Source organism: Nicotiana sylvestris, chromosome 5 (genome assembly GCF_000393655.2).
Source record: "Nicotiana sylvestris chromosome 5, ASM39365v2, whole genome shotgun sequence".
NCBI lineage: Eukaryota > Viridiplantae > Streptophyta > Magnoliopsida > Solanales > Solanaceae > Nicotiana > Nicotiana sylvestris.
In genome coordinates this window covers 153,424,884-153,496,972 of record NC_091061.1, presented here as the reverse complement: position 1 = coordinate 153,496,972, position 72,089 = coordinate 153,424,884, and the positions used below count along the sequence as shown (strand labels likewise).

At 39.6% G+C, this 72,089-nt stretch overlaps 1 protein-coding gene across 3 annotated transcripts; it reads right to left on the bottom strand.

Annotated features, from left to right (window-relative positions):
- Positions 1–32,515: 32,515 nt before the first annotated feature.
- Positions 32,516–70,405, bottom strand: LOC104247961 (phosphatidylinositol 4-kinase beta 1). 3 transcript variants are annotated; one of them, XM_070174722.1, is made up of 16 exons: positions 68,304–70,402; positions 51,925–52,113; positions 51,782–51,830; positions 48,679–48,811; positions 48,103–48,574; positions 47,056–47,136; positions 46,856–46,978; positions 43,834–43,903; positions 41,789–41,886; positions 41,594–41,698; positions 38,230–38,283; positions 35,847–35,990; positions 35,678–35,731; positions 35,514–35,588; positions 33,366–33,449; positions 32,516–33,283 (listed from the first exon to the last, which is right to left on the bottom strand). In XM_070174722.1, the coding sequence occupies exons 1-16, from the start codon at positions 69,876–69,878 to the stop codon at positions 33,182–33,184; spliced, it is 3,408 nt and encodes a 1,135-aa protein (XP_070030823.1). In that variant the 5' UTR covers positions 69,879–70,402; the 3' UTR covers positions 32,516–33,181. The 3 variants fall into 3 exon arrangements, with proteins under 3 accessions (XP_070030823.1, XP_070030825.1, XP_070030824.1); XM_070174724.1 differs by lacking the exons at positions 32,516–33,283; positions 33,366–33,449; positions 35,514–35,588; ... (2 more) ...; positions 38,230–38,283; positions 41,594–41,698 and having other exon boundaries at positions 41,812–41,875; positions 68,304–70,403; XM_070174723.1 differs by lacking the exons at positions 32,516–33,283; positions 33,366–33,449; positions 35,514–35,588; ... (4 more) ...; positions 41,789–41,886; positions 43,834–43,903 and adding an exon at positions 45,160–45,420 and having other exon boundaries at positions 68,304–70,405.
- Between the last annotated feature and the right edge of the window lie 1,684 nt (positions 70,406–72,089).

Sequence of the window (72,089 nt, the reverse complement as noted above, 5' to 3'; positions counted from 1 at the left end):
GTTGAAAGTGGGTGTCCATGTTTGTTCAATTGTTTGTATACATACATCTAGTCATGTATGTTATAATATTTTCTCTGATAATTTAGATTGTTATTTTTATTATAGAAAAAACACAATTACTTAGCGCGTTGCGGAGGGCGAAAACGTATGTAGCATCCAACCAACCAATAACAGATATACAGATTGAACAAACATGTGCAACGAAGGCATGTAAACTAAATTGGATATTTAGAACTTTATTTGAAGAGCATGAAGTTGGAGGTAAATAGAATCTAAATTATTAAAGTATTACTTTTACAACAATTTTCTCTCTGAAAATATAATATTTAAGTCATTTAAAGTATATCCCTATATATATTTAGGTCATACTACTTACAACTTATCATTATAACAGAAACGGGTTTTCAAATATATATACTGTAATGCTTAAAGGTTTCAATATGAACCTCCGATATTTTGTTGTGATAATGAATATATCAAATTGGCAAGCACAGAAGCTCCACCGGAACCCTATGAATTATTCGTGGCTGATACAGAAGAAGTTAGAGAGTTCTGAAAAATATTCGTGCATATAATACTATATTTGCTTTTACATCCTTCGATGCTAAGCTTGATAAGGAACTAGCATCCTCAAGGAAAGGAGTATACACGTTTAAGGCATAGGGTTAAATATATTACGATCTTCCATAATTCCCCCTCCTCCCTTGATAATAACCTATGTTACTTTCAACTGTAATTTTTCGATACAAACAATGAGTTAGGCAATAGAATATCAAAGCTTCAACATGCTAACATGTCTAACAGCATCGTAAGAAAAATGAAGAAGATAATGGATGGAAACCCATATGCACAATTTTTTTGCCAGCTAAAAGTCCATTCCACATTTTAGAATTTGCAGCCTCGAATTATTGCAAATACCACTCTAGATCAACAAGTATACAATACACCCTCTGCAGATCAAATTGCAGCAATTTGAATAGATGAAAACAATCCAAATGTACTATTCAAGCGTGGAATAATTGTTTATGAGCATTCAGGTAATAGACATCGGGTCAAACACTATTGTGGTTGTTATGACCAGCTGCAATACCCTTTGCTTTCCCAAGAGGCGAAGGAGGCTGGCATCAGGGAATAAGGAAATAGCCAAAAATACAACATCGCAGAACAATGCACTTCACAATAACTATGAGCAATGACATTACAACATTCATATTAGCAAATGCAATATTTGCCAACAAGGGGTAAGGTAAATTTTTTGAATTATTGTAGTATTATAGTTGCGTTTACATAAAGCATAATCACTATAAGTAATATTTGTAGATGTGGGTCGCGAAACAAAAGGCGATGTTTCTTGTAGAAGTTATTATTGTTATAAATTATAAGTGCGGGAAACATATAGGTCTATATTACTGTCATGCGGAGGATTATTGCAGCAATTCGTGATTGACATGTACATAAAACTAGAAACAACTAGGCTTGAGTATTTCAGAAAAGAACAATCAAATTTTAAAAAGGGCGATTTATCAGGTATAGTTGATAGTGACATGGCTGGAGAATACAACGGAGATAAAATTGGTAAAAAAAAACTGCTTCTGGCATCTTTCATTGGAGGCCCACAGGATATGTGAAGGCGATATATGGATACTGTTACGACCCCAGTTCGCCCTCCGTGAACTGTCGTGACGGCACCTAGTCTCTACGACTAGGTAAGCCTAACAAGTGCGGAACAAATCGAAACTTGCAGAAATATAAATTTAAAACCAAGAATACTAGAAAGAAACGGTATAAAAAAAATGCCGCTCGGCATATACAACACTATATCTCAAACTTCTACATCACTATCCCAAAACCCGGAAACTCACGGGAACACAAGCTGAAAGAAATATAGTAAAATGCTCTAACTCCGGAATGTCTACATCAACAGTATGATAGAAGGGCTACCACTACAAGATAGAATAAAGATGGAGACTCTTCAGTCTGCGGACGCGGCAGATGTACCTCGAAGTCTCCAAAAGCTCTCCCTGCCTCAAGGATGGTAAGCCTATGCAGAGGTACCTGGATCTGCACATGAAAAACATGCGCAGAAAGGACATGAGTACACCGTAGCGGTACTCAGTAAGTGTCAAACCTAACCTCGGTTGGGTAGTGACGAAGAAGGTTAGGGCCTTACTAAGGTTAAATAAGATATAAGGTTGAACAGTATGAAATGAAGCAGTATAAATAAGTGCAACATAAGAAAATATCATAGAATGGAAGGAACAACAACACCTAGCTCAAAGACCACAAATCACGGAAGAAATACAGCTCAAGTCAATAAATGTCATCTGGGCACCTTCCAGGATACCGTCCTGTAGTCCCAATTACAATTGACCAGTGGATCTCCCGGGATACCGTTCCATAGTTCATCACATGTATATATCTGAAGGATCTCCCGGGATACCGTCCCGTAGTCCAACTATTAATGCGCGGGGATCTACCGGAATCCCGATCCGTAGTCCCAAATGTAAATACCCAGTACTGGGGGAAATCTACCGTGTGCATTCCCGTAGCTCCATATAACTGTGCAGGGGGATCTACCGGGAATTTAACCCGTAGTCCCAAAGTAAATGTGCAGGGGGATCTACCGAGAACCTAACCCGTAGTCCCAAAGTAAACAGACAAGGGGGAGCTACCGGAATCCCACATCCGTAGTCCTAAAATAAATACACAGCAGCAGCAGGAAGATAAACAAATATAGCAAAATTCATATTAAGGAAATAATTGATTCTAGCCTAGCATGCTCCACATAATTCAAGTAAGACAAGTTAAATCAAATGAAGCAATTAAGTAACTTAGACATACTTTCCTAAGCTAACAACAGGCTTAATAGTGCAAGTAATAGAAAAAGAAAAGGAAACATACTAGTAAGCACTTAAAGAAAACTGGATTTTCAACAATCAGCATAAGTACGCACTCGTCACCTCACGTACAAGGCATTTCAATTACCAAATATACCAATCCTAAGGGGAAGGTCCCCCACACAAGGTTAGACAAGCCACTTACCTCGAGCAAGCTCTAACTCAACCCGAAACCATGCTTTTGCCACGAGTATCCGACTCCAAATGGCCCAAATCTATTCAATTCAATTGCATATTGTAAATAACACCTCAAGTGACTGATTCTACGATTTAATTCAAAGCTAATACGTGAAATTAGGTAAAATGACCAAAATTCCCTTCAGGCACACATCTCGAAATCGGGTGAAAGTTATATTTTCAGAAACCTCGTACTCTCACGAGTCTATACATAACAAGAACACTGAAATCGGAGTCCAAATGACCCCTCAAATCCTCATTTAAAGGTCTCATAAACTCAATCCCTAATTACCCCTTTTTCCCAAATTTATCACCATTATTTAGGTCTTTAATCATATGAAAACGAGTTATAAAGTCAAGAACGTTACCTCCAAGTGACTCCCCTTTGTTTTCCTCAAAAACCCCTCTCAAAAGCTTCAAACCCGGATAAAAATGGTGGAAGAATAGCTAAATTTCGCAAAGGCAACTATTTATATGTTCTACCCAGCGATTACCGCATTTGCGGCCCTAGATGCGGTCCCACTTTTGCGGATCCTATGTCGCATCTGCGACTTCCATTTAAAAAGGCCAGGATCGCATCTGCAATCATTTTTTTCGCATCTGCAAAACTGCTTCTGCAGTATAACTTCCACATCTGCGGAATCTGAAGGAAAAGTCAAGAATCCGCTTCTGCAGTCTCCACGCCACTTTTGCGGCTCCGCAACTGCGGAACCCCAACCGCAAGTGCGGTTGTGACAGGTACCAGCAAAAATCTGTAATCTCTTAACTTCAAAATCTTTCCGTCAACCATCCGAAATCATCCCGAGGGCCCCAGGACCTCAACCAAAAGCACCAACATCACCTAATACTTTATTCCAACTTGTACCAATCCTTAAAACACGTAAAACAACATCGGAAACTCGAATTAATCAAGGATTTAAGCCTAAGAACTCCAAATTGCCTCAAAATACATTTTCGATCAAAAGCCTAACCAAACCACATCCGAATGACCTGAAATTTTGAACACACATCCCAAATGATAGGATGAAGCTACTACAACTCTCGGAATTCCATTTCGACCCTCGGATCAAAATCTCACTATCGACCCGGAAACCTTAAAAATTCAACTTTCGGCATTTCAAGCCTAAATTAGCTACGGACCTCCAAAACACACTTCGAACACGCTCCCAACCCCGCACTCAACGAAGATAACGGGACCATCTGATTTCCATTCTGAAGTTGTCTTCACACTATTCCGACTACGATCAATTTTCCAACACTTAAGCTCTCATTTAGGGACTAAGTGTCCCAAAACTCTCCCAAACTCCAAAACTGAATGTCCCGGCAACCCAAAATAGCATAAATAAATACGGGGGAAGAAGTTAATAAGGGATTGGGGCGTTAATTCTTAAGACGACCGGCCGGGTCGTCACAGATACAATGCCATTAGTTCAACATTTTGGAAGACCTGATCTATTCATCACAATGACATATAATTCTGATTGGGTGAAAATTCAAGAACAGTTGGGAGAAGGGAAAACTGATCAAGATAGGCCGGACTTGGTGGCTAGAGTTTTCAGAGAAAAATTACAAGATCTGAAAAAACAAATTTTCAAAAAGCAAGTATTTGGGATCGTTGCAGCTCATGTTTTTGTTGTGGAATTCCAAAAACGAGGACTACCTCACATTCATCTTTTTCTCATACTTAAAGAAGTCCACAAGAGCAAATCAACAAATCAATACGATAAGTTTATTCCGGAGGAAAGTTTCGACAAAATAGAATATGCATGAATTAGTAGTCAAGCATATGATGCATAGTCCATGTGGGAACTACTGTCCTACGAGTCCATGCATACATGATGACCAATGCAAATATCATTATCCTTTCCCATTTAACAATAAATCCTACAGGGGAAGGATGGATATCCTAGTTACAAAAGAAGAAGGGATGAAAGATTTGAGACTGTCCATGGAATGGAAATGAATAACCAATGAGTTATATTTTATAACTCTTACTTGATTATGATATACTATTGTCACATAAATGTTGAAGTATGCTCTGGAATAAAAGCAATAAAGTATTTTTATAATATATATATATATATATATATATATATATATATATATATATATATATATATATATATATATATATATAATCCTTGATAGATGTGCAATTTATATTCAATCAGATGATGGAGAAAACATAATTGATGAGATTCAAAACTATCAAGATGAGTGATGGGCCTCGCCACCTGAAGCATTATGGAGAGTTTATGAATTCAACCTATTTGAAATGCAACCTGCAGTTTTTAATCTTCAATTACATCTCCCTGACAAACATTCAGGTATAAAAATATTTATGATACAAACTTATAGTTGCTGATATTTTTGTTTAAATATTAAAAAATACAATATTAACTCTAAATCGACCATCAATATTTATTGAAAAAAATGCAATTTGAAAAATGTGATCGCATGGGACATGTCACGATCCGAGTTCGCCCTCTATGAACTGTTATGCTAGCACCTAGTCTCTACGACTAGGTAAACTTAACAATTTGCAGAAAAAGAAAACGAAAGATAAAACATAAATAAAACGTTTAAGATGCCGCTCGACATATACAAATATAAACTCTCGAACTGAAACAACACCCAAAATCCGGAATCTCATGAAATCACAAGTTGTTGAATAACTACAAGTGTTCTAACTCCAGAATATCTAAACAAAAGTAAATATAGGAGAGCTAAAGGTAGAGGGGAGAATAGAGAGGAACTCCTCGGTCTACGGACGCGGCAGATATACCTCGAAGTCTCTGAAGATCGCCTTGCCTCACTGATGGTATGGCTGAGCCGAAGAACCTGGATTTGCACATGAAAAACATGTGCAGGAAAGGGCATGAGTACACCATAGCGGTACCCAGTAAATGCCAAGCCTAAACTTGGTCGAGTAGTCACGAGGAAGGTTAGGGCCCTACTGGTTCTAGATGAAAAAAGGTAAAGCAGTATAGAACACGACAATATAATTAAAATGCTAACAGTCTATAACGAATAAAAATCAGAGAAAGAATCTAACTCAGTACACAGAAATAGCAACAGGGGATCTCCCGGGATATCATCACGTAGTTCGAATCATAAATGTGCAAGGGAAACTCCCGAAATACCAATCTATAGTCCCAAAGTAAATATCCAGTACGGGGAATCTACCAGGTGTTGTCCCGCAATCCCAATCATAAATGTGTAGGGGGATCTACTGGAATACCGATCTGTAGTCCCAAAGTAAACAAGCAGAGGGATCTCCCAAGATATCATCCCGTAGTTCCAAAGTATACACACAACCATATCAGAAAAGTATACAGTTCTATTCAAGAATTAGATAGGAATTTCTACTCTAACATGTTGCAGAGAGTACAAGTAGGCAATTAAGGCAGGAAAGACAATTAATTCACGTAGGCATGTTTTTCCTAATCTAAACAAGAGGCTTCAAGTACAAGTATTTGCTAAACTACAAGAAAACATGGTATTAGCTTAATGAAAATGGAATTTTCAATAATTAGCACGTGTACGCACTCGTCACCTCATGTACACGTCACTCATATAACAACAATACCAAATCCTAAGGGGAGTTTCCCCCACACAAGGTTAGGCAAGCCACTTACCTCGAACCAGCTCAATCAACTCGAAATCATGTTCTTGCCACGAGTACCCGACTCCAAATGGCCCAAATCTATTCAAAGTAATTACATAATGTAAATATAACTTTAAGTAACTAATTTAACTAATTAATTCGATGCTAACATGCGAAATTAAGAAAAATGCCCAAAACGACCCTCGGGCCCACGTCTCGGAATTGGATGAAATTTACAAATTCAGAACCCCCAATCACTCACGAACACACTCAAACAAAAATCACCAAAATCCGACGTCAAAATCCCACTCAAAACTCGAATTTTCAATTGGGGAAACCTTCTCCCATTTTCCAAATTTTTACCCCCAATTTCCTTAATTCGAAGAGGAAAAGAACAATAGATTATAGTTCTAGGATCTAAATAAACATAGAAAACATTACCCAATGTTTCTCCTTCAAAAACCCTCGAGAAATCGCCCTTAACCGAGCTCCAAATCATTTTTTTCAAGTTTTGAGTGCAAACCCTCGTTCTTCCCTTTTTCTGACTAGCGAATCTGCTTCTGCGACCATGGGACCGCACCTGCGGTCCCGCTTCTACGGCAAATGGACCGCACCTACGACTTTTCATTTAAGCCCAACTTTCGTACCTGCGAACCCGCAGATGCAGTGCCGCATCTGCGGTACCTAGGCCGTATCTGCAACCAATTCCCCTTGGGCCTCAGCCCACCAGCGGTCCTCATACCGCTTATGCGGTGCCGCACCTGCATTCCTACACGCATAGGTGCGGTTATGACAGGTTCAACCAACTTTAGATTTTTTTCCTAAGTCCAATTCAACTTCCGTTAAGCACCCGAAACTAACCCGAGGCCCCTAGAACCTCAACCAAACATGCCAACCAATCCTAAAACATCATACGAACTTATTCCAACCCTCGAATCACATCAAACAATGCTAAAACCACAAATCACTCTCCAATCCAAGCCTTATGAACTAGAAATCTCAAGAATACTACACCTGATGATAAAACCAACCAAACCAAGTCCGATTGACCCCAAATTTTACACACAAGTCACATTCAACTCTACGGAGCTACTCCAACTCTCGAAATCGGATTTCGACTCCAATATCAAAATTTCACTATCGAATCGGAAACTTCCAAATTCCAACTTTCGGAATTTCAAGCCTAAATAAGCTACGGACCTCCAAAACACAATCCGAACATGCCCCTAAGCTCAAAATCACCCAACGGAGCTAACAGAATTCCATTCCGAGGCCGTCTTCACACTGCTCCGACTACGGTCAAATTCTAAAGCTTAAGCTCTTATTTAGGGACTAAATGTCCCAAAACACTCTAAAACTCCAAATGAATCCTCCCGGTAATTCACAATAGCAGAAATAAATATGGGGAAAGCAGTTAATAGGGGATCAGGGCATTAATTCTTAAAATAACCGGTCGGGTCGTTACATCCTCCCCCTCTTAAAACATTCGTCTATCATCGAACGAGCATAGCATACCTGAAGTAGTGAAAAGATGAGGGTAACGTCTGCGCATGTCCTGCTCGGTCTCTCAGGTCACCTCCTAGACCGGCTGACCCTGCCACTAAACATTCACTGATGCAATGTTCTTTGACCTCAGCTTTCGAACCTGCCTGTCCAATATCGCCATTGGCTCCTCAACATATGATAGATCCTTGTCCAACTAGACTGAACTGAAATAAAACACATGTAATGTATCACCGTGATACTTTCGGAGCATCGAAACATGAAATACCAGATGATCTCTTGCCAAGCTGGGAGGTAAGGCAAGCTCATAAACAACCTCCCCAACACGTCTCAATATCTCAAAAGGACCAATAAACCTCGGACTCAATTTCCCATTCTTCCCAAATCTCATAACGCCCTTCATAGGCGAAACCCAAAGCAAGACCCGCTCTCCAACCATATAGGAAACAGCACGAACCTTCCGGTCCGCATAACTCTTTTGTCTGGACTGGGCTGTGTGAAGTCTATCCTGAATCACCTTAACCTTCTCCAAGGTGTCCTGAACCAAGTCTGTGCCCAATAATCTAGCCTCACCCTGCTCAAACCAACCCACCGGGGATCTACACAGCCTACCATACAAAGCCTCATACGGTGCCATCTGGATGTTGAACTGATAGTGCGCTCGGACTACCATATCCTCAAGAATCTGAATAGTGCGCTCGGACTGTCTGTCCGTTTGGGGTGAAATGCTGTGCTCAACTCTACCCGAGTACCCAACTCATGTTGTACGGACCTCCAGAACCGTGAGGTGAACTGAGTACCTCTTTCTGAAATGATGAAAATTGGAATACCATGCAGACAAACAATCTCCCGGATATAAATCTCCACTGACTGCTCCGAAGAGTAGGTAGTACACATAGGAATGAAATACACGGACTTGGTCAGCCGATCCACAATCACCCAAATGGCATCGAACTTCCTCAAAGTACGTGGGAGTCCAACTACGAAGTCCATGGTAATCATCTCCCACTTCCACTCCGGAATCTCTATCTGCTGAAGCAACCCACCCGGTCTCTAGTGCTCATACTTCACCTGCTGACAATTGAGGCACCGAGCTACAAACCCAACTATATATTTCTTCATCCGCCTCCACCATAGTGCTGTCTCAAATCCTGGTATATCTTTGCAGCACCCGGGTGGATGGAATACTGCGAACTATGGGCCTCCTCTAGAATCAACTCCCGAAGCCCATCAATATTGGGTACACAAATCCGACCCTGCATCCTCAATACCCCGTCATCTTCAATTGTCACATCTCTGGTATCTCCATGCAGGACCTTGTCCTTGAGGACAAGCAAATGAGGGTCATCATACTGACGCTCTCTGATACAATCAAATAAGGAAGACCGAGAAATCACGCAAGCTAGAACCCGTCTGGGCTCCGAAAGATCAAATTTCACAAACTGGATGGCTAAGGCCTGAACATCCATCGCCATGGGCCTCTCCGCTACTGGTAAATAAGCCAAACTCCCCAAAATCTCCGCCCGGCAACTCAAAGCATCGGCTATCACATTGGCCTTGCCCGAGTAATACAAGATAGTGATATCATAGTCCTTCAGTAGCTCTAACCACCTCCTCTGGCGCAAATTAAGGTCCTTCTGCTTGAATAAGTGCTGCAAACTCTAATGATCAGTATAAATCTCACAAGGAACACCGTACAAATAATGACGCCAAATCTTCAAGGCGTGAACAATAGCCGCTAACTCGATATAATGGACAGGATAATTCTTCTCATGTATCTTCAACTGTCTAGATGCGTAGGCAATCACCCTACCGTCCTGCATCAATACCGCTCCAAGGCCAATCCTCGAGGCATCACAATAGACAGTATAAGACCCCAAACCTGTAGGCAATATCAAAACTGGGGCTGTAGTCCAAGCTGTCTTGAGCTTCTGGAAGCTCGCCTCACACTCTTCCGTCCAGTGGAATGGAGCACCCTTCTAGGCAGCCTAGTCATAAGTGCTACAATAGATGAAAACCCCTCAACAAATCGACGATAATAAACCTCCAAGCCAAGAAAACCGCGGATCACTGTAGCTGAGGATGACCTGGGCCAACTCTGCACTGCTTCCACTTTCTTCGGATTTACCTTTATCCCCTCACTCGATACCACGTGACCCAAGAATGCCATAAAATCCAACCAAAACTCACATTTCGAGAACTTTGCATATAACTTCTTTTCTCTCAAAGTCTGAAGCACTATCCTCAGGTGCTGCTCATGATCTTCCCGACTCCAAGAGTATACCAGAATATCATCAATAAAGACAATGACGAACGAGTTAAGATATGGCCGAAATACACTGTGTATCAAATGCATGAAGGTTGCTGGGGCATTGGTCAGGCCAAATGACATAACAAGGAACTCGTAATGACCATACCGAGTCTTGAAAGCAGTCTTCAGGATATCTAGCTCCCGAATATTCAACTGATGGTAACATGAACGCAAGTCAATCTTAGAAAACACTCGTGCACCATGTAGCTGGTCAAACAAATCATCAATATGAGGCAAAGGACACCGGTTCTTCACTGTAACTTTGTTCAATTGACGATAATCAATGCACATACGCATAGAACCATCTTTTTTCTTTACAAACAAGATAGGAGCACCCCAAGGTGATACATTGGGCCGAATAAAACCCTTATCAAGCAATTCCTGTAATTGAGCCTTCAACTCAAGAGGAGCCATACGGTATAGAGGAATAGAAATGGGCTGAGTGCCCGGCAATAGATCAATGCCAAAATCAATATCTCTATCGGGTGGCATGCTTGGAAGATCAGCTGGAAACACATCAGAGAAATCCCGTACTACTAGGACTGAATCAACTGCAGGGGTATCAATACTGACATCTCTCACATAAGCTAGAGATGCATCACACCCCTTCTCAACCATTCACTGAGCCTTAAGGAAAGAAATAACTCTACTAGGAGTGTGATCTAAAGTACCCCTCCACTTTACTCGCGGTACACCTTGCATAACCGGCATCACAGTTTTGGCGTGACAATCGAGAATAGCATAATGGGGCGACAACCAGTCCATGCCCGAGATAACATCAAAATCTACCATGCTAAGCAATAATAAATCGACTTTGGTCTTAAAACCACTAAAAGTAACCAAAAACGATCGATAAACGCGGTCCACAACAAGAGAATATCCCATAAGAGTAGAAACATAAACAAGGGAACTCAAAGAATCTTGAGATACACCCAAATGCGGGGCAAAATAAGAAGACACATAAGAATAGGTGGAGCCTGAATCAAATAAAACCGATGCATCTCTATGATGAACCAGGACAATACCTGTGACGACAAAATCAGAGGCAACAGCCTCGGTATGGGCAGGAAAGGCATAATATCTGGTCTGGCCTCCCCCTTTACGGCGACCTCTACCTCCCCGACCTCCACCTCTAGCTGGCTGAGCAGGTGGGGTAGCAACTAGTGCTATGATCATAGCCTGGGAACTCTGTGGGGTACGCTGTGGCAGAGAAGTCTGTGGAGGTGCACCCCTCCTAAGTCTGGAGCAATCCCTCACTATATGGCGTGGGTCACCACACTCAAAACAAGCTCTGGGAGGACGTGGCAGCTGTGAATGGCTCAGGCCAGGTCTGCTGGATTGACCACTGAAAGCACCCCGCGCAAGAGGTGCACTAGATATTGGAGGTGCATAATAAGTCTCTTGATGTCTAGGAGGAGCTGTAATACCACTGGTTGCTTGAAGAGATGAATGAACGGGGCGACTCCTATAACCCCTACCATGACGAACTACAGCTGGAGCATGGGCACCACAATAATGGCCCGACTCTCGAGACCTCTTGGCCCCCCTCTCATCTCTATCCCGAACATGCATACCCTCCACTCTTCTAGCAATGCTCACCACCTGCTGATAAGAAATATCCATCTCCAACTCACGAGCCATGCTAGACCTGATGCTAGGAATGGGCCCCTCAATAAACCGACGAACTCTCTCATAAACTGTAGCAACCAAGGTTGGGCATGCCTAGCCAAGTTAGTGAAATAGATAACATACTCCGAAACAATCGTAGTGCCCTGGCACAAATGCTCAAACTCTGCGCGCCATGCATCCCTAAGGCTCTGAGGGACAAACTCTCTTAGGAACATGTCTGAAAACTGAGCCCAAGTAAGGGATGCTGCCTCAGCTGGACTATCCAACTCAAAAGTACGCCACCACTGGTAGGCTGCTCCTTGAAGCTGGAAGGCAGTGAAAGAAACCCCACTCGATCCTGATATACTCATAGTGCGGAGGATACGGTAACATTCCTCCAAAAATCCCAGGGCATCATCTGATTCTAGACCAGTGAATACATGAGGCTTATACTTCTTGAACCTCTCAAGCCTCCGTTGTTCATCCTCTGAAGCTACTACCCTATCCTCGGGCTGCACTCGGACTGCAGGCGGTATCGGTATAACCTTTGGGGTCTGATCAACCTGGAACCACTGCTCAGGAGTACGGGAGGCGGGAGTCTGTGCTCCTCCCCTGGCCTGGGATGTGGCTGCAGCATGGGGAATCAACCTTGCCTGAGCTAGGGTGGTGTACATGCTCAAGAACTGTGCAAGAGTCTCCTGAATAGCTGGAATAGTGGTAGCAGTAGGCATATCAGGTGCCTGGACTCCGGCTGGAGCTGCGGGTGGCTGCTCTGTGGCAGCTCGCGTGGATGCTCTGGCTGCACCACGGGCGAATCCTCGGCCTCTACCCCGACCCTGACCTCTGATGGCTCTAGTAGAGGGTGTGGGTGCCTGCTCATCTCCGACAGCACGTGTCCTCACCATTTGTGAGAGAATAGAAGGCAGAAGTTTAGAATTGTGATATCAAAAATCTCGCACGACAAGGAAATCAAATGAAGTAAAATTTTCCTAACAGTTATATAGCCTCTAGTAGATAAGTACAGACGTCTCCGTACTGATCCGCGAGACTCTAATAAACCGACTTGTGATTCATGACTCCTATGAACCTAGAGCTCTGATACCAACTTGTCATGACCCGAGTTCACCCTCCGTGAACTATCATGATGACACCTAGTCTTTACTACTAGGTAAGCCTAACAATTTACGGAAAAAGGAAATGAAATATAAAACTAGCCAAAAACTGCGGATAAAACATAAATAAAACATTTAAGATGTCGCTCGGCATATAAAAATATAAACTCTCGAACTGAAACAACTCCCGAAACCTGAAATCTCACGAAAGCACAAGTTGTTGAATAACTACAAGTGTTCTAACTCCAAAATGTCTAAACAAAAGTAAATACAGGAGAGCTAAAGCTAGAGGGGAGAATAGAGAGGAACTCCTCGGTCTACGGACGCGGCAGATATACCTCGAAGTCTCTGAAGATCGTCTCGCCTCACTGATGGTATAGCTGAGCCGAAGAACCTGGATCTGCACACAAAAAACATGTGCAGGAAAGGGCATGAGTACACCACAGTGGTACCCAGTAAGTGCCAAGCCTAAACTCGGTCGAGTAGTCACGAGGAAGGTCGGGGACCTACTGGTTCTAGATGAAAAAAAGGTAAAGCAGTATAGAATACGACAATATAATTAAAATGCTAACAATCTATAACGAATAAAAATCACAGAAAGAATCTAACTCAGTACACAAAAATAGCAATAGGGGATCTCCCAGGATATCGTCACGTAGTCCCAAACGTAAATGTCCAGAGGATCTCCCGGGATATCATCCTATAGTCCAAATCATAAATATGCAAGGGGAACTCCCGGAATACCAATCCGTAGTCCCAAACTAAATATCCAGTACAGGGAATCTACCAGGTGTTGTCCCGTAGTCCCAATCATAAATGTGTAGGGGGATCTACTGGAATACCAATCCGTAGTCCCAAAGTAAACAAGCAGGGGGATCTCCCGAGATATCGTCCCGTAATTCCAAAGTAAACACACAACCATCTCAGAAAAGTATACAGTTCTATTCAAGAATTAGACAGGAATTTCTACTCTAACATGCTGCAGAGAGTACAAGTAGGCAATTAAGGCAGGAAAGACAATTAAGTCATGTAGGCATGCTTTTCCTAATCTAAACAAGAGTCTTCAAGTACAAGTATTTGCTAAACTACAAGAAAATATGGTATTAGCTTAATGAAAATAGGATTTTCAACAATTAACACGTGTACGCACTCGTCACCTCACATACACAGCACTCATATAACAACAATATCAAATCCTAAGGGGAGTTTCCCCCCACAAGGTTAGGCAAGCCACTTACCTCGAACTAGCTCAATCAACTCGAAATCACGTTCTTGCCATGAGTACCCGAGTCCAAATGGCCCAAATATATTCAAAGTAATTGCGTAATATAAATATAACTTCAAGTAACTAATTTAACTAATTAATTTGAAGCTAACACATGAAATTAAGAAAAATGCCCAAAAAGTCCCTCGTGCCCACGTCTCGGAATTGGATGAAATTTACAAATTCAGAACTCCCAATCACTCACGAACACACTCAAACAAAAATCACCAAAATCCGATGTCAAAATCCTACTCAAAACTCGAATTTTCAATTGGGGAAACCTTCTCCCATTTTCCAAACTTTTACCCCCAATTTCCTTAATTAGAAGAGGAAAACAACAATAGATTATAGTTCTAGGATCAAAATCAAGATAGAAAACGTTACCCAATATTTCTCCTTCAAAAACCCTCGAGAAATCGCCCTCAACCGAGCTCCAAATCATTTTTCCAAGTTTTGGGATCAAACCCTCGTTCTTCCCTTTTTCTGACCAGCGAATCCGCTTCTGCGACTATGGGACCGCACCTACGATCCCGCTTCTGCAGCAAATGGACCACACCTGCGACTTTTCATTTAAGCCCAACTTCCGCACCTGTGACCCCTTACCCGCAGATGCGGTGCAACTTCTACGGTACCTAGTCCACATCTGCGACCAATTCCCCTTGGGCCTCAGACCGCACCTACGATCCTCATACCGCTTATGCGGTGCCGAACCTGTGGTCCTACACGCGCAGGTGTGGTTATAACAGGTTCAGCCAACTTTAAATTTTTTTTCTTAGTCCAATTCAACTTCCAATAAGCACCCCAAACTCACCGGAGGCCCCCGGGACCTCAACCAAACATGCCAACCAATCCTTGTCACGACCCTAAACCCGGACCCGGCTGTGATGACGCCTCTCGTGAAGACAAGGCCAGCCGACACACTCCCAATTTATTTTAAGCAATTAAAATAATACCAATTTAAGTCTTTAACATAATAATAATCCCAAAAGAAGGTGAAACAGTACAATTGCGGAATATACATAGCTCGACATCGGGGTGTCATCAATCATGAGCATCTACATTCTGAATAAAGATAGGAAAAGTGTACATAGTCTATTACAGACTAAAATAGAGTAAATAAGATAGGGGGAGAAGCACTGGGCTGCGAACGTCGAGCAGCTACCTAGTGAATCTCCCAATCTGCCTGAGCTGGAAGAAGTCAACACTCGCTAGCGGGGCCTGAAGCGCCTGAATCTGCATGCAGGGTGCAGGGAGTAAAGTGAGTACTCTAACTCAGTGAGTAATAATAATAAATGAAGACTGAGTGATAAGAAATCACGTAAAAGCACATCAACATGCCATAAAGAAGCAGTATAAAACCAGTAAAAGCAATGAAATAGTGAAAACATGTAAAAACACTTAGTTCAGAAGAAGCTTCTTTAAAACACCTTTTTAACAGTTAAACAATTAAATGAAAAGCAGCTAGAACAGGTAAATACATAAAAATTCGCCCCTCGGGCACAATGTCAACAGAATCCGCCCCTCGGGCAATATCATGGAACAACACCGGCCCCTCGGGCTATATCTCATATCACAATGGGTACCTGCGCTCACTGGGGGTGTACAGACTCCCGGAGGGGCCCCTTACGGCCCAAGCGCAATATCAAGATATCTCGTGGCATAATCAGTAGGCTCTCGACCTCATATCAACAAGCCACCTAGTGGCGTACAATCTCAGGCCCTCGGCCACATAATCATAAATCAATGTATCCTCACAACATAGGCCCTCGACCTTACTCAGTCAGAATCTCATAAGCCACTCGGGCAACAGTGAAACATGATGCTCAGCCCAAATTATCATTTAAAATATCATTTAATGTGTTAAAATAGAGTAAATCCTGAGTTATGAAAACAGTAGAATATAGCATGACTGAGTACAAGTATAAAGTCAAAACAGTGAGGAAATATCAGTAAAAATCCCATAAAGGTCCAAATAGTTGGCACGGGGCCCAAATATGGCATTCCGCCCAAAACATGATGATAGCAAATAGTTTTCAATCAAATACGCGGTAAAACAGTCATTCGGGATGGACTAAGTCACAATCCCCAACGGTGCACGACCCCATGCTCGTCATCTAGCATGTGCGTCACCTCAATATAGCACAAAGATATGAAATTCGGGGTTTCATACCCTCAGGACAACATTTAAAATCATTACTCACCTCAATCCGGTCCAAACTCTAGCCCGCGATGCCTTTGCCCCTCCAATCGGCCTTAACTCGCGTCGAATCTATCCAAAATCAGAATCATGACGTCAAAATATGCTAAGGGAACAAAACCCATGCGAAAATGATCAATTTAAAACATAAATCCCGAAATTAACCAAAACCCGACCCCCGGGCCCACATCTCGGAATTCGATAAAATTTACATCAATAGGGTCCTTATCTCCCACGACTTCATACATATCAAAAGTCCCAAAATCCGACCACAAATGGCTTCTCAAATCCTCAAGTCTAGGTCTCCAATACCAAGCCCTAGTTTCCCCAAATTTTAACCCTTAAATTTATATAATTACAGCTCTAATCCGTGAAATAATACCATATGGTCGATTATTAGACTCAAAAATCTTACCTTCAGACGATATCCCTTGATTCCCTCTTCAAAATCTCCCAAAAAGCTCCAAAACCAGCTTGAAATGGTGAAGAAGAACTCAAAAATAGCGAAGGAATGCTTTTATACCTTCTGGCCCAGGCTTTTCGCACCTGCAGACCATATCTCGCTTCTGCGGTCTAGACCACCACATCTGCGGCCCTCACTTAAGTCCTCCACTTTCGCATCTGCGACACACAACCCGCACCTGCGCTATCGCAGGTGCAGTTCCTTAACCGCTTCTGCGGTTCCAACAAACCTTCCACTTGGCCGCATCTGTGGCTCCCTTTTCGCTTCTGTGAGACCGCACCTGCGGTCCCCTAGCCGCAGGTGCGGTTATGACAGCAATGGAACATCTTCAGCTACCAAAACCAACTTTCAAACTTTCCGCCAACCATCTGAAATCACCTTGAGGCCTCCGGGACCTCAACCAAAAGCACCAACACATCATATACCACTAGCCAAACTTGTACCAATCTTCAAAACATCATTAAATCTACCAAATCACATCGAATTCAAGCCTAAGGTTCCAAATTCTTTCGAATTCCGCTTTTGATCAAAAAGTCTACCAAACCACGTCCAAATGACCTGAAATTTTGCACACGCATCCCAAATGACACAACGTACCTACTGCAACTCCCGGAATTCCATTCTGACCCCTATATCAAAATCTCACCTATCAACCGGAAAACGTCAAAATTCCAATTTCGCCAATTCAAGCCTAAATCTATTCCGGACCTCCAAAACACATTCCAAACATGCTCTTAAGTCCCAAATCATCTCCCAAATCTATTCGAACCATCGGAACTCATATCCGAGCCCTCTAACACATAAGTCAATATCTAGTTGACTTTTCTAACTTAAGCTTCCTCAAAAGAGACTAAGTGTCTCAAACCTTACCAAAACCTCTCCGAACCCGATCCAGCCAACCCGATAACACAAAACACAACTGAACAAGGCAATAAGAAGCAGAAATGGGGGAAACAGAGCGGTAACTCATGAATGAACGGCCAGGTCGTTACATCATCCCCCTCTTAAACAAACGTTCATCCTCGAACGAGTCAAGAAACATACCTGAAGCCTCAAACAGGTAAGGATATCTGCTCCGCATCTCCCACTCAGTCTCCCAGGTAGCCTCCTCCACGGGTCGACCTCTCCACTGCACTTTCACTGAAGCTATATCCTTTGACCTCAACTTTCGAACCTGACGCCCCAAAATAGCTACTGGCTCCACATCATACGTCAAATCATCATCTAACTAAACTGTGTTGAAATCCAGAATATGAGACGGATCCCCAATATACTTCCGGAGCATAGAAACATGAAATACCGGATGCACACTCGACAAGCTGGGTGGCAAAGCAAGCTCATAAGCCACCTCCCCAATCCTCCGAAGCACCTCAAAAGGCCCAATGAGTCGAGGACTCAATTTACCCTTCTTCCCAAACCTTATAACACCCTTCATGGGCAAAACCTTCAACAGAACCTTTTCACCAACCATGTAAGACACATCTCGAACCTTTCTGTCAGCATAACTCTTTTGTCTTGACTGCAATGTACGAAGCCTCTCCTGAATTACCTTCACCTTTTCTAAAGCATCCTGCACCAAGTCTGTCCCCAAAAGCCTAGCCTCACTCGGCTCAAACCAACCAACTAGAGATCTACACCGCCTCCCATTCAAAACCTCATATGGAGCCATCTGAATACTCGACTGGTAGCTGTTGTTATAAGTAAACTCTACAAGTGGTAGAACCTGATCCCATGACCCTTCGAAATCAATGAAACAAGCACGCAACATGTCCTCCAATATTTGAATAGTGCGCTCGGACTGCCTATCCGTCTGAGGGTGAAAAGTTGTGCTCAACTCAACCTGAGTACCCAACTCTCGCTGCACAGACCTCCAAAACTGCAAAGTAAACTGAGTGCCCCTATCTGAAATGATGGAAACTGGGACACCATGCAAATGAACAATCTCCCGAATATAGATCTCTGTCAACCGCTCTGAAGAATAGGTGGTACACACAGGAATGAAGTGTGCGGACTTGGTCAGCCGATCCACAATCACCCAAATAGCATCGAATTTCTTCAAAGTCCATGGGAGCCAACTACAAAGTCCATGGTGATCTGCTCCCACTTCCACTCTGGAATATCCATCTGCTGAAGCAAGCCACCCGGTCTCTGATGCTCATATTTCACCTGCTGATAATTGAGACACCGAGCTATAAATCCCACAATATCCTTCTTCATTCTCCTCCACCAATAATGTTGTCTCAGATCCTGATATATCTTCGCATCACCCGAATGAATAGAATACTGCGAGCTATGGGCCTTCTCCAGAATCAACTCCCGAAGCCCATCTACATTGGGCACACATATTCGGCCCTGCATCCTCAATACCCCGTCATCACCAATAATCACATCTCTGGCATCATCGTGCTGAACTGTGTCCTTAAGGACAAGCAAATGAGGATCATCATACTGGCACTCTCTGATGCGATCATATAAGGAAGACCGAGAAATCACACAAGCCAAAACCCGACTGGGCTCCGAAATATCCAACCTCACGAATCGATTGACCAAGGCCTGAACATCAACTGCAAGAGGTCTCTCCCCAATTGGAATATATGCCAAACTCCCCATACTCACAGCTTTTCGGCTCAAAGCATCGGGTACCACATTAGCCTTCCCCGGATGGTACAATATAGTAATATCATAATCCTTTAGCAACTCTAACCATCTTCGCTGCCTCAAATTAAGGTCCTTCTGCTTGAACAAGTGATGGAGGCTACGATGATCAGTAAACACCTCACAAGACATACCATACAAATAATGGCAGCCAACTCCAAATCATGAACAGGGTAGTTCTTCTCATGGGGCTTCAATTGGCGAGAAGAATATGCAATAACTCTATCCTCCTGCATCAATACACAGCCAATACTAACTCTCAAAGCATCACAATACATGGTATATAAACCTGAAGCTGATGGCAAAACTAACACTGGAGTTGTGGTCAAGGCAGTCTTGAGCTTCTGAAAGCTCTCCTCACACTCATCCGACCATACAAATGAAGCACCTTTCTGAGTCAACTTGGTCAAGGACGATGCGATAGATGAAAATCCCTGAATAAACCAGCGATAATAACCCGCCAAACCAAGAAAGTTGTGAATCTCTATGGTTGAGGACAATCTGGGCCAACTCTGAACCGCCTATATCTTCTTCGGAACAACCTAAATACCCACACTGGACACCACATGCCCCAAGAAAGCCACTAAACTGAGTCAAAACTCACACTTGGAGAACTTTGCATAAAGCTTCTCCTCCCTCAATCTCTGCAACACGACTCTCAAATGCTCCGCGTGCTCCTCCTAACTACGCGAATACACCAGAATATCATCAATGAAGACTATGACAAACAAGTCGAGATAAGGCCGGAACACGTTGTTCATCAAATGCATGAACGTTGCTGGGGCATTGGTCAGCCTAAACGACATCACCAAGAACTCATAATAACCATATCGGTTCCTGAAATCCGTCTTAAGAATATCTGAGTCCCTGATCTTCAACTGGTGATAACCTGAAGGGAGATTAATCTTGGAGAACACTCTCGTTCCCTAAAGCTGGTCGAATAAATCATCAATGTGAGGCAAAGGATACTTGTTCTTAACTGTTACCTTGTTCAACTGCCTATAATCAATGCACACCTCATTGTACTATCCTTCTTCTTCACAAATAGAACTGGTGCACCCCAAGGCGACACACTAGGCTGAATGAACCCCTTATCAAGGAGTTCCTGAAGCTGTTCCTTTAACTCCTTCAACTCCGCTGGTGCCATACGATACGGCAGAATAGAAATGGGCTGAATGTCCGACACCAGGTCAATACCAAAATCAATATCCCTGTCCGGTGGCATGCCCGACAAGTCTGCAGGAAACACATCGGGAAAGTCCCACACAACTGGAACAGAATCAATACTGGGAGGCTCTGCACCGACATCCCTCACAAAGGCTAGGATACAAAAGACAACCCTTCCCAACCATATGTTGGGCCTTCAAGAATGAAATTACCCTACTGGGAACATAATCTGTCAAACCTCGCCACTCAATCCATGGCATACCCGGTATAGCCAATGTGACTGTTTTAGCATGACAGTCCAAAATAGCACGACCCGAAGATAGCCAATCCATTCCCAATATAACATCAAAATCCACCATACATAACAACAAAAGATCCACTCAGGTTTCCAGATGCCCAATAGTCACCACACACGACCGGTACACATGGTCTACAACAACAGTATCGCCCATCGGAGTAGATACATGAACAGGTGAAACAAGAGACTCATAGGGCGTATCCAAATAATGAGTAAAGTATGATGACACATAAGAAAAGGTGGAACCGGGATTAAATAATACAGAAGCATCTCTGTGGCATAATGAGACAATACCTACAATAACAGCATCAAAAGCAATAGCATCGAGCCTAGCTGGAAGTGCATAGAAACGGGCCTGACTGCCACCTGATCGACCTCCCCCTATAGGGAGACCCCTAGCTGACTGACCTCCACCCCTAGTTGGTTGGACAGGTGGTGGTGAAGTAACTAGTGCTGAAGATGATGGCTGACTCCTCTGCTGAGATGAACCTGCAAGACGACGAGAACACTGCCTCCATATATGACCCATCTCTCCACACTCATAGCAACTCTCGGGCACTGGAGATGGGGACTGAAGGGAACCCCTAGCACCGGAATGACTAGCAGATGCACCTGGCATAGAAGAGCCCTGAACTGATGGAGCACGGGATGAACTCTGAGCTGGAAGGGCACTAAGTGATGACTGGCCCTAATGAGAACCGTGGGAACCATGACCCGATGACGCCCCACGATAACCTGGGCGAGTTGGCTGAGCATGCCTGAATGGACGACCTCTGTCGTGCTGAAACTGACCTCTCAAAGGAGCACCACCATAGCTACCAGATCCTTGAGGCCTCTTGGCCTCCCTCTCATCTCGCTCCTGGCGATGAACTAACTCAATCTCACGAGCAATGTCAACAACCTCCTCAAAAGTAGCACCATACACCCTCTCCCTGGTCATGAGAATACGAAGCTGATAGGTGAGGCCTCCACAAACCTCCTAATCCTCTCTCTATCTGTCGAAACCAACCAAATAGCATGACAAGCTAACTCGGAGAACCTCATGTCATACTATGTCAGAGTCATCTCTCCCTGACGCAACCACTCAAACTGCATGCACAGCTCCTCTCTGCGAGACTGCGACACATACTTTTCTAAAAAGAGAATGGAGCACTGCTGCCACGTAAGGGGTGATGCACCAATAGGCCTACGCCTCCCACCAAGTGAAGGCAGCTCCAGAAAACTAAAAAGTAGTGAAAGCGACCCCGCTGGTCTCTAGAATACCCGCTGTGTAAAGAATCTGCTGACACTTGTCCAAGAAACCCTAGGCATCCTCGCCCTTTGCACCACTGAAGGTCGGAGGATGAAGTCTAAAAACCTTTCCAACCTACGATGCTCGTCCTCTAGCATGGCAGAAGCTACATAGTCCTGAGCAGCTGCACCGATTGGGCTGGATGTGCCCCCGGAGTCTGAAGTCCCTGCACGACCTTCTCAGGTGTGAGAGCGGTGGGAGTTTGAGTGCCTCTCCCGGCCTGAGAAGTAGCTGCGACTATAGTAACTGAAACCGCCTGAGCTAGGCCAGTGCATACTGATAGAATCTGAGCCAAGGCCTCCTAAAGATCCGGAATCACAATGGGCACAACTGGTGCCTGAGCTGGTGTTGCTGGAGCGTCCACAACTGGGATCTGATCCTGAATTGGGGCGGCTAGTGGATCTACAGGTGCTGCCCTAGCTGTTGTGCGGGCCATACCCCTGCCCCTACCGTGACCACGACTGCATCCTCAGCCTATGGTGGCCACAACTAGTGGTACTGGTTGTCGCCCATCCTGATTGGTAGCGCGTGTCCTCACCATCTGTGAGAGAAAGAATAACAGAAGTTTAGTACTCGGATCAACAGATTCGCACGACAAGAATTTCAAGAATATGAAGTTTTTCCTAAAGGTTATGCAGCCTCTCGAGGATAAATACAGACATCTCCATACCGATCCGCGAGACTCTACTAAACCTGCTCATGACTCGTGAGACATATGTAATCTAGGCTTTAAGTCCAACTTGTCACGACTCTAAACCCGAACCCGGGCGTGATGGCGCCTCTCGTGAAGACAAGGCCAGTAGACACACTCATAATTCATTTTAAGCAATTAAAATAATACCAATTTAAGTCTTTAATATAATAATAATCCCAAAAGAAGGTGAAACAATGCAATTGCGAAATAGACATAGCCCGACATCGAGGTGTCACCAGTCGTGAGCATCTACAATCCAAATAAAGATAGGAAAAATCTACATAGTCTATTACGGACTAAAACAGGGTAAATAAGATAGGGGAGAAGCACTAGGCTGTGGATGTCGAGCAGCTACCTAGTGAATCTCTGAATCCGTCTGAGCTGGAAGAAGTCAACACTCGCTAGCGAGACCCGAAGCGCCTGAATCTGCATGCAGGGTGTAGAGAGTAAAGTGAGTACTCCAACTCAGTGAGTAATAATAATAAATGAAGACTGAGTGATAAGAAATCACGTAAAATCACATCAACATGCCATAAAGAAGCAGTATAAAACCAGTAAAAGCAATGAAACAGTGAAAACATGTAAAAACACTTAGTTCAGAAGAAGCTTCTTTAAAACACCTTTTTAACAGTTAAACAATTAAATAAAAAGCGGCTAGAACAGGTAAACACATAAAAATCCACCACTCGGGCACAATGTCAACAAAATCTGCCCCTCGGGCTATATCTCATATCACAATGGGTGTCCGTGCTCACTAGGGGTGTACAGACTCCGGGAGGGGCCCCTTACATCCCAAACGCAATATCAAGCCATCTCGTGGCATAATCAGTAGGCTCTCGGCCTCATATCAACTAGCCACCTCGTGGCGTACAATCTTAGGCCCTCGACCTCATAATTATAAATCAATGTATCCTCACAATACAGGCCCTCGGCCTTACTCAGTCAGAATCTCATAAGCCACTCGGGCAACAGTGAAACATGATGTTCAGCCCAAATTATCATCTAAAATATCATTTAATGTGTTAAAACAGAGTAAATCCTGAGTTATGAAAACAATAGAATATAGCATGACTAAGTACAAGTATAAAGTCAAAACAGTAAGGAAATATCAGTAAAAATCCCATAAAGGTCCAAATAGTTGGCACAAGGCCCAAATATGTCATTCCGCCCAAAACATGATGATAGCAAACAATTTTCAATCAAATACGCGGAAAACAGGCATTCGGGATGGACTAAGTCACAATCCCCAATGGTGTACGACCCCACACTCGTCATCTAGCGTGTGTGTCACCTTACTATAGCACAACGATGTGAAATTCGGGGTTTCATACCCTCATGACAACATTTAAAATCATTACTCACCTTAATCCGGTCCAAACTCTCTTTGCCCCTCGAATCGCCTCAACTCGCGTCGAATCTATCCAAAATCAGAATCACGACGTCAAAATATACTAAGGGAACGAAGCCCATGTGAAAATAATCAATTTACAACATAAATCACAAAATTAACCAAAACCCGAACCTCGGGCCCACGTTTCGGAATTCGATAAAATTTACATCAATAGGGTCATTATCTTCCCACGAGTTCATACATATCAAAAGTCCCAAAATCCGACCACAAATGGCCCCTCAAATCCTTAAGTCTAGGTCTCCAATATCAAGCCCTAGTTTTCCCGAATTTTAACCCTTAAATTTCCATAATTACAGCTCTAATCCGTGAAATAATACCATAGGATCGATTATTAGACTTAAAAATCTTACCTCCAGATGATATCCCTTGATTCCCTCTTCAAAATCTCCAAAAAAGCTCCAAAACCGACTTGAAATGGTGAAGAACAACTCAAAAATCGCGAAGGAATGCTTTTATACCTTCTGGCCCAGGCTTTTTGCACCTGCGGACCATATCTCGCTTTTGCGGTCCCGCTTTTGCGGTCTAGACCACCGCATCTACGGACCTCACTTAAGTCCTCCACTTTCGTATGTGTGACACACAACCCGCACCTGCGCCATCGCAGGTGCGGTTCCTTAACCGCTTCCGCGGCTCCAGTAAACCTTCCCTTTTCGCTTCTGCGAGACCGCACCTGTGGTCCCCTAGCCGCAGGTGCGGTTATGACAACAATGGAACATCTTCAGCTGCCAAAACCAACTTCCAAACTTTCCGCCAACCATCCGAAATCACCCCGAGGCCCCCGGGACCTCAACCAAAAGCACCAACACATCATATACCCCTGCCCAAACTTATACCAATCTTCAAAACATCTCAAACATCATTAAATCTACCAAATCACATCGAATTCAAGCCTAAGGTTCCAAATTCTTCCGAATTCCGCTTTTGATCAAAAAGTCTACCAAACCACGTCCAAATGACCTGAAATTTGCACACATATCCCGAATGACACAACAGACCTACTGCAACTCCCGGAATTCCATTCCAACCCCTATATCAAAATCTCACCTAGCAACCGGGAAACGCCAAAATTCCAATTTCGCCAATTCAAGCCTAAATCTACTCCGGACCTCCAAAACACATTCCGAACACGCTCCCAAGTCCCAAATCATCTCCCGAAGCTATCCAAACCATCGGAACTCACATCCGAGCCCTTTAACACATAAGTCAATATCCAATTGACTTTTCCAACTTAAGCTTCCTCAAAAGAGACTAAGCATCTCAAACCTTACCAAAACCTTTCCGAATCCGAGACAACCAACCCGATCACACATAGAACCGATAAACAAAGCGATAAGAAGCAGAAATGGAGGAAACAGAGCGGTAACTCATGAAACGACCGACCGGGTCGTTACAATCCTAAAACATCATACGAACTTATTCCAACCCTCGAATCACATCAAACAACGCTAATACCACATATCACTCTCCAATCCAACCTTATGAACTAGAAATCTCAAGAATCCTACACCCGATGATAAAACCAACCAAACCAAGTCCGATTGACCCCAAATTTTGCGCACAAGTTACATTCAACTCTACGGAGCTACTCCAACTCTCGGAATCAGATTTCGACCCCGATATCAAAATTTCACTATCGAACCGGAAACTTCCAAATTCCAACTTTTGGCATTTCAAGCCTAAATAAGCTACAGACCTCCAAAACACAATCTGAACATGCCCCTAAGCCCGAAATCATCCAACGGAACTAACGAAATGAACAAAACTCCATTATGAGGTTGTCTTCACACTGCTCCGACTACGGCCAAATTCTAAAGCTTAAGCTCTCATTTAGGGACTAAGTGTCCCAAAACATTCTGAAACTCCAAACGAATCCTCCTAGTAATTCACAATAGTAGAAATAAATACGGAAAAAGTAGTTAATAGGGGATCGGGGTGTTAATTCTTAAAACAATCGGTCGGGTCGTTACATGACAACGTCAAGCATACCATGCTTACCAAGTATTTTAGGATGTGCTCCTTCGATAAAGAAGCACAAATGTCACGCCCCGACCTTGAGTAGCGGGACCGGTACTCTAACTGAGTTACCTCAATCAAGCAAGCATACTTAGTGCCTACCATCCAACCTTACCCATGAACAATTTGAGAATGAATTACAAGAGATAGACAGTAAGAGGATGAAAGTGTTCAACATCATATTTTTGTACCTAAGGAGCTTCATTTATAATCAATCACAAAAAGGTTACATATTCATAGTTTAAAAGAGGAAATATGTCCGACAACTATAATTTTTTTGGTTTGTTTCCCAAATCAAAATACAACCCACATTACGTCTATGAAGCCTCTAGGTAGACATGAATACAATATGAAAATACCGGTGACAAGGCCCGGCTATACCTCAAATCCAATGTACAAAATCAAACGATATAAGGCCTCGATATAGAATAGGACTCACCAAAATCTCTGAGTAAATGGTAAGCTGCTATCAAGGATCAATGCCGCCTGCTGAGGAATCGCTTGCATCCACTAAATATGCAGCACCTCCAGCAAAAGGGACATTAGTACATATGGAATAGTACTAGTAAATCTAAATACCTTCTCATGGAATGAAATGCCAACATGAAAAGAAAAGAGCATGAAAGCCATAAGAAAATGAATAATATTGAAATGCCAAGTTAAAACAAAGTAAATCTTCAAGTAAGCATTAATATTTTAGGTTGGGAGATCCTTAGTACCGACACACTACCATAAACATGGCATGGAGTCCGATCTCATTCTGATTGGCTAAGTTGTCTTGTCCCAATTTATGAGGGTTGACATAGAAATATGATACCACCATGTGCACGACATGGTATCCAATCTTCGTCTGATCGGCTAGGCCGTCTCACCACAATGTCGTGTTTGTCGATATGGCCTTTGTTTTCTATCAATTCATTCCAATCAAGGGGAATAATCTCAACATAACATAACGGAAATTTATCCCTTTATAAACTCTTATACTGGCACGTGTAGTTTCGAGCTTAGGCCGTTACAACCCACCTTTCCTCAGTGACCTAACAATGCTCCCAAAAATATTTATCATATAAAAGGATTATATATATCATAGCCTTTCTTAAACTCTTTTCATTTCATTGGCATTCTTAGTCATACATGTAAATCATCATTCTTGGAACGATGACCGCATTTTATATTTCATACTTTCATCCCTTTATGTGTTATGGATCATCATAAATTATTTAAAGACATTTAAAATAATGAGAAAGTCATAGCTTCAACTCATAAGTATGTAAGAGCTCAAAACACATTGGAAGTAATTACAAGGAAGAGCATAGTGATTTGCAATTTAAAGCACGAGTTAAAATCATAAGCATTTGGGTGAATCAATCATTAAAAACAATATGGAACAATAGGAATAAAACTTGGACAAACCATACTTGGAGTTCGCAAGGAATTCATGGAATCCGATTCTATGGAAGGGGTTTTGCCAACATACCTCGATTAAGCTTTTCTTAGAATCACTATGGCATTCCACTACTCTAAAAATTCAATAACATAGTTCAATTTAACCATTATTAGAAGGAAATCTCATAATATAAGTCTTTTAAATATTTTTCCAAATACCTAATATGCAAATTCGGCTACAAGGTTCGACAATGAAATTCCTCCGCCCCATAACCTATTCCAAAGCAAATAATCAATCTATAATAGTCCTACAATACCCAACAACCTTCATTGGCACATGAATTCCTATCCATATACTCCCAACTAAAGAATCACATCCCTCATTCTTCACATGCATCCCAAATTCGAAATTAAGGGCTTATAGCTTTCGATCACCATTTCATAAGCCCCAACCATAGTAATCATACTCATTAATTCATTATAGAACACTGCATGTTAGCTTGGGATAAAGTCTTACCCTTAAGTAGAAGCCCTTGTGAGTTTTCCTCTTGAATTTCTAAGACTTGATCAAGAATTTCAAGTGTAGAAGTGTTAGAGCTTCTCCTTCTCTCTCTAGCTTTCTCTCACTCTCTCTAAAATATCAGATTCTCCCTTTAAAATGACCCCCTTACCTCTTTTTATTAAAATAGGATCGGGTAAAATTTTCCAAAAATTAACCATCTGAGACGGGCTTGTGATCACGGGTAGGACCGCAGAAAAGGCATGCGATCCGCGAAATGTACTGCGAATTGCTCCACCAAATCTAGGTTAGGTCTGGTCGGATCCGCATTCCGCAGAATGATTCTGCCGTTGCATACTGGACCGCGAAATCTCCTTCCAAAATTTCATGCTGGTTATGCTAAGATAGAAATACTTTTTTATGCGACCTATTCCCCATATTTATCTAATTGATGCTATTTTAAACCTTTCTAGCAAAATGGCTACTTGTCGCCAATTAATCACTGCTTTATATGCTTATATGGATATTGGACCAACTAAAACCCCTGATATTGAAACTTGCATTTCTGAACTACACAAACATTTACAAGCTTTATATAATTATTATGCTAACATTGTTGATGCATCTTCTGGTGTAGATGAAAATACAAATATTCCTTCAAGTTCAGTTTCTACATCTGCATCCGGTGCTATAGAGGATAATGACGGTGTTGAAATTTGGTCTACACTAGAAGAGCATCGACAAACTAGTAGCAGAAATATTGATGAACTTCAATTCTACTTGCAAAAGGCAATAGAGCCCTGCATAAAAGAATTTCTACCACTGGCTTGGTTGAGTACCAACTCAAATCAATTAACTGTTCTTTCGGCCATGGCTCGAGATATGCTAAATGTGTCGATTTCAACAGTTGCATCAGAGAGCGCATTTAGCCAAGTAAGGCAGCAGCTAGGAGATACCCATCACTCATTGGGTAGCAATGCTTTGAAAGTTCCAGTGTGCTTCAGAGATTGGATAAGATCAGAACGGCTAAATCAAAGGCGTGAAGAGGTAGATGAACCGGAGGACTAAGAAATTTGAGATATAATGATTTATGGTTCCGATACAAGCAATGCCAGAAAACAAGAACATCATGTTGACATGGATGAACTTACAAAAATGATGCAAACCGTGTGATACTCTACTATTCTTTCTTATTTTTTCTAATAATTGTTGTAAACTTTTAATTTGCAAGTTCAAAAATAAAAAATAAAGAAATAGAAATAGAACTTGCAAATTAATTTGAAGTATTATTATGCAATGAAAATATAAAATGAAAGCATTTGAAGTTTAATCCTTACATATTGGTCTTATTAAATAATTTTATGTAGCCACTTAATTTAAATTTTTAAATTTTTAAATTAAAATTTTAAATTTAAAACTTTAAAGGTTAAAAGTTTAATTTTATGTCTTAAAATACTTATTTTATTATTTAAAATTTTGCAAGTACTTAAGTATCAATTACATTGAACAAGAAAGCATAATACACTAGGGGGAAAACCCGGCCCGGTTCGAACATGATAAGCCCGAACCTGGATGTGCCCAATATAACCCGGAATATCCCTACCCACTACCAGCCTGGAACCCTAGCCCACTAACCAGCCTGCCCCACTAACGGGACTGGCTATTTTTTCCCATGTTCAGTCGGTCCAGCCCGTTCGGATAACACTTTTAAGTAGCATACATCGGCACGATAAAACCTTATTGGCGAATTATATGGGGCCTTACAACGAACCTACCTTTACAAAGAATTTTCTGATCATTATGTTTGGAATCCCCAGCATAAGATTTGGACAAAAGGAAAAAAAGATCAGTAATTGGTAGAATTGCAACAGGTATGATATATACTATTAGTCTCAATATTTATACATATAATTTTTTTGATTTAACTGCATTATTAGCATATACTCAATACTGTAGCTAATCCTATAGAGGGGGAAAGGTATTTTGAGCAATTATTACTCAACCATATAAGAGGACCATTTTTATTCAAAGACTTACTCACTGTGAACGGAAGACATTGTGAAACCTTTAAAGAAGCTGTTAAAAAGGGGGTTATTAGAATCAGATAACAACATATTCAAATGTTTGCGTAAGTCTGGAAGTTTCCAAATGTTGTCAGCTCTTCTTAGTTTGTTTGCAACACTTTTGGTTCACTGTAGCCCTACTGATGTTAGAACATTCTGAGAAACTTATTTTGAGGATATGTCAGAGGACTTTAGAAGGATACATGACAACTAAGCCTCAACTCACCTACAATGTACATTGAAGAATATTAATTATCATTTGGAGAGTATGGACAAGAGCATCGACAAATTTGACCTTCCTAAACTTGAACAGCAATTGGCATTTCAACATCGGAATGTAGAGAAATAACTGAAGAAATGTCTGTATCAGTACCTAACGAAGATTTTGAAGCATAAACAAAATTAAATCCTGAACAAGAGCAGGCTTTTAAAATAATTTTACAAAGGGTGAATTGTGGAAGAGCTGGATTACTCTTTGTCAATGGACCGGGGGGAACAGGGAAAACATTCTTATATCGAGCGTTGCTCGCATATATTCGCTCAAGGGGTATGATATCATTGCAACGGCAACCAGTGGAGTAGGCGCTTCAATTTTGCCAGGAAATCGTACAGCTCACTCTAGATTTGACATTCCCCTTCAAACGAATGACTCGACCATGACAAATTTGTCAAAACAAAGTGGTGCTGCCAAATTGATCATATGAGCATACATAATATAAAGTTGACATGGTCAAAGTCAAGTAAGCGCGGACAATTGTTACTTCACTCATCATTTCTCATTAGTCATTATGTCACTAATCCACAATAATAATTAGTCTTTTATTTCTCCAAAAGTGTATGAATTATAGTAGTATGTGTTAACACTTATCAACAGCGACGAGGTATAAAATCTTTTGCTTTCTATTATTTTCAAATGTGTATTGAGTTAGTATTTGCTATATTAGTTTTTTTCTCTCTATAAATATAACCCGGAATAACCCAATCAAATAACAAAAGTAACCTTCTCTGAAGTTCCTCTCCCAATGTCATTCAAGAATGTCAAGATAAAAAACGAAAACAAAAGTTTATGTAAATATATCTATATAAAACCAAACATATGTTTTATATTGTACACGAATATAACTTTTTTTTATCCTATGGATCAAACATCTACAATAAAGTATATCCACTGAATAAACATCATCTAGTTCTCGTATAATAATTCTCACATTATAATCAAATAACAAAAGTACCCTCCAGAGCTGCTGACCCAAATTTCTTAAAGAAGACAAACGTTATCCAAGTTTGCTAATTGTAAAACCCAAAATCATCTTTTATATTATACCGAATGTACCCCCTTTCAATCCAATAAATCAAACATCTACAATAAAAGCATATTCACTAAATAATTCTATTAATATTATTCCCCGTGTTATAATTTCCATATTATAATTCAAATATAACTTATTTGCAAACCATACGAACCTCACTAAGATTTAAATTCCATTATTTTAGTCTATTCCCAGTGGTTGAGCGTTTTATAGATCATCATGCAAGAATTTTACTTCATACTTATATCTTCTATTTTCTAATAAAATAAAAGATGTGAAAAACAAAATAAAAGCGGCTGGACAGATGTCGACACATGGATTCAAATTTTTCACATATTCCATTTTTCATGAAGCAAACCAAGGACTAAAACTCAACCGAACTCTTGCATGATGCCCTGGTATTATAGTTCTTCTAAACCTCAACACTAGCACTCGAAACCAAAATAATGTTGAAGTATTACAATCCTCGATTGAATCAGGTAAAACCTTATATCCAATCTGCAAACCAAACCAACGCCTTAAGCTATGAGAAGATGTTAGAAGAGAAATTTTATAAGTTCTTGAACTGGAGAATGAAAATAAAATACTGTAAACACAAAAGGGGTTATAAATTTCACTATGAAGAGCTGTGGTCAACAAAAGATATGATACAATACAACTCTGCTGCTTCACAGAAAGAATCAAAGACTGAAAATCAAGAAATAGCAGAGGCTGCGATTTCCCTATGCTGCTATCTAGGTAATGCTTTTTGCCAAAAGAAAAAGAAAAAAAGAATGAAAACCAAAATCGAAAGCAAAGAAGCTATTGTACAAACCAAATTTCATGCTGCACCACAACCTATCAGCAAACTCATGAAATTCAAACAATCCCAACAGCTTTATCCGGCGTTCTGTCAGCTAGCCACCTCTGTCGCATCTCGTACACAGCTCTGTACAGTATGTACCCACAGATGGGTATACTTGACAAAATCTCGATTCTTGAGACACCCTTGCCTTTGTCCAATAATCTTGAAAATTGAGTGAAACTAGAAATTAAAACTCTTGGAGAGCTTGCATCTGGTACATTTCATACAACATCCGGAGGTACAATTACAAATTCCTCAGAAGAGAGGCAAATGGCAAGACAGCAATCCTTTAATTTCCGACTGCATCAGAGAATTGCTCTTTCCCAACCAAGCACCTCTTAGCAAACAAGTTAGTGATACTATCTCTTCACACATATCGTCACCTTTCGTGGTGGATAACTCAATTTGACCTCATAATATCCCATTTAAGACCCTCTGATAATAATCATATTGGCGAGTACGCCATGCATCCAAGCTACTGCTAATCAAAGAAAGTACCAAGGAAACACATTGCTGGCAAAAACAAAGAGGGCATCATGACCATTTGGATGATAAAAATTAAAAAAACTAATGAAGTTATGTACCAGTAACAAACCTCTTCTGTTAAACTAAGATGAAATCTCTTTCTTAGGTTCTGAATTGTTCGGGGACCACCCTTGAAACAAGGATAACCAGAATCCTGATATGAAGATAGAGGGAAAACAAATTCTGTGTTATCCCAAGGAGATTAATGTATCAATTCCATAACGACGAAAACTTGTTTGACTGAACAAGTATGCTTAGTAACTCAATCAGTGATACAATAGTTAGCTCATTCATAGCCAAAACAAACAAGCAGAGGTTTAGGTAGATCCTTGATCTAAAGAAATGGTTATAGGAACCGCCTTTAAATCTCCTCCTGTCGTCACACTTGTCACTAATCCCTCATACATATCCTATATGATACTTCTTTGAATTCCTTCCTTTTCAAGCACCATGAAAGGACATTTTTCTCCGCACTTCTTTTGATAAAGTTCAACAACAACAAACCCAGTGAGTTCCCACAAGTGGGGTCTGGGAAGGGTAAAGTGTACGCAGACCTTACCCCCACCATGGGAAGGGCAGAGAGGTTGTTTCCGATAGACCCTCGGCTAGAGAGACTTCTTTTGATAAAGCAATAAGTTTTATTCATGTGAGCGCAAAATAAGCGCCCTTATACAAGAGGTATACCAAAAAAAGTAGAAAACCTAAAAGACTGGTTTTCCACGAATGACACCCAATCCTCCATATAAAAAGGAGTATCATGGGTGCACCAGAAGGGCACACTCTATCATATGCTTTCTCTAAGCTAATGAATACCATGGGGAGATCCTCCTTCCTCGCCTAGTATATCGCAATCACTCTCTTTTAGCGAAAAAATAATTTCTTTGTTGTAGACTATTTTTAATCTTTGGAAGTCTCAAAACGCTTTTCCCAATAAACGAACTATAACTGTATTAAATTTTCTCTATGAATACAATATACTATATGAATGTGAGATTAACTTTTCCTCCTCTCCTGCCAATTTGTGACACACAAATGGCAGACATGTTGAATAAATACAAGGCTATATTTTTGGCTTCTCGATTCTGTTTCTCACAGTTATAAAATCTTAATTAAGAAGAAGAAAAGTGATGCTCCAAACACATGGTTCTTTGATACTAAACACTAACATCTTCAGATATTCTCTTGATTTATGTGGCAAGTCAAAGAAATATATTAAATTTCGGATATCAACTAGCATTACCATATTTTATACTGCATCTTCGATGGTATTGTAGAGATTAAAAGGAATAAAGTTAATATGGAAGTGGCCCCCATATTTGTGTCTTAGGTCACAAGTTCAAGCCCTCACACCATGCAAAGCAAAGCCTGGTATTTAAGTGGAGAAGGGTAGAGGGGCGGGCCCATTATCCACCGAGTTTCGAAGGCTGCGGTTGGTCCAAAGGATCGGCCCCAGACTGATTTCTCGGTCATCAAAAAAAAAAAAAGTTAATATGGAAGTGTGGCAATCCCAGAGAGTGAAAAGGAGCTTAAAGCTAATATGGAAAACTATTCCCAACTGCATAATGTGGACATTATGCCTGGAGCGAAATAAAGCAAGATTTGAGGGGAAGAGGCTGCATATTACCAGAGTAAAAAACAAATGCATTAAAAATTTGTATTTCTGGTTTTATAGTTAGATGAGATGGACCAGTATTTGGATTTTTTGCACTTATTAGGAGATTTGAGGGGAAGAGGCTGCATATTACCAGAGTAAAAAACAAATGCATTAAAAATTTGTATTTCTGGTTTTATAGTTAGATGAGATGGACCAGTATTTGGATTTTTTGCACTTATTAGGAGAAAATATGTAGTATGAATTAAGTAAGAGGTGTAGTCTGGTCTTGTACTTTTTCTATGTACCATCTTGGTACCAGTTATAATAAAATCTTTACTTAATAAAAAAAAAAAAGATTAAAAAGAATAAAGTTGGAGAAATAGTCATTCCTTGGTAAAGGCTCAACCTGCCACATCTGAATGTCTAAGATACTGAAAAATGGGAAGCTCTAGCAGCGTTAGAACTACATGACATTTCCCGAAATTCTTTCCTAGCTCTAGAAAATGCCCCCCAGTCCCCATTCCGCCCTATGTTGGAAAATTCCACACATGAGAAACAAAGATTTTACATATAATTTTAAACATGTATGAAAATTAGCAGCTGAAACTGTATATGAGCGGCTACCTGTAGCATCTCAACAAGAAGAATTATACGCTCTGCGTGCTTCCGACATGTGAGAAACCCTTGGATGCATAGAACCTGAAGGCAGGAAATAAAAAAGCATAAAGCACAAAGAATAGAAAAAGAAGTCCAAATACAAAATAAAATCTCAGTGAACAATATATTACTTTGAAATAATCAAAGAACTCGCTTGGAACTCCTTCAGCATCAGAATCCATGATCTAGCACAAATCAACCAAAAATATATGTTCAGAAACTGTATCAACACCTTCAGAATATAAAATAACAAGGGTAGAAATAAAAAGTTAAGACACGAGATTCTTCAGTAGCATATACCTCAAGGAGTTCGCGGGTTAATTTAAATGGTGCACTTTCGAAATTTACGCCACCAGGTGAATTAGATAGCATGAAACCAAAGTCGATGTGTATGATATGTCCTTCTTCATCCAATAGAAGATTTCCGTTGTGTCGATCCTTTATCTAGCAACAGAAGCAGAACGGCTGGTAATCATTGCGATACCTACTGTACTAGCAAAGCTAATAATGAAGACATTCATAGTATCCACATTAAGGGTGTGTTTGGTATGAAGAAAAATGTTTTTCAGAAAAATATTTTCCATGTTTGGTTGGCTTAAATGTTTTAAAAAAATATTTTTCTCATGAATTCATTTTCCTCCAATTAGGAGGGAAAACATTTTCCAAAATTCTTTTTCAACCTTTCCCATCCTATTCTACATGCCCACTAACCCCTACCAACTCACCCCCACACCTCAACCCCATCCCCATCCCATAGCGTTTGCCTAACTTATATATTTTACAAAAAAAAAATTCTACTCACTAACCTAACCAAACACTAAAAAGTATTTTCCGGAAAAAGTTTTCCATTCACCAACCAAACATGGGAAAACAAGTGATAAAACTACTCATTTTCCTCCATAACAAACACACCCTAAGAAAAATCAAAGAAAAATAAGGAAACAAGAACAGACTTTAATCATGCACATTTCCTAAACCATTGGCACAACAGACATTTTAACGGTGAAAGACAAGTGACTTTAAGCGTGCCAAACGCGAGTACGAAATAACTCACTACACACACTCGTGCTATGTTACACCTTAAATAGCATACAACCATTATTTTTCTTGATAGGTAAGTGAACATCTTATTGAAACAAAAGGAGCACAAAGATTCTGTTGTGCGTTACATCATGATATCCTTACAAGTTTATCTATTTTCATATCCACGAACCTTACAAAAAATCAGTTCCTACTAGTCTAATGTGAGAGGTAACTGAGGAAATCTAAGAGCTATCCACACCATATACAATCTGCATATTGCACCAAAAGCTAAGAGGGAAAAGAAATTGAACTTCAGTTTGTGAACTCTTCCTTTTGCCTCCGAAACGTCTGAGATTCCTTTCTTTTCAAATGACCAACCAATACCATACAACCATTATGATTGTCATAAATCACAATTATTTGAGTTATTGAATTTGAACTAGAAAGGGAAGTCATGAAGAATTTTCCTTGGAAAACAGGAAAACCAACTTTTGGGTCATACACCCACATACAACACACCGCGGCATGTCATATTCTTTATCCTCTTTGAATAACAACGGCACCACTTTATCTACCGTTATGAAGAAACCTAATCGGTTCAGGGTCTGCAAGGCCATAATATCCCTGCTTCTCCATCTTCCGCTATTTGACTGTGTTCTAGCTCTTCCATTCCAGCTCTAAGGATTTCTTGCATTCTATGCAAATTTTATTTTCCGATCAGCAGTTTCAATTTTCTCTCACATTAAATTCCATATGGAAGTTACGGACAGTGACAGCCATCGTATGGTGGACCATACTGAACCTGTTTAGTATACATTGCTCAATGCCGGCCACCATCAAAGATATGTTGTTGCTAGGCCTTCAAGAGAGGGCAAAGAGGATGCAGAGAACGGAATGCAACTCCTTGCACTAATGTGGTACTGTAGAGGAAAAAAAAACTGGACAGCCTAGGGAAGGGGAGTGGCACTGTTGTATAGATGAGAGGAAGCTTATGTTTCTTCGTAAATTCAGTGCACCCACGGAGTCCCTGTTAGCGTAGATGTCTGGTACTTTCTGACTTTATGTAGAACATCATATTTTTGTATAGGTTCTCAACTTTTGTTTACCAATAGTATACCAAGAGTTACTGTTTGATCAAAACAATTGTCACTTTATCCAAAAAAAGGTGATAGACAACTATCACATTTCTTTATGTCTATTATCAAGAGCAAATGTCATAAAAAAACATGCTTGACTTTTTCTAATTGTAGTAAGCCCAGATATCCCAATTGTTACAATTTAAGTTCATGTAGGATATGCAGTCTAATCATTTTTAGAGACATTGTGTCAGCATTTACATTTAGACTTTTTTTTTCCCACACACTTTTTTCCAACTTTCATCTCTCTTTTTCCAATTTTTATGGGTACAGGGGCACACAAAGAGAATAAAGATTTGCATTAAATACTCAAAAGATATGGCTAGCATGCAGCCCATGTAAAATGGAACTATCTCAGTGATACATATTAGAGATAGAAGCATCTACTGACAACAGAAATATTAGAGATAGAAGCATCTGCTGACAACAGAAATATATGATCGGTGTCTTATGCTTCTTCTTGCAATCATCAGATTAAACAAAGAAAAACGCAAAGTTATACAGAGAGAAGTCATCCAGTTCACCTGCAAAAGGTAGCAAACCAGAGAATACCCAGCCATGCTTTCGACAAAATTTCTCTGCATGTAAAAGAAATAAAGATGGATAAAAATAAGGAGTCTTTTTATTTTACAAGTCCCAAGCCCAAGTAAAATCATGTAAAGGAAATAGAAATGCGACTCAGCAAAACATAAGAGAGAGATCCTTAACTATACAGCAAGAATTACATAATGAAGCAGGTAAAAAACTATTAGGAAGCACAACTTATCATCCAAACTATTTCCCAAGAGAAAAGCCCTCAGAAAAGGAAAGGCTTGATAACGAAGATACAACTTAATTTAGTAAACCTGTTCCAGTCATTGACTAGAGCACACAGTTCAGCCTTCTGATATATCTGACAAGAGTTTCCGTCTTCTTTTATTCATTCCCGTTTCTTGAACTTAACAATGGAGACATATACAGCATATTTTCTTTGAGGTTCTCCGAACAAAATACTACTTGTTAAATATGGAATTTAGACAAATTCCTCATTGCAAAACTTCATTTCATAGCTTCTCGAGCATCGATCTTCAAAAGACTCGTAAAGTTCACTAGTCTGCTGGACGTACCCATAAAACTTTTCTTTCGCACTTGTTACGCGAAACAACAGTTCAGAAACAATAAACATAAATGAAAACATAATCAACAAGGACCATCACCCTCATAATATTCGCACTTCTATTATGTTCCAAGGTGAAGTGCACAGGAGTCCCCCAAACTACGACAGTCCAAAGTGAAGTGCACAGGAGTCCCCCAAACTACAACAGTTCTTGCATTCCAGTATTTTTAAAGCGAGTAGCAAAAAAGCAATAAGCCTCCAGGCGAACGAGAAACGAGAAATGAAGCACATACTCCCTCTGGTCCACTTTAATTGATTTTTTGGCCTTTTTATAGTGGTCCACAATATTTGATTTTTTCAGCTATCAAGAAGGAATTAACTTATTTTTTCCAAAGTTGCCCTTGTATTTCCAATGAACAAATTAAGGTTAATATGGTCAATTTCATTGTTAATTAATGTTAAAAGGTGAATTTCTTAATATATGTGAAAACAACCAAAAAATCAATTAAATTGGACCGGAGGGAGTACTTCTTTGAAGTAACGTGCATAATTTTCAAATACAAAGATTACAAACATTAAAAGTGTAACAAACATCATTACATTCGTTATCCAATATTCGACAATGACTACATCACACCCAACCCAAAATGAATATCATTAAACTGTAAGTTCAATAAACCCAACAGGATCACTGGAAGATACATTCGATGGAACAAGGAATAACTGCTTTAGGATTGTACTAAGGTCTAGCTTTAGTTGCAAGAATCATTTATTATTTTCCTAACAATGAGTCTATAAACCAAGAATTGCAAAATAAAAACGAGATAGAGAACAAACACGAAAATAAATAATTTTTTTTGTTAATAGCAAGAAAGTAAAAAAGTGACATAAGAGAAAAGTCCAAAAGCAGAATAGTGGTAGAAGAGGACTCGCACAAAAGATAACAGGCACCATGAAGAAACAAAAGTAAAATAGAATTAAAAATCATGATATTCAATTACCCAGGCGTGGTAATCACATTTTTACCAAAAAAAAGTTATTAGTTCTTTTGCCTCACACCCAGGCCTCAAGCAACAAACAAGCAATTTCTCTAACAGCAGGAACAATTACTACCACTGTGGAAGTCCAACATCGAGTGACAAAATATTTCTTCCCTTTCTTTATGAGAAATCAATAGAATGAGGAAGCTAGATTGGTCTTTTCATCTCTCCACCATAACAAAATGTTTTGAACAATATATCAGGAGTGTTCAAAGATAAGCATGGTGTGAGTGGAAAAAAAAATGAACATAAAAGAAACACGAGAGAAACAGGTAAATAAAACCAGTAAAAGCAGAGTATTGCGCACCAGAGAAGAAGGAAAAAAGATGTATTAATGTTCGATTCGTTCGCTATGCAGACTTTTCCGAAGTCGTTCGCTTCACTCAGCCAATGATCCCTCGTTTCATAATGCTTATCACGTTTAGTTAACACTTGGACTCTACCTCTTAATACTCATTTTACAGCATTTAAACCTTTCAACATTTTCAAGCCCCTAACATGAAGGATCCTCTGGAGGAAACTAAACCCCGAAAAAGAGGGGAAAAAAACAGAAATGTTTGCTCACAGTATGTTCAACTTGAATGGAAACGTGACATAATAGGTACAGGGTTAGGTGGCATGTGACTGGGGATAATAGAAATGACAAATAACTCTGAACTCTGCATAGAGTGAAGTGCAGGATTTGCATGGTGAAAGGTCTATGAATAAGTTGGAGAGCTACTCAGAGTACAGCTGCTGAACCCAATAGGGTATTAAATGAACTGTAAGAATATTTTGTTGACGAATCTTAAAATACAATAACTTGCTAATAGTACTTTTTAATGATCGTGTTGCTGCTCAAGCCAACTTGTGCACACCTCAACTAATCCACCAGACAACCTACAATGAAAAATCAGCACAAGGCTGGAGCAGATGATGTCATACTGAGTGATTTAGTTGGAATTCAAATCTGTGACCTCCACATTGTTACTCCTTGCTTCAACCACTCAACTATCCCCTTGGCAACAAGAAATTGCAATATCGGATGCATCTAGCACTACTTGACCAGTCCTAGATGAGGGGGATGACGAGGCAGGGTAGGGGAAGGAGGAGAGGTCCAATGCAAAGGTCTGCAGCGAGGGCAATATAATATTGATGGTAGAGGAAAGTGGTAGAAATTGAAGGGCGGAGTGTAAAAGGACTGTCAGAGAAGGAGGGGGGACAAGTTGGAGAAAGTGTTGAATTGATAAAGGAGAAGAAGATATAAGTGGAAAAGAGCAAGAAAGAGGCATAAAAAAGGAATATTAGGATTCCTTTTTCTCCAAAATGACGAGGCACAATACTCATCAGAGTGGAAATTTTGGACAAATGCAAAGGTTAGTGTATAGTGGGGAAAACACTCAATTTTCTTTTTACCATCTTCTAATAGCCTTCGGCTTGAGTATCCCCATGAGCACTATTCATTTCCACATCACTTAGTTAGCAGTTTTTATCATACTTTCATCTTGGAATATTGTAGAACCTTTGTATCATACTTTTTCCTCTTGCCTTGGTTCAGTAACGCTTCTAACAAGCTCTAATCATGCTTTGATTGGACAAGGAAGATAGTTATCTAAAAGTTCAAACATAGAATATAAACACGTTGTGGATTGCTTTAGTACATTTACATCCGATAAAGACGGGGAAAGGATAAATTGAAGGCACCCTTGAGAAATTCAAAAGAGACAGTAGTAAAGCACAAAGGCTACAAACTTTTTTCATCACGATTTTTACCTGGGCGAGCTTAAAAGTTGGAGAATTCTCCTGATACTTGGCAACATAAAAGTCATGTAGACTTGTGATGTCAGGAAATCTACTTTTAATAGAATGAATTGAGGCCTGCAAAACAATGATCAAAACTGCTATCAAGAATATCCGCAGCAAAATAAAGAATGCTCAGGTTATCAAGAAAAAGCTAACATAAGTTACCGTATCTGGAATTGTTTCAATTAGTGCAGTGTAAGAGGATGTAACTAAGACTTCATAAGGACGCAACCAAAGCGGCAGACCAGCTTCCTGGAAGATATCTACCATTTCAAAATACTCAAACAATATGAGCACGTAATCCTTGAGAGCATAAAACAATATTAAAGGTCAACAGCAACAACATGAATCTCCACTGACATTGGCGTATCTAGGAATGAAAGCCTAGCTATAAACCTAACAATTGCAGGACGACGAAAAACATAAAATGAGATCACTCTTTCGGCAGAAAGTACTACTCCTATTAACTTTTGAAAGTATATTGGGAAGGAACAGAAGCCTTCTTGTGAGCTAGTAAAGATGTAAAATACTGAACAAATAACTTCGATAACAAATAAGGTAACTGACACATAATGTGAAACCAAAGAATTTTTACCAAATATTACCAAAAATCATTTTCTGAATTTCATTCATTAATACTATTCATTGTTTTATAAAACTTTGTGAAGCATCAGTTTAATGTGAATTAAATATGATATTTACCAGAATATCAAGAGTTCTAAATTGCTTGTGGAAAGACAGCCTTCACTAAGACAGGAGTTCACATAAGAGGACTGTGTGTCTCATTACCCAATAAAAGAGCTCAAGAAAAATAAATGCAAGTCCAAAGTCTTGGTGAAGATCGACTTGTAGGATATCATAAAGCCTATTGGTCAACATCAGACAAGTAAATAAACTATGTGACTGATACCTATAAGTAAAATATATATCCCTGCTGAATCAACCTTCCAACACAAACCCCAACTTAAACTGTGAGGCCTAAAAGCAAGGTTGAATATCCGCTAAAAAATAGGCTAATTATAATGGTGGTGCTCGGTCCAACATGCGCACACCTCAACTATTCCACACGGGCATCCACTACCGCCCACCAAAACAAGTACAAGGTAACTTTGCTCACAAGGCTTAGGCAGATTGAAAGAAATTGCCTAACATCTTTTTCTCTGTTGGGATTTGAAACCTGGCCTTTGATTGTTTTTGCCCACCTCAATTACAGCTAAGGTACACCCTTGAGTGCACATTCTCACGTTACTTAAAGAAAAATGGAGAAAACCTCAATGATAGAAGATCGTTAACTGAATAAGTCCTCAGATAGCCTAACCTCCTCTTGCTTAAGGACAACGTAAAAACAAATGTTACTCGGACATATGGCTTTGCTAACCAAATATTTTAGAACTTTCATCACATAGTACAATATATGTGTAATATGCAAGATTTAAATTCTTGAATTCATCAGTCTTTTCTCTAGGCAAAGTTTGTACTCATCAAATTTCTTAAATTATTTCCTTTCTTATGGTTTCTTTTACGAATTAGTTCTATTTATTACTAGATTAGTATATTTACTTTGCGCTGTTCTACATTTGTTTCCTGACCATATGTCAGAACTTTGCCTAAATATCCCTGAATGTTATTATTTCCAAATTGCTTATTTATTTGTTTTTTGGAAATTTCCTGCATCAAAATTTTACCTTTTAACTTTAAGGTCTTAGTGTTGAATATATTTCAGAGTAAAAATCCAAGAAATTTTGCTACAAAAATAATTCTGCATCCAAAAACAATTCACAATTCACTTTTTGAACAGAATCAAGTTGAAGACCCTATTCAAGTGCTGTAGCATGAAAAAACAAATACAAAAACTAATAAAGCAGAAATGAGTTACATGACAACTGGGCCCATCTGCTTTCTCATCTATAACTGTTCATGTACAGGGGAAGAGTTCTAGACCTCTAGTAAATTCAATTCAATAACTTAGTAATAACTCGGGGAACATTTATAATGAGCGCTCCCCTCTCCTAGTCATATAGTAGATCCTCACTCCTTAAATTTCCCCTTCTGCCAAAAGTTACATTGGGTTCATTCAGACGAAAAATTGAAGAAAAGAAGTCAAAGCTATCTAAAAAGGGTACCCCAAAATAAAATAAAATAAAAACAGATAACCTACAACGGAAACAAAAAATTACAAAAATGGAGGATCTTGAATCCAAGATACCTACCGTAGAAGTGGGAGATAAGTTGTACAGCAAGATGCTCCTGTCTGCAGTCATCACCACTCTTGACAATGAACTAAATGAAACCAGAATTTAAGCACGTCAGCTGCTACTTCAGAGAAAAACATAATTTGATATTGGGAAACAACTGTATTCGAAAAATATAATGAGAAACAATTGTGTATCCCCAAAAATATAGAATAAAAAAGAAGCAGCAAAAGATAATGGAGACAACTTTTTATAATCGTGAAAGTGCTTTAAATAATCAATTATCAACTTAATTAAGTCCCACTTTATCCCTATTGTTTCTGGTGACAAAAGGAATGAAAAAACTCAAAGAGATAAAGGACATATGGGAATCCAAAAAACTAGTGGCAGAATGCTTGAACATTTTGAGGTTCTCAACGGAGTTTGACTAGAGAGTTCAACCTAATCCCACGGGTTCCCTCCCCTACTCCTGAGTGAAAGCCCAAGGTACGTACTAGGAAACCTGACTTTACAGAATTATAGACTCAAAGAGCATAAGAAGTTTCGGACAAACTTGAGTAACATGTTGCTTCAGATTTCATGATTTATGCAGGGCACCAAAAACAAAAGAGCAAGGCTAAGACATTACTGGACTTCCTTGTTATACAAAAAAAACTATCCCCTGGGGGTAGGTTAGTACTAATCAACAGTCTGTTAGATTCCTTAACCACCACCCCCCCCCCCAAAAAAAATACCATGCCTTTGTTCCCTCTGTCAATTCGGGTGGCAAAAAGGATGGATAAATTACGAAGAGATTTCTTATGGCAAGGAAACAGAGAACAAGACATTTAATTTGGTATAACGGGAAACTGTCTCCACTCAGACGAGGAGGTCTGGGTATCAAAGACTTGAGAGCTCAAAATACAGTTTGCAGCATAAATGGCTTTGGAGATTTAACAGTGAGGAGGCACCTTTAGGGGATTTATGGACGAAGGTTACTGTAACCAAATATGGGCTTCTCAACCCTTCGATTATGAAACAACCACAATTCCTAATACATGTGCTTCTGGAGACATATGAGCACACTCTGGGACTGTTTCCAAACCAAGACCTCAGTAGTTTTGGGAGATGGCAGGAAAACGAGATTCTGGCTAGATATTTGGCTCGACCAGTCACCCCTAAAGGATCAGTACCCAACTTTATACAATGTGGCACGAAATTGATAATGACTAGGCACAATATCAATGACTGAGAAATGGACAGCTTATGTTCATTGCTTCTCAGACCTCACAAGACCCCTCTCTCACTTTGCAGGACAGATATTATACAGTGGAAATGCAATGCTAAAGGAATGCTTACTGTCAAATCTAGCTACGAGCAGCTAAGGCCCACTGTTGCTCATAACTGGACTTGGAAATGCATCAGGAGAAACAAAGCACCACTGGAAATTGAACGTTTTCCCTGGTTCGTAACCAAGGAAGCCAGCCTTACGCATGAAAATCTTAGAAAAGGGAAATCAACATCTACAGCAGGTGCTGCCTTTGTCAGAAGCAAAATGAGGATGTCAATCATTTGTTTCTTCATTGCTCTTTCACCTCCCAGATCTGGATATTCTTTTTCAACATTCTGGGAGTTATTTGGACCATGCCAAAGACAACGAAGGAGCTATTACAATGCTGGCATTTCAAAAGATTGGGAAAGACAGGAAAACTTGAAAGATCAGTAATATGGTGGACTGCTTGGAAGGAAAGAAACGTAAGATTTTTCAAGGCAAATGGAATCTGTAGTTAGCATTAAGCATAGATGTATATCCTCACTTCTTTATTGGGTGCAACCTGGCTATCGCAAATGACATAGATGCCATGGACCCATGGTTAATTTTTTCAGTTCATTACAGTCAGTAATGCAACTTCCTCATGTATATATCTTACAGCACTTGTCACTGAATATCAATGAACTACATTTACCAATCAAAAAATCACTAGAAAGAGACAAAACATACTATGTGCTAAAGAAATGGACCTTAAACCTAACTCAAGAGGTGAGGATTGCCCAAGACCATAAGGAGACCAATACCCCCATCCCTCTACTGATGTGGGACTCAACAACCCCCCCCCCCCAAAGCCTAGGATTGGGCCTCTGAACCGTGGACAATACAAGATGGATGAAGATGGTATAATTAAATTGAAAGCAACATCTCTTTCAGCATTTCCACAAAAAGGACCTAGGAAGATAGAAGTATTTCTTACGCATAGAGGTCGGGCAGTCCAAATCAGGAATTGCCATCTCATAGCGTAAGTATGCCCTAGACATTTATGAACCCGATATTAAACTTTCTACCATGACAAAGGAGCCCCTTAGTGATCTTGGAAGGTACAGGTGGCTGGTTGGTAAGTTGAACTATCTCACAGTTACTCGACCTGACATTGTCCTTCCTGTGAGTGTAGTAAATCACTTTATGGACTCTCTGTGTAATACTCATTAAGATGCAATTGTTCGTATTCTCTGATACATAAAATCAGCCCCCATGCAAAGGATTGCTTTTTGAGGATCGAGGTCATTAGCAGATTGTTGGATGCAGACGTTGATTGGGTTGGCTCACCTTCTGATAGACGGTCTACATTTGTTTATTGTTTTGTGGTAGGAGGTAATTTGGTGTCTTGGGAAAGCAAGAAAAAAAAGTGGTTGCTCGATCTAGAGCAGAAGCTGAATATCGAGCAATGGTTGTGGCAACTTGCAAACCAATTTGGATTAAACACTAGCTCAAGAGGTGAGGATTGCACATGACCATATAGGGAGACCAATACCCCATCCCACTACCAAAGTGAGACTCAACACTACGTGTATAATATATGTTTATTTTTTACAAGGAATATGCTTATGATATATTTCATAAGAAGTTTTGTATGTGTATGTCTACATGACTACATGTCCTAATCATTGGAAGCAAATCCAACCTTTCTCTTTATACACAAGCAAGCATACATGGCATACTAATCTATCAAAAATCACAAAGACAATATCAAGGAGACAATATAAATATTCAGATGGTGGAACTCACAGATCTCAAGTCCCAGCCAGGTACTTTCCCATAAACGGAGCATTTGCGTATTCTTTCCTTCTTGACTTCCCAGAGTTCTCCAGAAAGTGCATCACTAACCTTGGGAAGACCACCATTTGTGACCTGTTATCGATAAGATTATCACGCAAATGTAATTATAGATTCTATAGCCGAGGAACAACATCCAACATCGTTTATACCTTTGGTTGCGCATCAGATGAATCCTGACCAGCCCCTTTCAAAGGGAGTCCAGGAGGTGCTTCTCCTTTTAATGCAGCTAACTGTAAAGAGAACCATGTTTGTGATTTCTTCATGTATGGAAAAGTATCAAGGGAACAAGTACGACTCTTGAATAAAAATCATGCAGCAGTGATAATGATAGAGAACCATCTCTCCCAAAAGGTGAACATACCAGAGAAACAATGGTAATCACCTTCAAAAGCAAATCCCCAAGAGGGAGTTGGAAACCATCACATGAACCTCAACAAGATGCCTAACAGATATTAGATTATGACCATCTAGATTTTGCTCGACAAGTAATAACAGTGCATCAACACCAAAGATCCGCTCATCCCAGCACTCAATGACACTAATCTCTCCACTAAAAACAGCATACAAGAGACGATGTCGAACTAATACTTTCAACACAAAAAGCTCCTCAATTTCATCAAAACTTCCTGTTTCAGTTCACACCAAAGCAGTTAAAAACTACCACAAATTTGCAATAATGGATCAAACTGCCGAGCTCAATGATTTTGGAGGTATGTTTCATTCATACCTAATAACTTCCAACAAGCACCGTAGGATCCATTATCTTTCTGCACTAAACCTAGACTTCTAAAGCAAACGCAACTGCTTAGCAGCATGATCCTATTACCAAAATTGAGGCCCAATTCTGGAGTGGATGTTCCCCTCTCAATAGACAAAACAATTAAATGAAAGATGAATTCACCTAATACTCTATTTGAGAAAACTCAAAAATGTCCTGATGACTTAAACATACATCTTTGATGTCTTGACAGACAAATACTAAGGATATTTGGTCATATAGAGGCTAGACCAGGAGAATGATGAAAAGACAAATACTTTTCCAAATGAAAGAAGACATTCACTCATCTCACGAAGATCATATACTTGATCTTAGCCAAAAGGCAGTACTGCATCTCACGAAGATCCAATAAGCATACAGAAACTTCACTTTAGGAGTGTAAAAGAATGTTTACATATGCAGCAGACATGAAGATTACCTTGACTTCCTCGATAGCTACTGTACTGGGAACCCTTCGATGCTCTTTCTTTCTTGGTGGATCTTGGTCCACTATATCCTCCATCCTAACACCAGGATCTACAGTCAAGATAACCCGTACCCATTCTGGATCAAAAGCATCTGACTTCAATGGAAGAGATGGGACCTCTCTACATTGACTACAACTTTCTGAAGCAGAACCAAGGCTGCAATGATCTATTGCAGACTCTGATTGCTTCTCCACCGAAAAATTCACTCGCACAAATTTCACTTTGGCATCCCATAATTGAGTCATTGCTTGGTCTATGGCCTGAGATGCAGACATTGACATCCTGTCAAAACCATTGTGGTACATATCTTGTCCTGTCCACAGAGGGTAAGCCCAAGGAGGAGGTTTTGGCAATAGAACATCTCCATTTGCCAGAGGGATCCCTCCCTTTGAGAGCTTTTGAGGATTGGATGTGTCTTTTGTACTTGCATGGAAGTGAAAAAGAAAGAACAAACATGAGGCAGTGGTAAACAGAAACCAGCCTGTTAAAAGTAAATGTGTCTTTGGGTCATAATTTCTTTAACTTACTTGGGGCTTTCACATTTTAAAACTTCAACGCATATCAAATAAGGAGCTTTTTCTCTTGAATTCAAGAGAACAGCTTCATCTTCAGGTATGTGAAGAACACGATACATTCCCTTTCCCATTGGAAAGCACACTCCTGTAGCATGTCGAAGATATTAAGACGACAATTGAACTAAAAGCTACAAAGGAAATATATTTTGATTTAACTAAGAGTTGCAAAGGGAATATATTTTGGGCAGAAATTTGCATGCGCGGGAATTGAAAATTAAAAGTAGGAAAACCATCATAGCCCACACAACATCAAATGACACAATCTTAATATACAAGACTTACTGCCAAATCAAAGACTTTGTCTATCTGTTTTATGTCTTCACTACCTGCTTTTCTTACCTGCACTTACTGATACATCCTCCATCTCAAAATACTTGATCAACTTTCATACTCAATCTGGATATCAAAGGAAGTTAACACAGGATATGGAGGTAGTTTATGGAGATCCATTAGGTCACTTTGGCCTGTTATGAAGAGTCATTCTTCTGTTAATGTACTAAATGGAAGCAAAACTTCCTTTCGGAACGCTAAATGGCTGGGAGCTGGTTGTTTAAAGGTGCTTTTCCCGGATATATATGGTTTGGTCGAACATCAACAAAAGACAGTAGCTGAAGCATGGACACCTCAAGGTTGGGATCTCATTTTTAGGAGAATGCTGAATGACTGGGAGGTGGCCAGGTTGACTGAGTTTTACAAGCAGCTGGAAGAATTCAAAGGATTACAAAATGGGGTGGACAACATTATGGTGGCAGGGACACAACAGAGGTATCTATAAGGTGAATACAGCATACAGGATTCTGAATCATCCTAATCAGCAGATTACTAATTGTCCATGGAAACATATCTTGAAAGCAAAGATCCCCTACAAGGTGGCTTGTTTTACTTGACTACTAGCAAAGGAGGCTGCTTGACTCAAGAAAATCTCAGGAGAAGAGGAATGCCACTTTGGTCAAGGTGCTTCCTATGTGGGGGGAAAGCTGAGACAGATAGCCATCTATTTGTACGCTGCAAGATAACAGACCCGTTATGGAAGATCTTTATTAATCTCAGAGGCATATCCAGGACAATTCCTAGCAAGATTACTGAAGTTCTTTTCAGTTGTGATGAAGCTGGAGAAAGAGATAAAGATAGATGGAGGATTGTCCCAGCTTGTATCTGGTGGACAATCTGGACAGAGAAATTCCAGATGTTTTGAGAACAGCAGCAACTCAGTGCATAAGATCAAACTAAATAGTGTTCTGCTTTTTTGTTTTTGGAGTAACAGGTTTACATAGAAGATACTGTATCAATCCTAGAAATTCTAGAATCTTGCTAGGAGTGCAGAACAATTTCTTCTCTCTTTTGCTCACTTGTAATTATGGTTTTCAGTACAACCTATGTACTGACTTCTTTAATATACACAAATGTTACCTTCTCCCAAAAAAAAGACAATAAACATAAATTAATCTTTTAACAGAAAGCTAATCAAGTCACCCATTTTAAAATAGATGTGTAGTTGCTTATTGCTATTATGTGACTCCGTATGAACAAACTGCCTTATTGCGCATGTTTTGACAATTTCACCATATGTGTACCTAACTCTGTTACTTAGAACCATTTAACTTACATTTCCTTGAACTCCAGACTGTTCAAAGGGTGATCTATGTCGGAAAGAATGATGTTTCAGACACTTAACACATTTCCTTTGAACAGAAGTAGTAGTACATTAGCAATGATTCTCGGACACGATGCAAGTTTAAAACACAAAAATGAGATTTCTCGAGCATCGTAGAAATCAACTTCTACTAATAGAGGAGGCAAAAAAAAAAGGAAATGGAAAAGGGCATCAAATACAAATAAGCAAGCTCTCAATCCTCGAAATTCTAGTGAATGACTTAGTTTCACCATCTTAACTTCACATTTGAGGAAGTGATCGGGAGCAAACACAAAACATACATATAAAAATAGGGACAGAATTGATCCCAGTCCAAGCACCTCCAGAAAAGCAGATAAAATACATCACTCTTAATCCAGCATAAGGAGATATAAAACAAGGCTACATATGTCTAAAATTACCATCATGAAAACTATAAGCATGTTAGTCGCAGTCATTCGGTGATTGGGTCAACAATTACGGTGATTGGTAAACACTCTACCCATGTTTGGTGCTCATGCAGACAGAACACTACCAAAAAGAGGTAGCTAACTTTCCTACCATGAAAACCTCTCATACATGATATAGCAAATGTTCAATCCCCAACCCCAAATTTCTTTGCTCTATGGCCTGCCACCATGTCTTAACTATGTTGTTTAAGGGGTAGACCCTAAACCTCACCATCCACTTTTGACCTTCAAGCTTGGACTGATTGACATTAAATCCTTGTTAGAATCAATATTTTAACTTAACTAATCTATGATTATGTGAAATTTTTAGTATAAGAAAAAGTTAAAACCCATTATTTTTATTCACATAATACCCACATCACGAAGACTGCCATTTTTACCTAAGTTGAGGGAATCTGTAATCACTTAAAATGCGTATAGAAGAGTTTAGATGTTGAAACGAGAATTGTACCCGGTATTTCTTTTATAAGGCCGAGTACCTGGTATTTATTACATAAAGAGAACAAATGATACACATACTCAACCGGTATGTCTTATACAAGGTCGAGTACCCGGTATGTATTACATAAGGAGAACTAATGATACACATACTCATTCACGGATGCAAAAACATTAGTGAGTACAAAGACATGGATATAATATAAAACTGAATCAACTACCCCTCATTGAATTCAATTCATTTCTGGTAGCAGAGTAAACTTGCAACGAGTTTTAATCTTTCAAATGGAAATGATGGTGCATTAAGAAAAGGCAACTTATAGACAGCTGCAGGAAGTATTCCTCAATTTTTTTAATGCCTTTAGGAGGAAATCCATCTCCAGAACCTCTCAAAAGTCTATAAGAAGAACTGAGATCATGACAGAATAAATCAACAACAGAACATATTCATTGTACCCTATATAAGGAAATGCATAAAGTTGATTCATGCATTAAATTTTCAATACACGTGTACCTCCACTGTTTTGAGCATCAGCTAGATGTGCATTGATCTCCGCTAGAGACTAGAAGAACAAAGGTGAATGTCAGTGAGGGAAAACTGTTAACAAAGGTATCACACCAAAGGAAAAGTATAGAGCAAGTTAAAACTAGAACCACCTCACAAAGAGCACTTTTGCGATCCTCAACTGGGAACACGTCTACTAATCCATAGGAAGTATCGCACAGTGACTGCACAAAATCAAGTGACTGGTGGTATGCCCCTTTCCGAAATTGTGATACCCCATTATCTGGAAGTGGAGGTTTTGCATTTAACCTCTCGTGCTGCTTTGGGGAGCCAGGACGTTTCTGCAGAATGAACATTACTCACGAATTAATTACAATTACCATCATACCATATATATCTTTTTTATTTCTAAGGTACCACCATACTATATGTATCAACTCCTCAATTACGACTCTAATTTCTGCAAGATTGCAGCGGAGGCTGGTGTAAAGAGCCCAACATGAAATATATGCTAATCCATAATCTCAGAAACACTACATCACATTTCCATCATATCACTATAACTCATCCATTGTAGATTTATTGCAACTAAAGAGCCTTGGCATTCACCATTGATGCGTGTAAGGTCATGACTGAATAATTAAGATTCTGAAAAATCTAACCCACCTACTGAAAAAAATTTCTCTCTCTACTTTCTTGAGCTCTCAGGCACACTCCCCGAGGAGTCTGAGAACAAGGAATCTTGAGAATCCATAAACACCATTAGCATGTTTACTCAATTCCGACCACCCCTCTGAAAACAGCTCCGTCAAACAACCTCTCACGCGCCGCCACGCGTGGCACTTTCCGGCGAGCCAAACACCACGCGCCGGCGCGTGAGCTCAATCCCGGCCACTTTTCAAAATTTTCGTTTTGGACAGCACGCTCGCTGGGAAATTCCGAGCACATCCATACAATTTTTTCTGAATTCCGATAACTTTTATTTTTTCCGGTGGCGGGGAATCCTTCTCTGTCCAGAATTCTGGTTTCTGTTCTTTTTTTTTTCAAGCTTTCTAGCTCACTGTGATAACTTCCAAACAACCCCTAAAATTCCATAACCTGTACAGCTGATTTGTACAATATGGGAGACAACAGGATATATTCCAACGCAGGATTCAAATCTTTTGACATCACTAGATGGAACTCCAACAAAGACACTTGGTTTGAATGGGTGGAGAGAAGCCGCAACATGATGAGAAGATCATCCATGGGTAGAAAGGCAATGGAATGGATATGCTTTGCACTTAAAGAAGCGTCGACAGATCAAAACAATCTAGTGAAGAGATGGAAGTACAAGGAGCAAATGACAGAACATTTTTGTATTAGGAAATTTAACACCCATGGAAGATATATGAGTATTCTGTCACTGAAGAGAAGGGAGGACAGTGATTATAATCCCAGAGTTAACTTTGAATTCTGGCTGGAAAGACATAGCAGCTAAGATAGAGAGATTCATATATCAAACCACCAAGTTGAATCCCATAGTACCACCCAGAAACACTGTGGACAATTTCCCTTATGCCCAAGCAGTTAAGGAGAGTAAATGGCAATCCAATACTCTTCGAGAGGCAAGGGTCAGCACGAACAATGGCGATATCTCTGTTTTGGAACCTACTGGAGGAGAGGACACAGGCCTACTAAAAAGATGCATTATCGGGTCTTTAGGGAAAGAAATCAATGAGAGACCCACTTTAGCAGATATAAGGCGATGGGCTAGTGCTTCATGAAACAAAGCATACGAAGTAAACATATATGAAATGACAGAAAACATGTTTCTTTTTGAATTTTCAAACAGATTCATGGCAGAGCAGATTATGCAAGGAGAATGGAGATGGAAAAAATTCAAGCTTCATCTGGATTGGTGGAATAATACTGCCGGTTGCATTCCAAACTCACAAATTGAGGAAACATGCTGGATTAGAGCCATGGGGATTCCTTTACATCTATGGTCACAAAAGATCTTCAAAGAAATAGGAGATCTCTGTGGGGGTTGGTTAGCTACAGAAGAAGAAACTGATCTCAAAAACCATCTTAAGTGGGCAAGAATCAAAATTGCTGGTGATGGCAGAAAGACTCCCAATGAGGTGGGGATTGTAAGAGACGGTACCAAATTTTTCATCCCAATCTGGGCTGAAAGAAAGACACGGTATGAGCTAAACACTGGTAAAGGAAAGGCAAGTGGACAATTTACACAAGGTTCAACTTCGATGAATCAAAGCAGTAAAGTGTCAAAAGTCAAGCTGAAATCCTATGACCCCGATATGGCTGCACAAGTCATTTTTAATGACCTCTCGTGTGAGATCTCTGATGATACTGGGCTGAAGCCTTATATCGAGGAAATGGGAGGACCTTCTCACTCGGGGGTAAAGAGTCATCTCCAGGGGATCAAACCTTTAATGTGAATCTTGAAAGTATGCAAAAGGAAACAATTACCAGTTGCAGTCAGCCAGAAGGTGGAGCAGATTTAGCAAGATTGGAACAGAAGGAAGGGGAGCAAAGCATAAACTCAAAGAAGGGGAATGATCACGTGGGAAGTACTTTGGAACATCTAAAGCAATTTAGCTCTATTCAAGAGTGGGAAATCGAGGAGGTGAATCCTTTAGCAGTTTAGCAACACAATCCATTATTGGATAAAGACATGGATGCAACAATATGGGTCCATCAAAATATGATCAAATTGGGGAAAATGTTTGGAGTAGATTTCCAAGGACATGAAGCAGAAGCACTGGAATTGTTAATGCAAATTGGCAGCTGCAGACAGGTAAGAAGGGTGGAGACAGAGTTGGAGGTGAAGAAACAAAGATTCAAAGGATCACTGGAATTAAAAGGTTTAACTTCTTTCGATGTCAAATTCAAGAGTGACGGGAAAAGGAGTAGGGGAAGAGATCTATCAATCATTTCTATATGATGATCAAAGTAATTTCCTGGAATGTAAGGGGTTTAAACGATAAGAAGAAAAGGGAGATAATAAAAAGTCAAGTGCAGAATTGGAGGGCAGACATTATTTGCATGCAAGAAACAAAAGTCGAGGGGGATATCGAGGAAATAGTCAGGCAAATATGGGGTGGTAGATGGGTTAGGTATGCAAGTTTAGAAGCTAGCGGCACGAGAGGGGGGATTTTGTTGTTATGGGATTGCAGAGTATGGAAAGGGGAGGTGTTACAGACTGGTGCATACACTTTGACGTGCAAGTTTGACGCTCTTCTACAGAATTTTCAATGTCACATAACAAGAGTGTATGCTCCAAATTGTAGAATAGAAAGGAAAAAAGTATGGAGTGAAATTGGTGCAGTAAGGGGATTGATGGAAGGTCCTTGGGTGGTTTGTGGCGATTTTAACGTTACAAGGTACCCTTCTGAAAAACGGGAATGTTCAAGGAGGTCCAGAGCGATGGTGGAGTTTTCGGATTTATAGAAGATATGGAGTTGATAGATCTTCGACTTGAAGGAGGAAACTATACTTGGTTCAAAGGGGACAATCATACAGCGGCTTCAAGAATTGATAGATTTCTCATTTCAGAAGAATGGGATATAAGGTTCAGAAACATCAAGCAAACTATCCAACAAAGGCTGATCTCGGACCATTCACCTGTGGCTCTAGACTGTGGTGCGTGGGAACAAGCTAAATCATACTTTAAGTTTGAAAATTGGTGGCTGAATGTGGGAAGGTTTTGAGGACAGAATTAGAGAGTGGTGGGGATCTTTTGAATTCTCAGGAAGACCTGACTACATTTTAGCTTGCAAGTTAAAAGCTCTCAAGGGCAAGCTAAAAGGATGGAGCAGAAGTTACGAAGGCAATTTGGGACTGCAGAAATCAAAATTGCTAAGTCAACTAGCAGATTTTGAGACAACGCAACAACTAAGAGCGTTGACAGAGGAGGAATCAGTCAAGAAAGCAGCCACTCTAATGGAGATTGAGGTGCAACTCAAGAATGAAGAATTTGCATGGAGACAAAAATCAAGAGCTTTGTGGCTCAAAGAAGGGGATAGGAATACAAAATTTTTCCATCGGACTGCAAATGCACGCAAGAGAAACAACAACATTGACCAAATAATAATTCGACAGGAAGTAATCGAGGATCCAGAAAGAATAGAGAACGAGATCATTGAATTCTACAAGGAGCTATACACAGAACCTGAACAATGGAGACCAACAGTCAATTTCGAAAATAGTTCAAGCATTTCTGAATCGGAAAGGGAGTATTTACAGAGTAACTTTGAGGAACAAGAAGTGTTGAGCAGTCTGAAGATGTGTGCAAGTTGACAAGGCTCCAGGTCCAGATGGATACACAATGGGTTTTTTCAGAAAGTGTTGGGACATTTTGAAGGAAGATATCATGGCGGCTTTTAACAACTTCCATTCACAGGAGATGTTTGAGAAAAGCTTCAATGCAACATATATAGCTTTGATTCCAAAGAAGACAGGTGCGAAAGAATTGAGAGATTTCAGACCGATCAGTCTGATAGGGAGCTTCTACAAACTGCTCTCAAAAGTTTTAACTGAAAGACTTAAGAGGGTGGTTGGGAAAATTGTTGATGCTCAACAAATTGCGTTCATCAAAGGAAGACAAATAATTGATGCAGTGATGATTGCCAATGAAGCTGTGGATTCAAGAATAAAAAAGAAAGAACCTGGAATCTTATGCAAATTGGATATCGAGAAGGCCTATGATCATGTGAACTGGAGCTTCCTACTAAGAATGTTAGAACAAATGGGTTTTGGGCAAAAATGGATTAGATGGATGAAATTTTGCATATCTACTGTGAAATTCTCCATTCTTATAAATGGATGTCCTAAAGGTTATTTTCATTCACACAGAGGTCTCAGACAAGGTGATCCCTTATCTCCCTTTCTATTCATCATAGTCATGGAAGGATTGAACAACATGATCAAAACGGCTAAAGTCAGTGGATGGGTTAAAGGCTTTGAGGTAAATAGGAGTGGGGCTAACAATCTAGAGATCACACATCTCCAATATGCTGATGATACTCTAGTCTTCTGTGATGCTGAAAAAGACCAACTTAGATTCTTAAGGATCATTTTGGTTTTATTTGAGGGAGTATCAGGATTACACATTAACTGGAGAAAGAGCAATATTTTTCCCATTAATGAAGTTAACAACATGGGGCAACTGACTCAGATATTGGGAGGAGAAGTTGGGTCCCTACCAACTGTTTACCTTGGGATGCCTCTTGGTGCAAGATCCAAATCAAAAGAAATCTGGAATTCAGTCATAGAAAAGTGTGAGAAGAAGTTGTCAAGATGGAAATCGCAGTACCTATCATTGGGGGTAGGCTAGTTCTAATCAACTCAGTATTAGACTCTCTACCTACTTACATGATGTCTTTGTTCCCAATTCCAGCAGGCATTTTACAGAGATTGGACAAACTCCGAAGAACATTCCTCTGGCAAGGCAATAAGGAGAAAAAGGTCTTCCATTTAGTCAATTGGAAGACGCTAACAATGGATAAAAAACAAGGTGGATTGGGGATAAGGAATTTGAAGAACCAAAGCAAGGCTCTTAGAATTAAATGGTTATGGAAGTACTCTAAAGAACCCCAATCTTGATGGGCCAAAGTGATCAAAGCAAAGTATGGTGAAGAAAACAACTGGGTGTCAAAAAAAGTCAAAACATCATATGGAGTAAGTGTGTGGAAATCCATCAGAGAACTTTGGCCAATAATGAAGAATCACTCCTCCATAGGAGTGAACAACGGAAGGAACACATCATTTTGGAATGATAACTGGTTAGGAATTGGAAGCTTAAAGGAAAGATACCCAAATATGTTCGGTTTAGCACAAAACCAGCATAAGACAGTAGCTGATATGAGGAGTTGTCAAGGATGGGAAATAGCTCTAAGAAGACAGCTGAATGACTGGGAGATAACAAGATTAACTGACCTCTACAAAGAGCTGGAAGCATTTACAGGACTACAGGAAGGTTTGGATTCAATATGGTGGAAGAGGCACAACAGAGGGGTTTACCGAGTGAAGGATGCATATAAGATTTTGAATCATGATAATCAACAGGTAGACACATGGCCTTGGAAACATATATGGAAAACAAAGATTCCATACAAGGTAGCCTGCTTCACTTGGCTACTAGCAAAGGAGGCGGTTTTAACCCAGGATAATCTCATAAAAAGGGGAATTTCTCTGTGTTCAAGATGTTTTCTGTGTGGGGAAAATGCAGAAACTGTCAACCATTTGTTTCTACATTGCAAGATTACAGACCAACTATGGAAAATCTTTATTAGTCTTAGGGGTATTTCATGGTCAATGCCATACAGGATTAAAGATGTCATTTATAGCTGGGAAGAAGCTGGAGCTGAAGCAACTAGCAGAGATAGATGGAGGACTGTTCCGGCATGTATTTGGTGGACAGTCTGGAGGGAAAGGAACATTAGATGTTTTGAAGACAGAAGCAATTCACTGCAGAAGATCAAACTCAATTGTATTCTTCTATTTTGTTTTTGGTGCAAACAGATGTACACAGAAGATACATTGACAATCATAGACATACTAGGATCCTGCTAGGTCTCAAATTAGAATATCTATAAATTCTCTCTATGTAAATTTGGTTTTCAGTGCAACCTATGTACTGATTTTTATAATATATACAATAGTTACCAATTCAAAAAAAAAAAAAATCTAACCCACCTTTCTCAGAGTGTTAACACCCCTTCTACCTTATTTGTTCGAATGCACACAAGTACCACATATTATGAAGAATGCAGCAAACTGAAACCCAAACTAAGGCACAAAAATATCATACTAAACTGATTAATGGATCTCACAAGGAGGAAGACTTTCATTAGCAGTCTTGGTTTTGAGGAGAAGATGATGAAGAGGTGGATATAGCTCCTTTGGCTCTCATGTGGGTACTTTGGAGAGAGAAGAATAAGAGACCTTACAAAGGGGTAGAACATGAAATTCAAGTTCGGTGAATTTCTGGTGCACCCACGACTCACGAGATCCTATTGGTGTAGATAGTTGAACTCCATTTATAGAGAACCAAATTATTTTGTCGATCTTCAACTGTTTTATATTATAGTCGTGTATTGATATTTCCTCAAAACATCAATCAAAATTATTAATTTATCAGAAAACTCTTAAAAACTAGATGTCAAAAAACAGTTTTTTTAATGCTGAAGAAGAGTCTCACAGGATACAACCTGAACTCGTCTGGCAGTTCAGGATAGAGGAGTCTCAAATGTTGTAGAAGCTAAATTCTACCTCAAGGAGCTTATCAAAGGAGAAGCCAACTTAAAAAACAGAGTTGGAAGAAAACTGGAAAGAGGTGCAAGAACTAAAGAACTTTCTTGGATACATAAATGTGATTCCTTTAGTTAAAATGGGGTGACAGGAAATATCTCGATGCCTTTGGTTAAAAGATTATCATATGCAATGGAAGATGTGCATAAAAGATGCAACAATATAGATAAGATGAACTTGTATGTGAAAACAATTGCGAAGACAGAAGCTTTTAGAAGATTCTAAGGTTCTACAACTGTATTCCAAGAGACTGAAAATCAAAGACAAACTTCAAAAATGAGGATTTACAGGAGGAAAAAGAGTGGCTACAAAGAAGAAGGATTACGATGGGAAAAGGAAATACAACTAATTGATTTACCATAACCAAAAAAAGGTTGAACTGTAGTTTCTTTTCTCTTAGAAGGTAATAATTGTGCTAAAAGAGCGCTAAGGAACGCTGCAAAAGTATTTACATCGGAAGACCAGAAAGCAAGAAAAACAAAGTCTATGTCCCTGTCCTATTCCTGTAGGACAAAAATGTCAAATTGCAGTTAAGCAGACAATATCTTGATCGGTTTCACAAGGTTGAATCTTTTCAAAGGAGCTTCAGTGCATCATATATTGCATTGATCCTCAAAATGTTGTGTACAGATGCACTGTGAGATTTCAAAACCATAAGCCTCCCTGGTAGCATATTCAAAGTTATAACCAAGGTACTCACATAATTTAAAACAATTATAAGTAAGAAAATTGGAAGTTTATCAGTAAACTGGTGTTAGATGCAGAAAATGCTTTTATTTATGGCAGGCAAACCACTTATGCTTGGTTCAATGCAAATGAATGCACATGACGATGAGGCAAGATAAACCTAGTTTACTAAGTAAACTGACATTGAAAAAGCATATGAATGAGTTAATCGGGAAAGTCAACTCTGTAAAGGTATAGGTTTTGGATAGATGTGTGTCATTTGCATCAATTTGTGCATCTCTGGAGTCGAGTTCTAACTACTGAGTAATGCTGCACTGAAGGATTTTCTTCATCTCAAGGGGGTTAAGGCAACTTTGTAATTGAGGGTTTGAGTAGGATGCTGAAATAACAATGGAGAAGAACTGGACAGCAAGGTTTCAGCATTGGAAAATGGAAAGAACTTTGCTGCCAGAGAAGAAAAACAAACTGAAATTTTAGCTTATTTTGAGGTCCAATCTGAACTACACATTATAAAGTTCAAAAACACAAATTTCAATTACTTATCAAAAAAAGTTCAAAATATACAAGTCCATGACAAGAATCTCGGGATGCTGAACTGAAGGGAAGTCCCTTCTGCGTACATAGGCTTCCCTCTTTGGGGCTTCACACAAATCTCTTTTGACATTGCAAAGGATTATTGAGACGTTTTAAGACGCCTGACCAATTAGAAAAGACTATATATCATTAGGTGGAAGATTGACTCTCATCAATATGGTGCTTAACAAAAAATCAACTTATGGTATGTCACTATTTCCGATCCTAACAAAGTCTTGAAAAGATGGACTGAGAAATTTCAGGACAAAAAGAATAAGATTTTATCACTTGGTTAAATGGGACAAGGTAATCAAAGGAAAAAAGAATGGATGATCGGGGATAGAAATTTTGAAATTATCGAGTGAAATTCTACTATTCAAGTGGTTGAGGAGATGGTTTCAAGAACCAAATGTGCTCCAAAACAAAAGTGGACGAACTGTGAACTGTGAAGTCCTGTTATAATCCTATGTCTATTTTTTATAGCACTATCACATAGTGGCCTTTGAAGATTCAGAAAGCAAAATTCTCAGTGTCGCTTTCTTCTATTGGATTGCAACATATGAAGCCTGTCTGATTTGGTTTAACCTGCAGAGGAAGGGTATGGTGAACTGCAGCAGGTGTTATACATATGAAATGGATATTGAAGACATGGATAATCAGTTTTTGCCGTTGTCTGCAGTCAGCAGTTGGAAAGCTTGTCTCAATACCTTTTTGTGTTATGGTAACTACTGTTACACTCACAGATATTCTTTTGCACGGGATAGCGAGGAAAATGATCAGAGAAAGAATAAGGATATGGAACAGTGTACCAGCATATATGTATAGCTTGTGTAGGAGGCTGGAAGGAAAGGAACCTAAGATGATTCGAAGACGAAATTGAAGTTGTGCATGGACTAAAATTCAGGTACTTATATCTTTTTCATTTTTTGGTTTAACATGAAAATGTGTATGACATAGTACATTTACTTAACTTCCTCAGTTTCCTAAAGGTTAAAAGGGAACTATATTTTTTACTACTTTTTGATAAACCAAATAATTTTCATTAATATCACACCAAGTCTGTATTACAAAAATTACACATACAGTGAATAGCTAGCTTATCCACAGTCCTCCCCCAAACTATTCCAATTACTACACACACAAAAAAAATGGTTATTTTCACTTTACACCAAAAGAGTCGATGAAATAGCAAGATTTTTTAATTCTATTTACAGCTTTTATCTGGAACATTCTCCTATTCTTCCATTCCAAATTAGCCAGAAGATGCACAATGGTATAGTCCTCCACGCTAACTTCCTTTTCTACCAACCCTCTGAAATCTCCAACTTGTAATTCCCTCCTCCACAGTTCTTAGCAACACCCATGAAATATTAAACATTGAAAAAGAAGATCCCGAAGGTGAGCCACAAAACCAGCAACAAAAGATGATTTATGTCTTCTCCAGACTTATTTATTCCTCTTCCTCCTGTTAATTTGCTAAATGTTGTGTCCTTCACTGAATAAAGTAGACCTAAAAACTTAGGGCCGCTTTCATATCATAACTCTCTCACCACCTCTCTCTCTCTCTCTACACACACACACACACTCTCTTTCTAATGATTGCATCACAGTATGATCATGAAAAATGACTGCTTCTGTTAATCAACTTTCTCATCACTCTGTAGATTCAGTTAAAAACTAGCCGTCCTCATTTCCCATTGTTTTACACCAGTTCTTGATTGACCAAAATCGTGGCGTTTAGTTAACAAGATCTGACATGGAACAGCATATCCCTCCAATCATAAAAACATCAACAGATATATGCAGTTTGGGAAGTAATGGTCTACATGTCGGAATTAATAGCAGCAGAGTACAAGGCATTATATCAAAATAATAATTTGTGAATAACACTAAAATGAAGTGTTTTCTACTCCAAGGCTGCAGGGGTGACTACACTCTGCAGGTGGGCATCACTATTTATCATGTCAAGGCAGAATTACTGTTCATTTTTAAGGTGATAAAAGAGATTCAATGAAAACCCATAAAAAGAATTCGAAAAAAAACAGGCATACATTCTCGAGATAGAGAATTAGTATGTGTTTGGGTCAAGGGGAAGATTTACATCTTTTAGTTTCAACCTAATTTATACTCCCTCCGTTTCAATTTATGCGAAACTATTTGATTGGGCACGGAGTTTAAGAAAAAAGAGAAGACGTTTGAACTTGTAGCGTAAAATGAGGCACATATATTTTGTGTGGCCAGGTAAATTGTTTCCAAATATGGAAAAAGGTCATTCAAGGCATCTAAAAAGTTATAAAAAGGGACTCGCCTTCACCATGCTCTCAGCTCACGTTAGCTAAACGTGCGCTGAGTGTGGCTGCCATGGCTAGGGTGTGAGGTAGAGGAAGAGGAAGACCAAGGAAGGTTCCTAAGACACCGATCTCTAACATTAGAAGCTCAGTTAGTAACAAATCGAAGGCCGGACAGGACATGCAGACACTGGAGCAACACGACGGAGGTGAAGAAGGAAAGGGTGAAATCGATCCATCAAATAGCTCAGAGATAAGTAGAAAGCTGGCTCTAAGCACTTCAATTCAAGCTAAGCAAAGTGAGATGAAAGATACTACTGGAATTGAAGGTAGCTCCAATGGAACAGTAATAGAGGTGGCGATGCAGGTCAAACCAAGCAAGGAGACTGCAATTGAACAAAGAGAGGAAGCTAATGGAACCAGAGATGAAGTGAATTCAGTGGCTAACGATATGAACCCTACAGATCGACGACTGGAGCACAAAATGTGGTCAAATCCGTTTCAACAAAATCAAGTTGCTACTCATGGAATGGCTCTGAAATATGTACCTCCTCAGATTATAGATGGGCAAATTGTGGTACAACTTGAGATGCAAGATGTGAAGGAAGCAGAAGAGAGGTGGAGTGCGGCGATGATTGCTTATATTGTGGGTGAAAATCCAGGATATAATGCTATGGGAAGGTATATTGCTCAACACTGGCTTGATATTGCAGAACCAGATTTGTTCCTTCATGAAGATGGCTATTATGTGATAAAGTTTCAAAGTATATCTGATATGCATAGAATTTTCTATGTTGGTCCTCATACTATACGAAATAGGCCAATAATTCTCAAGCCTTGGTCTCCAGATTTTGACATTAGCAAGGAATTCTTAACTGATATTCCTCTATGGGTGATTTTTCCAAAATTGCCAATGAGTTGTTGGGGAAATGAAGCTTTAAGTAAAATTGCTAGTGCTATTGGGGAAACCTTTGTTTACTGATGAGTGTACCACTAAGCAAACAAGAATCTCTTATGCAAGGATGCTTATTGAAGTGAATGTGACTAAAACTTTGCCTACGGAGATTATGGTGATGGATCCTAGAGGAAGAAGGTTTCGACAGGATATAATCTATGAATGGAAGCCAGTGTATTGTGACAAATGCCAAGTTATTGGGCATATATGTCATACTCATCAAGGACCTAAAGAACAAAAGGAGATACAACCAAAAAGAAGAAGAGAGGCAAAGAAAGTTACCTATGAGTGGAGAACCAAAGGGCCTGTTACGAATGATGTAAGGAATATAGAACAGGTACAGGCAAGACCAGCTTATATAGAGGTGCCTAAGACAAATGGAGTGACAGATAGACCAACAGAAATTGACAAGGAAGGATCCCAGCAATGTTTACCAAAGCAAATGCAGCAAGCAAGACAATATCAGTCAATTGGGGATAAAGGGAGCACTAGCACAGAGACAGTGGATAAGGGGAAGAACCAAGCCTTGGATTTTAGTCTTGAAAACTTTCCTAAGTTAACTCCACAACCTAGTAGAAGCAGCGCAAAAAGAGGAACAGCAAGTACAAGTGGAAGCTCTACCTTACCTGATGATAGAGGTGGGGGATCTAAAACTCAACAAATGAAGTGGATAATCTGGAATATTAGGGGTATCAATAAATGGTATAAGAGGAAGGAGCTGAAGAATTATCTGAAAACCAAAAATATTAAACTGGCAGGGATCATTGAAACAAGAGTTAAGGAGAATAAGGCTAGAGAAGTTAGCCATCACATAGCACCTGGATGGGAGATGATTAATAACTACAATACTGCAATAAATGGTAGAATATGGGTTCTATGGGATTCTAACTACTATACAGTGAAGCTGATTAAAGCAGAAGTACAGGTTGTTCACTGTACTGTCACAAATGCTAGGAATGATGAAGAATATGCAATTTCTATAGTCTATGGGTATAATAGAGTTGAAAAAAGGAGGCAGTTATGGGATAATCTAAAAGAGATAGATCAAATGACAACCATTCCTTGGATAATTGGGGGAGACTTTAATGTTGTTCTGCAATTGCAAGATAGGAAGCATGGAAATCCAGTTACTAAAGCTGAAACTCAAGACTTCAGCAATTGTATTCAAGAGTTAAAGCTGAATGAACTGAACTGGGAAGGTGATTATTATACTTGGTCTAACAAGCAGGATGGTGGAGACAGAATATGGAGCAGAATAGATAGGGCCTTTGGGAACTATGAATGGATGATGCAATGAGGGCATATAGCAACTGTGTATGAGCTACCATTTATATCTGATCATGCTCCTATGAGTTTGACATTTAATGAGATATAGAGAAACGGGAAAATTCCTTTTAAATTTTTTAATGTTTGGGCTGATCATGAGAGATTTATGTATGAAGTACAACAGATCTGGAATCAGAAGTTTCACAGGCAGAAAATGCAGAATGTGTGGATGAAACTCAAAGCATTGAGGATAGTATTGAAGAAACTTAATGTAGAGAAATTCAAGTTTATTAAAAAGAAGATAGAGCTTGGCAGAATTGAGCTGGAACATGTGCAGAAAATCATAGATGCTGATAGCAATTATGATATGTTAATGAAAGAGAAGGAGTTGATACAGAATTTGGAGAAATGGAGTATGATTGAAGAAGGAGCTTTGAAACAAAAAGCCAGGGCAAAATGGATTCAATTGGGTGACTCTAATACTAGATATTTCTCTGATGTAATGACAGAAAGGAGCCAAAGAAAGCAAATTGTAGAGTTGCAAGCTATTAGTGGCAATAGGATAACTGATACAGAAAGTATCCAAAGGGAGATAGTTGACTTCTATAAGTCACTGATAGGAACTGCTTCCCAAACACTTTTTGCTATAGATAAAATGGTTATGTGTAATGGAGCTAAACTCACCCAACAGCAAAGAATTGAGTTATGCAGAGATGTGACTACAGAAGAAATCTATGAAGGATTGTGCTCTATTGGTGATGATAAAGCACCTGGTGTGGATGCCTACAATGCATTTTTCTTCAAGAAAGCTTGGCCTACTGTTAAAGATGAAGTCATGGAAGCTGCTATGGATTTCTTCAAGTCTGGAAAGCTATATAGAGCCATAAACTGTACAGCTATAACTTTGGAGCCCAAGGTGTCTAAGCCTAAAACTGTTAAAGAATTCAGCCCTATAGCCTGTTGCACTGTCCTATATAAACTGATATCCAAGGTCCTAGCAGCAAGGATACAGGGTGTTATTGGTACAGTGATCAATGAAGCTCAAGCAGGATTCATACCTGGGAGGAAGATAGCAGACAATATCATATTGGCACATGAACTGGTGAACGCTTATACTAGGAAAAACGTATCTACTAGATGTATGATTAAGATAGATCTTCAAAAAGCATATGATTCTGTGGAGTGGCATTACATGAAGCAAGTGATGGAAGAACTAGGATTTCCCCAGCTGTTCATATCCTGGGTTATGGAGTGTGTCCAGACAGTTAACTACTCAATTGCAGTCAATGGTGAGCCAACAAAACCTTTTAATGCTGCAAAATGACTGAGACAGGGTGACACTATGTCACCTTACTTATTTGCCATTGCAACGGAGTACCTAAGCAGGAATCTGGCTAGTTTAAAGGAGGAGAAAGAGTTCAAATATCATCCTAGGTGTGCAAAGCTTGGGATCACTCCCCTAAGCTTTACAGATGACTTGCTACTATTTGCAAGAGGTGATTTGAAGACAGTGACAGCAATCCAACAGAAGTTCAATCAGTTCACTCAAGTCTCAGGTTTACAAGCAAATCTTAGTAAAAGTGAAGCTTATTTTGGAGGTGTTCCTGTGATAGAAAGGTAGCAAATCCTGCAGATGCTGGGACTTGCAAATGGTGAACTACCTTTCAAGTATCTAGGAGTTCCCTTATCCACAAAGAAAGGGAGCTTAATGCAATGGCAACCTCTTATTGATAAAATGATTAAGAGGATTACTTCTTGGGCTGCTAAGACTCTATCATATGCAGGGAAAGTCCAGTTAGTAGTGTACTGTTTGGGATTCAGGCTTTTTGGGCACAACTGTTTATCCTGCCAACAAAGGTGATTAAATTGGTAGAGGGGATATGCAGGTCTTATGTCTGGTCTGGGGCAAATGAGATCACAAAGAAGGCTTTGATAGCCTGGGATAGAGTTTGTTTACCCAAGGCAGGAGGTGGACTTAATATAGTTAATATGAAATTGTGGAAAAAGGCAACTATTGCCAAAACCTGCTGGGATCTAGCTCATAAACAAGACAAGTTGTGGATCCGCTGGATTCATACTTACTATATCAAGAATCAGCAAATGAGTACAATGTCAATACCGCAGCAAGCATGTTGGATGGTAAGGAAAGTAATTGAGGCACATAGTGTACGGGAAGCTAGGCAGTTTTTACCAAACCAGAAAAAAAGCATGATCAGACAAATATACCTTCATTTGCTTGGTGACTACAGAAGGATGGAATAGAAGTCATTGATGTTTCACAATGCAGCAAGGCCAAAGGCAAAGTTTATAATGTGGCTCATGATACAGGGAAGATTGATGACATGTGACAGGCTAGCAAACTGGAAGATTAATGTTGATACAGAATGTGTAATGTGCAGGAAAGAAGTGGAAACAAGAGACCATTTGTTTGGGCAGTGTGAATATATTACTCAAGTATGGAGTAAAATGTGTAGCTGGCTTGGTAGGCAATTTCTGGGAGTTGGCAATTGGCAGCAGTTCCTAAAATGGTCAATTTCTGAAGCTAAAGGGAAAACTCAGCATGCGCAGGTGTTTAGAATGATATATGCAAAAGTAGCTTACCACGTATGGATAGAGAGAAATAGAGGTATCTTTGAGAAGAAAAACATAACATGGGAGCAGATTTCAAAGGAAATAGCCTATATAGTTAGTGTTAGAGTCACTCCTAGAAACAAATCTTTTGTGTATAGCCTATGTTTCTAGGTAGTATAGTAAGATGAGTATAGAGAAGAATAGCAAGTTGTGTTAGCTGTGCTATAGTTTTGTAATTGCTACTTGGTGATTAATAAAATAATTTAGTTACCAAAAAAAAAAGGAAATAGGTACACATAAATTGAAACGGAGGGAGTATGACATATTATCACTAAATAGTAGAAAGCATAACTGGATTTCGGGGAACACGAGAAGGAACACCATAAACCCTGGAGAAGATATCCAAAACAAGAGCCTTTTATGACAAGATTTGTGTCTGTTATTATATCCTTAAACCACCAATACCAAATGACATGCTGTCACTGGAATGGATTCTATATAGTCCAATATCAAGAGCCACTAAAGTTACTGGAGTGATCAAGTTACATGAAACTTTAGCCAGTAAGAATGCCATGCTAAACCTTGGATCAAAAATCAAGGACAGAATTGCACTATGAAATACTTCTAAGAAATGCATTTAGTCTTTAATGATAAAATTCGCAAGGACCATGGGGAGAGGGCATAGGTATGCCAGTACGTGTCAGACTTAAATTAATTCTATTCTTGAGGATACATGCAGGGGTTATAGCTGAGATGCCCAGCCTCGTGCAAACTGAGTAGACAGATTTACATATGGCACTACAAAATTACAGACTTAGTCCTTTTGCAGCGGGTTATCAGCAACTGAAAGAAATAGGCAAAAGAGTTCTGTACTTACCTCTTTGTTCTTTTTTGAACCAAAAAGCTCTGAATCTTCAACTGAACGATCACGGTCCTTAAACAGCTTGCGGAAGAAGTTCTCAGTACCAGGACTGCTCTCAAGAAAATTGCCACCATTACAGCTCTCATTCGCTGTTGACGATTTTGGATCCTCTGGATGCACTCGAAAGAGTCGACGAAACAATGAAAAATCTGACGACTCTTCTTCCTCACCATTTGCATGCCTCCTAATATCCTCATCAGTCCGGTCATTCCAATCTTTCTTATCCTCGGATTTTTCTTTAAAAAACTTTTTGAAGAACCCTTCCTTTTCATCATCTTCGGAACTCCTTGTTGACTTTTCAGCTATTTCATTTTTATCTCTTACATCCTTCTTCTCTTTGTCCTTCAAAAACTTCCGGAAGAACCCATCTTTTTCATCATCTTCAACAGGTTTGGGACCTGCTTTATCCTCCAAATCATTTTTATTATCACGAAATATACGTTTGAAAAATCCATCTGTACTTGAGTGCACATCCTCCTCATCATCCCTACTGCTACTCAAAAGCCTCCTGAAGAAGCCATCCTTCTCTGATTCCTCTGCATCCTTATCCACGGAATTCCTAGCATCATCATCTTTACTATTACTCAGAAGTCTGCGGAAAAATCCATCTTTTTCTGACTCCTCTTCATCTTTGTCCACAGATTTCCTACTGTCATCGTCTCGACTCTCTCTTAAGAACCTTTTGAAAAAGCCATCCCTCTCCGGTTCCGCATCATCCTTATCTGATAATTTCCTCACATCTTCATCCCTACTATCCCTCAAAAGTCTCTTCAAAAAACTATCTTTTTCTGGTTCTTCATCATCCTTCTCCACGGATTTCCTGAAGAGCAATGCATCTCTTACTTTTGGACCCGGCATCAACTTCTTAAAAATCTTATTCTCCTCCGGCGACGATATTTTACTCCCAATACCATCATCCTGTGGCAATGAACTCCCCGAAGAGGGTGAAAATGACAGTGACCGCTGTGCAGCTGGTGGCGAAGATGTCAAGGATAATAGCTTCTGTTTCGAAGATAATAACTTATTAAGCACCTGATTCTTGCCCATGGAAGTAGATGAACTGTTTTGGGGTTTTATCAAGGGGGGCCACTCGCCCATCAAAGTAGCAGCAATCTGACATTTCTCCTGAAGCCTACTTATCCCCTCATTATCATCCGTATCCTCCAACTCCGCCATCAAAAACCAATGCACTTTTAGCGCAATATGCAACGACTTAGAACACACGTCGATCACAAACTTATCCAACGAGGGGCTCGGCTTATGAACCATCATATAACATATCTGAAACAAGTAACTCTGAATGCCAGAAAGTGGCAGTGTATACATCCTATTACACAAGTAGTCCCTAACACCAGGATGATCATGCTTGTAAAGGTAGCTAACAGCGATCCACTCACAGAAAAATGCAGAATCGAAGAATCGAATAAGCCAACCACTCTCTCCAATATCCTCACTCGTTGGGATTGTCCGAGTTACCTCCCGAGGTGACTCGGCCGGCTCTCCTCGCGTCAATCCCAATAACCTCACCATTGTCAAATCATCATAACCACCATAAAACCCTAAAACCTAACACTAACCCTAACCCTATATATTTTTTTTTCCAACTCACAGCTGCCCTAAATCATATCACTACTATATACAGTATAATCAATTCGAAATTCAAGCAACTTCAATCAGTGAAAATTCAAAATCAAAGCAACTTCTTCCGACGAATTAACTGAATTCCAATCAAATTACTAAAGAGAAATCAAAGCAACTTTTCGAAGATAATAAGAGCAGAGATATTCTGAATTTTATCGGAAATGAAGGGATCCGACGAAGATATCCAAATATATACCGTCCGGCGACGGTGGAACAACGTCGTATCACCTCGATAAAGCCCCGGCGAAACCAACCCAAGGCGGAGGTTTTTTGGGGGGGCGAGGTGGGGGTGATCAGAGGCGTAATGTAAAAAATGGAGCGCAGAAGAAAACAGGGTGGGTGCTAACGTGCGCTGTGTGTGTTGGGTGAGGTTTCAACTTTCAACCTCTAGTGAATAGTGAGTGAGGGGGGTGTACGTAATTGACGGGGAAAGAGAGCAATATAGCAAGCGAAATTCAAAACTTTTTATGGTTAATTAGGACCCCTCTCAAATAAGTTGAATTTTAAAATGAATTATGCAAGGTAAATAATTCATTTTTGGAATTAATATATTAAAGTAAATATATATCTATATCTATATCTATATTATATTAAAAGCACGAAGGCCCTTAGCGAAATGTCGTTCGCCTTTTTTACCCTTTAAAAATAGAGTTTACATTAGACAAAATAGTCATTTAATTATTTTCATAATTTTTAAGACCTTAGAATCAACTAAAATTATGTTTGTTTGTTTATTTTGTTAGTTAAAGTAATGAAAGAAGTTCTCGAATTTTTGGCATTTGAAGTTTAAGTTTATATAGCACTTATTTACTTGCCATTTATATTTAGCATGTTAACCAAGTAAACTAATCAACTAAAAATATGTTTATTTATTTTTTTGTTAGTTAAAGTATGAAAGAGTCCTCGAATTTTTGGTATTTGAAGTTTAAGTTTATTGGACACTTATTTACTTGCCATTTATATTTAGCATATTAACCAAGTAAACTATCAATTGGTTTAGTCTTCGGTTACAATCCGGTACCTTATTGAATTGATACCATAATTAATGATTCGCATACCAGTGATTAATTCCTTGCTACTTAGTATATTTTACCTTTTTGCCCGGTAATTTACAAAAATAGGTAGGCTATATTAGTATGAAATATACTAAAAATAGAAAAAGATTTTTAACTAACACAGATTCTTTAATGCCAAGATTCAAAAGGATTCTAAGAAAATTCTGAAACAACCCACATCCAAGTAATTCTACGAGTTTTTATCTCAAATATATAAACACGTGGTGGAACTTAAATATGATCGTTTAGAGGATATTAAAATTTCAAGTCATACAGTCATACATCAAGCGCCCAGTAGATGAATTTATTCACCTCTAGGATCTTTTTTTTTGCTTAAAATCCATCGGTATTTTTCTTTCTATTTAATTTGTATCTTCTTTGCACTTTTGAATCTCTTTTATCTATTGTGGTCATACGTTTACCGTCACCGTAAGTTCATTGCTTCAAGTGTTTTCTTATTTTGTCCGTAACTTGCTTTGTGTGATATGTTCTTTGTACGTTGTTTGATTTTGTGATTTTTCCTTAAACTGAAACAGGTTAAATTTTTTTCTATATAATTACCATTATTTGTGTTTGCTACTAAATTGTCGACAGCACCCAAAAGAATGATGGTGAGACCAGCTTTTCAAGTCGCTAATTTGGAGTTGGTTTTTTCTTCTTCTTATACGATACAACTAAGCTATCTTGGAAATTAGGGAGAACAGAAAGATAAAATAATGAAGATTGTCTGGCATCTGCCATATCTTTTGATTTGTTTGCACAAACATCATAATATAATATGTTGAATTTAATTTCGAAAAATTTGTCAATCACATTGAGCCATTGATGTATAACTTCTTCATGTTTAACTCAATATATGTCGTTACCTTTATACTGGAATAGGACTAAATCCAGGAAGCAGTATTCATGTGGTCAGATTACATGATCAATATTTATCACAAAAGAAATAGAATACTACCGTACAAAAAAAAACTTAAAGAATTTTTTTTTAAAAAAAAAGTAAAAGAAAAGCAGTTTGTAAAATCCACGTTATTCTTCCCAAAGA

Coding starts and splice junctions, on each gene's coding strand:
- LOC104247961 (XM_070174722.1), bottom strand. CDS start 69,878: ATGGTGAGGTTATTGGGATTGACGCGAGGAGAGCCGGCCGAGTCACCT. Junction 43,904..46,855: donor CTGGCTGGGACTTGAGATCT/GTGAGTTCCACC, acceptor GGTTTCATTTAG/TTCATTGTCAAGAGTGGTGA. Junction 38,284..41,593: donor CAACTTTTAAGCTCGCCCAG/GTAAAAATCGTG, acceptor TTTTACATGCAG/AGAAATTTTGTCGAAAGCAT.